The sequence below is a fragment of the Aulonocara stuartgranti genome (assembly GCF_965226115.1).
Source record: "Aulonocara stuartgranti genome assembly, chromosome: 23".
NCBI lineage: Eukaryota > Metazoa > Chordata > Actinopteri > Cichliformes > Cichlidae > Aulonocara > Aulonocara stuartgranti.
In genome coordinates, this window is record NC_138958.1 from 18,673,500 (window position 1) to 18,745,588 (window position 72,089).

Here is a 72,089-nt window from a genome sequence, read left to right on the forward strand (position 1 = left end):
AAACACAATATGATCCCTTAAAAATGTTCTCGTCCCTCACTTTAATGACTTCAGTGTGGAGTCTGCAGTTGCGTCCAACCAGACCTCAGTCATTTTTCCAAATTTAAAGACGTCTTCTCTTAGGTTCACTTTCTCTAAGACGACCATTGAACCTGTGAAGAACGGCAACACTCAGTACAGTTTTTCGCTCTTGGACTTTTTGCAGTTTCTCTGAACATTGCACAGTTTGACCTTGGGGTGAATTTCTTGTGATATCCATTCGTGTCTGGGAAGTTTGGCAGCTGCCTTGAATGTTTTTGACTTGTAAATTTTTTTTTTTTCATTGTAGAATGATAGACTTCAGATTCCTTGGAAATAGCCTCATAACCCTTCCCAGACTGATGGGCAACAGTTGCTCCCCTTAATTCATTGCTGATGTATTTTCTCTTTGGCACCGTGTTAACACACACCTGAAGGTTCCAGACCCGCAAACTGAAAAAAACTTCTGCTTTTCATCAAGTGCATTCAAATCAGCATCATGTGGCTGCTACTTACCCTTTAAATTCCCATGGAAACACTGAGGCATAGTTAGTTTTTCACAGGACTGCAAGGTATTTTGAAAAAGTTGTGTTTTTGCATGATAAAAATGATCAAAATTGGCATTTTGACCACTGCTGCGTTATTTTTTCAGAAAAGAAGTAATCACATTTGTAAGAGGGCTTTTAAGTAACGTCAGCATGCTTGGTTATCTTATCTTAGCTCTAATATGTACCTGGAGTAGATATACAGAAACCTTTGGCAAGTTCTGAATTTTACTTGCTTATTTACAGGGAGTGCAGAATTATTAGGCAAGTTGTATTTTTGAGGAATAATTTTATTATTGAACAACAACCATGTTTTCAATGAACCCAAAAAACCCATTAATATCAAAGCTGAATGTTTTTGGAAGTAGTTTTTAGTTTTAGCTATTTTAGGGGGATATCTGTGTGTGCAGGTGACTATTACTGTGCATAATTATTAGGCAACTTAACAAAAAACAAATATATACCCATTTCAATTATTTATTTTTACCAGTGAAACCAATATAACATCTCCACATTCACAAATATACATTTCTGACATTCAAAAACAAAACAAAAACAAATCAGCGACCAATATAGCCACCTTTCTTTGCAAGGACACTCAAAAGCCTGCCATCCATGGATTCTGTCAGTGTTTTGATCTGTTCACCATCAACATTGCGTGCAGCAGCAACCACAGCCTCCCAGACACTGTTCAGAGAGGTGTACTGTTTTACCTCCTTGGAAATCTCACATTTGATGATGGACCACAGGTTCTCAATGGGGTTCAGATCAGGTGAACAAGGAGGCCATGTCATTAGTTTTTCTTCTTTTATACCCTTTCTTGCCAGCCACGCTGTGGAGTACTTGGACGCGTGTGATGGAGCATTGTCCTGCATGAAAATCATGTTTTTCTTGAAGGATGCAGACTTCTTCCTGTACCACTGCTTGAAGAAGGTGTCTTCCAGAAACTGGCAGTAGGACTGGGAGTTGAGCTTGACTCCATCCTCAACCCGAAAAGGCCCCACAAGCTCATCTTTGATGATACCAGCCCAAACCAGTACTCCACCTCCACCTTGCTGGCGTCTGAGTCGGACTGGAGCTCTCTGCCCTTTACCAATCCAGCCACGGGCCCATCCATCTGGCCCATCAAGACTCACTCTCATTTCATCAGTCCATAAAACCTAGAAAAACCAGTCTTGAGATATTTCTTGGCCCAGTCTTGACATTTCAGCTTGTGTGTCTTGTTCAGTGGTGGTCGTCTTTCAGCCTTTCTTACCTTGGCCATGTCTCTGAGTATTGCACACCTTGTGCTTTTGGGCACTCCAGTGATGTTGCAGCTCTGAAATATGGCCAAACTGGTGGAAAGTGGCATCTTGGCAGCTGCACGCTTGACTTTTCTCAGTTCATGGGCAGTTATTTTGCACCTTGGTTTTTCCACACGCTTCTTGAGACCCTGTTGACTATTTTGAATGAAACGCTTGATTGTTCAATGATCACGCTTCAGAAGCTTTGCAATTTTGAGACTGCTGCATCCCTCTGCAAGATATCTCACTATTTTTGACTTTTCTGAGCCTGGCAAGTCCTTCTTTTGACCCATTTTGCCAAAGGAAAGGACGTTGCCTAATAATTATGCACACCTGATATAGGGTGTTGATGTCATTAGACCACAACCCTTCTCATTACAGAGATGCACATCACCTAATATGCTTAATTGGTAGTAGGCTTTCGAGCCTATACAGCTTGGAGTAAGACAACATGCCTGAAGAGGATGATGTGGACAAAATACTCATTTGCCTAATAATTCTGCACTCCCTGTAGGTATTGATATAGACTATTGTGTCTTTGAGTATAGTGATCAAACTTAATCACCAGACTGAAATGCTACAGGTTGATAAGCTCATTTCAAGAAGTTGCTTAAGCAGAAAATTAATGTCTAAGATTCTTTAAACTTGTTTGATCATCTTCAAAAGGCAAAAATTTAATCTTGTCTGTGACTAAAGGTGGATTTCAGTGCTTGTGTGAACTGAAATTTTTTAGAACAGATTTTTATTTGTGTTAACATTAAGTGGCGTTTACTCCCTCCTTACAGTCACAGGCGTTTACTTTGATACTCACCAACTTCTAATTTTCAGCTGTAAAGAGGCTGGAGATGAGCAATTGAAGACAGCTGAAGAGAAACACTTCCTTTCCATCCTGTCTGACTCTCTGATTAATCCCTGTGAGCATTTCCCAATTTAAACATAATGGATGTGACTGTTGTTGATATTTTCATCTCTCATCTTCAACGAAACACATTTCCTGTGTCCTGAGTTAGGAAATATGGGTTAAATTTATTATTTTACTTCAACCGATTAGTGATCTTTACAGGATGTACCCTGCCTCTCACTCTATGACAGCTGGGATAGTCTCCAAATCTCGACAACTCTGAATTAGGTATTGATTAATTCAATTAATAGTAGTTAAGAAAATAGAAAAACATAATAAGGTTCTGTTCTAGGTAATAAACTGATAAAGCTTTATGCATGTGGAGGGTAAATAAAGACACTTTTTTTAAAAAGGACTCAAAACTTCTTTATTGTTAAAAATCAATATAGAAACAAATGTATGTAGAAAAACATCAACAGCAATACATTCTTATTTTTCCTTACAAAGCACTCCTCTGTTTTAAATGATCCCTGCTTTATAATAATGGACTTTATAAATGAAGGCGGTCAGGATTGCAGCTGGAAGGTAAAGGCAAAGTACACTGCTTTATTGTCAGGAAACAGCATCTAAGCAGGACTGTGCAACACTATGTGGAAGAATCAGAAAACACCCCGCTAATGCTGTATTATATCACTGCTCTCTACTGTCTCTGCCTCCATCACTCCACCATATATTATTAGTGTGACAGTAGGTAAGTTTGAGGCTGGTGGAAGGACAGGAAGTTAACGGCAGCCTTAAGTATTATAAAGATAGATTAGCAATTTAGTTAATGGCCTGCAAATGGCCTGCATTTGTATAGCGCTTTTTAATAGCCCTAATCTGCGACTTTCATTACTGCACCTCTCAGATACCACAGTCATGTAATCTGTTTCCTGCCAGGGAGAAAATTTATATTACAACACACACTGCAACTAATTGAACGGGTACCTAGTCTGCTAATTTTCAGCACTCTGCTTCTTTTCTTGGCTCTACTAGAGTAGCTTTGCATGATTCACAGTTCAAATAAAAATCGATACTTATATTTGCCCTTCATAAAGCCCTCCTTTTAATGAACCCCTCAGTTCATTAAATGAGTTGTTAAGCATTTCTAACAACTCCATTCCCCCTTCTTTCTTCTGATTGGCCAACATTTGGAAGCCTGTTGACAGAGTTATACTGTCTGGTATTGGTTGTACTGACTACTCAGAGTAGTTTGAAAGCTGAGCTTTTGGCTTAGAATGATTACTTGAACCTCATTCTTTGAAACCTAGTGACTCGAATATTAACATTCAGCATCTTAATGTTATATTCATATGACAGGTAAGACAATGCAGACTAGGTGCCCTTAAAGAAATGCCCATTTGAAGACACGTAGAAGGGCAGATCATGGCACTCCATTACTTTTTCTAACTTAGTTGCCATCTCCGGATGTTGGTTAAGTAAACAGCATGTTTAATGCAGATATTTCTGGATTTGCTAGCCATCAGAACATCATTAGAACATTTCAGCCACATTATAGTTATCTATTACTGTTTTCTTACTAATGTTGTTATTATGATCAGATTTTGTCTCAGACATTTTTGTTGTTCATTGGGTCATTAAATTTGTTTTGATGAAACTTTACATTCGTTAAAAATTGTTAAAAATGGTATCTTTCAATTTTAGTTATTAATGCCTTTCTTATGTGTTGCTAAAAATATCACAAACAATACAACAGGATTTATTTTCATGCATAATTTCCATAAGAAGATATATACAAACCCTTTAAAGACTGAAATGTCTGAGTTCTGAGCCAGATGGCTCATTGTTCCCGCAGCTATCTGATTGTGACAAATAGTGTAAGTAAATAAAACTGGTGTCTGAGGTTTCCTTTGAAGACTGCATACAGGCTGGTTGTCTAGCTACTCAAGGAAACAGATACTCATAGCATTCCTGATCTAGCTATCGCTGCCCCTACTTTAGGCTTTCGTCTCACAGACCTATAGACTGCTTGCTAGGGAAAATATTTTAAGAGTGTTTGCAAGCATGTTGGTATCTTCCATGCTAATCTATAGGTCCTGTAGGCTTTTGGAGCAGCACCTACTTTGTTACCAGGTTCAGCCAGTGACATCCAGCAACCAATCTCCAATATTTTTCCCTAGTAACTGGTGGTTGCCATGTGATGGGTTGCTAGGCCTGCATGACTGGGTCTGTTGTTGAGCTTGAAAAACCACTGGGGCAACTATGGCTCCAATGAGTTAATTTGGTAAAATACAGAAAGAGACTGTATTTAGGGAAATGTTTTATGTGATTAACCAGGCATCAGATGGCAATTAGTTTCCATCTATAAGACCAGTTAACAAGTTAATTTCCCATTTGAATATTTTAACCCTACCTAACTAGAAATAAAATCTTTAAATGTAATTTGGTTATTAAAATGTAAATAATTCTGCTTTTGACTTGCAATCAGGCAGCAATATTAGTTTCCCACCATGCTCTAGCACGAGGAAGGACAAAGAAGAGCATATTATAGTACCATTTGGTTTTCTTTTTCCTTTTGTTTTTTTGGTCATGGTGAGAGAAATGCATCTGCAAAAATGTACTGAAAAAAAAAAAAACATTCTCTCCATATACATATAAATACATTTCTGCTGTGCAAAATGCAAGTGTAGAAGCCTCTCACCGAAGCTCAGCGTTCAGTCAACACATCCAACGTATTGACATGTAAAGCATGAATTTTAGGCATTTCACCTAAAAATGTAGTTTAAAGCACCAAAACTCAGGCCAGCTTGATATTTTCTTTAAAGGACAATGATAAAAAGCCGCAGCTCTTTCTCCATTAATAGATCAGTTAATGGATGATCAATTAATTGTTTGTCTATTTTCAAGTAAAACATTTGCTGCTTCTTAAATATAAGAATTACATGACAGTAAGCTAAATATGTGTTTCAGAAATTGGATGGGCTATTTTTTACTTTTTTATTTTTGATGACTAATTTGGCTAATCAAAAATAACTGGCAGATTAATTAATTAATAATGAAAATTAATTACAGAACAGCAGATTCACAAAGCTGGATTAGTTACCTACAATGCTAACTTAGTTCCCGAAAAATATCACCGTACTGTATTTTTGGGGCACCTTTCAGAGCAGAAAGTACATTATTTGGTATTTATATTATCAAATACATTATTTACTTTTAATGTTTAAAATAGGTTTCTTATTGCTGATATCCAGTAAATTTATCACTCATGATGCTGTCTATATTCGCTACACTAACTAGTGAAGCATTGGTTAAAGACTGGTGATATGGGTGACTGCCAGTTGCCGATGGATGAATGTGAAGCAGGATGGTATCTTTTAAAACCTCTCACTTGAATTACTTTTTATGGCATTTCTAAAAAAAAAAAAAACTAAAAAAAAAACCTCCTGTGAATTCCCATCTGTGGCCCTCGTGAAGCAATGCAATCAAAGACTTTTTGATAAATAACATCTCACAAGTTATGAAAATAGTAATCCAGGGAGCCAGCTTCCCATTATTTCAACACAAAATAAAATATATCTAGCATGAGTCAGAGAAACGATACCTCTATGAATCTTCATGTTCTAACATCACTTTAGCCTTGCTGCTAGATAAATATTAAAAATGAGGCATGGTTGCTATATCATTTATGATGAATGCTCTCTCCTTACAAAGTCCCTGACAAGTATATCCTGTACATTTTTACAGCACTGAGTAACATGGTTGAGAGAATTCAGAGGCACGGCTTAGCCATCCAAGCTTTGGCAACAAATCCCATCATAGGCCTCTGTGAGGATGACTGTTCGTCTACCATTTGCCAGGAATGGGTGTTCCACACTCATACCATGAGACGTAGTTGACATGAGAATGTCCTCCTATTTCTCCAAAGTGGACAGGTTCTTGACGCAATGCTCTGAAGAAACCTGGACAAAAAAGAACAATACGTGATGAGGAACATATTTTAAATCTGATACATTCAATCTAATTTGTATCAAAGCACCCGATTAAGAGCAGCAGAATTTCCTATTTATTGTAATAAAAATGTACAGACATCTAATACTAAATAAATGATTGTGATTCTAAAGGAAATGGAAAAACTAAAAGATTCTAAAATGTCCTCTCTGGTTTCTGAACTCTTATTCTAGATGGGCATCAAAGACAATGACAATGAAGTGGGTGTCACACTGGATTTAAATATAATGTTTTACATTTGTCTGTTATGTCTCACCCCAACCGGTCACAGCAGATGGCCGCCCCTCCCTGAGCCTGGTTTTTCTGGAGGTTTTTTCCAGTTAAAAGGGAGTTTTTCTTTCCCAATGTTGCCAAAGTGCTATAATTGTTGTTGGGTTTTTCTCTGTATGTATTATTGTAGGGTCTAGCTTACAATAAAAAGGGCCTTGAGGTGACTGTTGTTGTGATTTGGTGCTGTATAAATAAAATTGAATTGAATTGAAATGAGATGTAAGTACAGGTATAACTAATTTCCATTTTTTTTAAGACAAATCATGCAGTATACTGGATCTTAATGTCCAAAAAATGCATGCTCACTAAGGAGCTCAGGAAAAATTCAGGAAAACTGAAATAAAGCTTATACCTTGTCTGGATGGGAGCTGATCAGCTCTGAGCTGTCTGCCCGTTCGCCCATCCAGGAATGAGTCAACGAACTGACAGTGATCCTCACTAAAGCCAGTCTGATCTCCAATATTGTAGAATTTACCTATAAGGGGAAATATAGAGAAACAGATCAGATCTGGGATCAGTTTCCCTGTTAAAGTGGGCAATAAATTCAGCATTTGTACTTACCGTTGAGTGTTTCACTCAGGTAGATCTTGTACCTAAGTGAGTTGCAAAGCTGTACACCAACAAACTTGCGGTACCAGGTCCTCTTCACATACTGTTTGCCATGGCAGTCAGAGTATGAGTCTGTCTTGAAGGGGAACTGAGTCCAGATAGCATCTTTTCCTGTACAGAAAAATAAATATAACTTTCTACCTTTAAACAAAGGCTTTTCTTATAACCATGTGGACATAAGGTGGATGTTAATTTACCTGAAACGTTCTCACTCACTCTGGGGTCCGCTAAGGAAAGAATAACAACAGGGTCTTAACAGCTTATATAAAGAAAGCATAACTGATACTGCACATTGATGCAGGAGTGCCTTCTTATAACGTGAGCAGCAACTTTCATCATCATCTAGATCAGTGAAGCAGAACATTTAATTATTTCTCTGTGTTTGAAATATAGGATATCAATTCACTCGTGCAATGTTTGAAAAAATCAATATCCTGGATGTCAGCATTTAAAAAACAACTAAATCAATGACTTGTTAGTAATTCTATCAGTAAAGTCCAGTTATGGATGACTGCATAACTGATTAATTGTATTTTGTAGGCAATCAGGAGTGAAGTCTCAAGTCTCACATTATGATAAATTTCTAGCAGGAAATTACCTTTATGCAATAGCGATAATTAATTATACATCTGCAATGAGTTGCAATTCCTGCTAAGTGAATTTGAAATGGGCAGAAACAGTAGCTGCCGCTGAGGGTGAACATTAGTCTTAACTGATGAGCGGAAAGTTTGGAGCATTTCTACTTGTTGTTTAAAACATTTGAAGTCACAGAGAGGTCCTGGAGTTTCAGTTTGACTGCAACTGCTTTGGCTTGTGCATTCTCTAAAAACAGGCAGTTGAGCAGGAATGTACCTGACTCTGTGTTGAAGGTAACTGGCTCACTGAGAGGACCTGAGCCCAGCTCATTCCTTGGCTTCACCTTGAACTCGTAACTAAAAAATGGGGGGAAATATAGCATTACAATAATACATAATCAGGAATAGAGTCATAACTTTTCAAAGATGACACAGCAAACTCAGATGCCACAAAGTACAAGAAAATGCAGAACTTACTTAGGTATGAACTATATTGCAAAATCTTTTTAAGAACTATAATTTATCAAAGTAAAGTAGGAAATAAAATAAAGACATCAGCTCAGCCCAAAACAGTTAAAGTACCAATATATTCTAATACTACATTTCTCTGGATAGACTACCTTTATTTTTTATTGATTATACACTTTTAAGGAATTATTAACAAATTACTTTGAAGCTACTTGTTAATAATGGTGATTTTACTGTAACAAAGGATTTCTCCTTAACCATTTCCTCTAGGTCACTAAAAAAACAATACAACAACTATTGTTTTCTGTTCTTTTATACTGTATCAAAGTTACACAACTGACTGTTAAAACAGGTTTTATAAGCTTGGACAGTCACAAACATCATGCAACCCGTGCATGACAGTGAAAACCATGACCTCTGCTCACAGCTCTTTATTTTTATATGGTTTTACTTGAGTCCAGACTTGCAATTGGCCAGACTTAATTTCTAACCACCTTCCTTCATACCAAATAGCTTTCCCACATCGCGGCTCGTTAAAGCGTCAGCAAGCGTAACAGATGCTCTGCTTATTTTACTGGGCTCAACTAACTTGGGCTGTTTGAACAGCTGAATGAAATGGCTGCAACGCCAACCAGCAGATGTTCAGTCAGATCTGAGTTGCAGAAACACTTAACATCCAGAGATTAATATGTATAAACCTGCTTTATTGTAATGACCTGGTTTGGTTTGGAGTGTTTTCACATTTTTCATGTCTTCTCTTTCTTCTGTGTAGCCGACAAATTGACTGGTTCTCTTGGCTACACAGCAAATCAATCTCATAACATGAAATCATGGTAAATAAATCTGTAGATAACCCTTGATGCTAGGCTGTGAAAATTTGCACATGGTACACAAGGCTGGTCGATTTCCAATCTCAAATTCTACAATTTAGAAATTGACTTTGACTTCAACTTCATGAAAAGTAAAGTTGAAGAAAGAAAACTAATTTAGGTAGAACTTACCTGCTCTCAGGTTTGAGGTTCTCTACGGCAGTGTAAGTCTGGTTTGTAGTCAGGATGGAAACCTGTTCTCCATCTGGGCCTTTAGCAGTGGAGATGACTTCGTACTCTGAGAAGAGGATGACAGAATTAGGACATGACCAACAGAATCGTGATAGAACACAGCTAAAACCACCATAGGAGTGTTATAGGTTAGTCACCAAAGAGTTTCAATTTCATTCAGTTTTTTGTTGGGCTGCTGCAATAAAAATTCAGCTAATAAGTACCAGTGGTTTCATTGTCAGTCTTCTCCCAGTCCAAGATGATGAAAGATGGGCATCCCTCCACTGTCACCACAGTGAGGTTGGAGGGTGGAGTCTTTGGTGGTGATGTCACATTTGTCTCACTGGGTTCATCTTCGGGAAAGTAGTTGAGGGAAGAGGTAATAGAGCAAGGCTCATCTGGTTTCTTTCCAGTTTTGTAGATGACATGAGGTGCTGTAGAAAGAGAACATGAATGTAAAGCATAAGTATCACTGGGGTTTGAGGTTCACTTTGTATATGTAATTGGAGCTGGAACAAAAAATGCTTGTTTTGATGTCTGTATCGCTATATGGTAAAACCCAATGTCCTGCTAAAGTGACCATTTCAGCTTACCTACGTAACGTTTTTTGCCCATGGCGTCAATCTCAGAGGATGGCTGTGATTTAAAAAGATCTGACTCCTCCCATGACTCCTGTCGAGGTGCTGAAAGAAGAAACACAACACAAATTGTCTAATTTCAAGAATAAACCTTCTGGAACAAAATGACCTTCCTTCTATGTGCAACATTTTTTGTAAACAAAGCAAAATATTACAAGAAGGTATGTCTACTTCTTGTAAGCTGGTTTGTGATATTTTGTGCATATTGTGCATGTCCATGAAAATATTTTTTTCTTTGTTTTGTTTTTGTGGGTTTCTTTTGGGAGTGAGTATATAGTTAAAAAATATTATATTTTCCAAAAGCTTTATTCAAAGAAAGCAGTGACTGACATGAAAACTTTTAAAGTGCCCAGCAAGGCCCCATTTGGCAGCATATTGTAAATAGACTTCATGTTCAATCATTGGTCACATGCATTTGGTTAAACTAGCAAAACATTTCAAAATAAGCAGGAGAAAATTGTCTTAAATTGCAGTTTGCATGTGGTAAACTGGACGAAACTGGGCTGATGACTACTACTTGATTGCCAAGTGGAAATCTTTGTACCAGTAGTAGTTGGTGTTGCAGTTGTGGTCTGTTTCCGTTCTTGTTTGATCGGCTTGGCGGTCACTGCTGGTACTTTGGGTTTCAGGACAGGCAGTTTATCATTCTGTTTGAAGTTGTTAACTTTGTCTGATGGAAAATATGTAAACAAAAACAGTTCAACCTTCAGAAAACTATAAATGTCGCAGTTAAACAAGGGTGTAGACAAAGTTCATTGTTTTTCTTATTGAGTTCCTACCCGTTTCTCCAGGTTTTCCAACCAAATTTGGCTTCTTGTTGATCTGTATTGCTGGACGAGCAGGAGATCCTGAAAGAAACAAAAACATTATCTTGTTACAACCACCTTATCAGCCTTTATTTTACTGTCCTGATCTAAACCATCTCTGCACTTGTGACTTTTTGTATTAAAGGGTCTCTTTCATGTACAGTCATTTCAAATTTATTTTACTACTATTCATATAAAGTGCTGCAATAATTTTCTAAAGTATTACATGATGGGAATGTCTCTGTTTTAGATCAGATTCAGGCCTGTTCTGTAGTCTGTGGACAGTATTGCTTTACATAAGGCAAAAATAAAGCTTTAACAGCCAATTTGGATCTATTTTCTAGCCAGGTGCTGTCTAATCTCTTGAAATATATATTTTTTCAGCTAAGGTAGAACTCCCTACCCATTTCCAAATGCCAAATGAACCTTAAAACATGAACAATTCCTTGTAATCCCACAAGATCTTTTGTGTTTTTCTGACTAAAGTCCAGAACCTGCAGCCAATTACACCCCACCCCTGCCCCCTTTCCTCTTATTTAAGCAGAAGCCAAATTCTTCACAATCAAGGAATTGACTCGGTTCCAAAACTAAATAGAATAAATGCAAAGCCAGGAACATGAAAGATGATGGAGTCCTGAAACATGTTAGCTCGTAACATGAAACAACACAGATGCATTCCTTTCAATCAGTTGCATGTAAATATGTATGATGGGCTGCCTGTATGAATGTTTGCTGTTGTTTGACATGAAGTTTGGTTAAAATTGTTTAAGCTTCATAGAGATATTTTGCTTACTTGGATAAACCTTGTATTATTCTTGGACATAAATTAGGAGGCTTGTCAAGAAACCACAAGAGGTACAGTGTTCTCAAAGGATCATTATATTGGAAGGTCAGAGTGGAAACTGTGCTATAATTATAGCCTATGTTCAGAAATGCCTCGTGATTACAATACAGAACTAGAATAAATACATATTGGTATGATTTTTTTCACACAAATAATTCTAAAATAAAAATCAAACAGAGGTTTCCACATTCTGATGAAAACTGTCCAATGCACGCCATGCTGTCCTGGTTCGCGTGAGGGTTTTCTAAACACGGCATCTCTGCAGCAAGATGTCTGAAGCTCATCGCACTCGCAATCAGGCAAGAAGCACAAGCTGAAGCATTTGGACCCTGGACAGAACTTTTTTAAAATAATACCAAAGGTCCAGTCGAGATGCCAGGTTCATCACAGGCTAATTAGAAACAGTCTCCTCCTTTAATTTCTGTGGTGAGAAAAAGCGCAAAGCTCTGCAAAGTGAGGTTCTGTAAAAGTAAGCTAACGATCAGGGGAGCGCATACTTTCCAAAGCCTTTGGCCAAAACTTTCAAGCTGACGGCCAGTATTTTCCTTCATGGTCCTTCTAAAGATTTGTTTCTGGACATGTAACACCACCAAACCATGCAGTCTTAACGATGTAGAGCAACTGGAGCGGCAGTCAGCACACGGCATGGGCAAGTTTTGGGTGCAGACAAATGAAATTCATGCCGTTACCAACCATAAACCCACTCTTCTGTCGTGGGACCCGAACGACCAAACACTTCAGGGAGTTCAGACTTCTTTTCCTCCAGCAATGAGTTGTTCACTGCAGCAGGAGAGGCACTGCGATTAAAACTGGAGTTTGTATTCAATACTGAAATAAAGCCCTGAGATGCCTTGGCCATTTTTCGGTTTTGTATTTTTAAGTTTCTGTCAAAAAGTCATAGATCAGTGGTTTCTGGGTGTTAAAATACAAAAGACAAAACATCAAAACTAGAAAACTGATGACACCAAAACCAGCTCATGCATACTGGACAGGAAGACCATGCCCACCATGACACCATGCACAATGTAAATCATTAACTGTATAATTCACTATAAACTTTTGTAAACTGTGATCTGACCGGGTTTCAATTGTCAGATGGGTTCTGAGGGTGGCCTAACTCATAATACAACTGAATCTAAAGTGAAAGTTCTCATAACCCATATCACCCTCTTTTTTTAGCTGCTTATGAAAGACTTCAAATTCTATTGAATTTTCTGATGCTTGAAAGTCACTGCAGAGAGTTTAACCTCTGCTGAAGGTATTACTAGAATAACTTCTATACACTTAAAAACACTTTTGCTGGTACAAAAAAAAATATGTATGCTTATTCTCCTAAAAAACAAATGAAAAAAAAGTTTTCTAATATTTTTCTTTCATTGGTACGTTAGTTCCTATTCCAAATAAATATTGCAGCCAGTTTGCGCCAACAACTTGTTAAGCCTATTAAAGTAATTGTTGGAGCAAAATTACTATTTTCTTTCCTAGTTGGGTTGGAAACTACTCCAAATCATCAGAAAGTAAACCAAACAAACACTACAAATAAAATAATGGTATTGAGTTTGAGAGAGAGCCCATATAGCAACTATTATAACTACTACTATATCAATGTACAGAGTAAAGCTCAACAAGTGTAGGCAGGTCTGAGCCAGCAATAACACGCTACACCAGCTCTCATTAACTAAGTTACATTTTAGAAGCATTACTTTAACTAAAAGAGTAACAACAATCCCAATAACATTGATGCCTTATATGTATATTTTTAGATATTTCTCTATAAACTTAAAAGGCCAGTTTCAGAAAAAGGATTCGAATCAATTTGTAGCTCTTGATAATAATCTTGACAGGTTATTTTCTGTCAATTTTTATCATTTTCAGCAGATAACAGACTATTTTCTTTAGATTATAACTCTGGAAACACTATTTAAACTACACACAGCTTTTTTTTTAAAAAAACAAAACAAAAAAACATCATGCTAATGTTCCCAAAAACTGCAAAAACTGTGCAGTAGCATAAAAAAGTTTGAATTCTGGGGAAATGGCCAAAGTTTAAAAAAATAAATAGTCAACCCTGCAGACAACAAATAGCTTAATTATTCAATACTTTTGTAAAACACAATCTTTAAACATACATCCACAAACAAACTTTTTCAGTGACCTTAGTGTATTATCTGACCATTTTCATCTGCAGATGGAATTCATCCAAGAAAATATACATTATTTCAAACTGGTCAGAGTTTAATGTTTTTAAACTGGTTCTAAGGAATAATTAAAACTTTTTGTGAAATATTCTACATGGTTATTAGAGCAAAGCAGTGAAACAGTGAAGCAGTGAAATGGTTTTTAGCCCAGCACCCAAAGAGTTGAAGAGGTCTCAGGTCTCTGAATTTGCTACAGTTTCCCCAACCACAACCTTAAACCAGATGGTTAAACACTCCCCACCACCAACAACTTGTAGAACACAGAGGGACACAATCAGCTGCTGAGCTTAAGTAACCAACTCACATAATCAACCATGTGCAGCGTCTTGATTAGTTAAATCTCTCTGACTGAAGCTTTGCTCAAAACTGGCTTGAGGCAGCGAATGTGGGACAAAAAGACAACACAGATGGACAGACCAATGGTGGACAAACAGGTGGATGGATGGATGGATGAATAGTGCATGGACATTAAAGTATTAATAAAAAAATGGAGGGACACAAAAAACACCAACAAGAGCTGCAGTGGAGGTGAAAATGCTGCAAAAGCGAGTGAAGGGTTAATGATGAAACACAGAAAGACAAACAAGGTCTTTTTTACCCAATCGAGGTCGGGACCATATGGCCGGTTTAGGTGGGGAAATGCCCCGGTGTGGTTGTCCATTTACTGTTGGGAGAAAACTAAGTGTTATGAAGGGAAAGAAACTGTCTCTGAAAACTGAACCTGATGAGAGGACAATCAACCAAGTCCTTTTCTAACCAAATAAATCTTCTTTTTTTTTTTACTTGTCTTGACTATTTGGAACACCTACTTTTCCCATTTTTCCCCAACTTTTGTCCATTTCCTTAACTGTACAGAATTCCTTAATTCTTGTCATGGATCAGTTATGAACCAAAGATAAACCTTAATGTGCATTATTTATTCTGGAAGCAATATAAAATCCCACTAGTTGATCTATTAAACTTTTAGCCAAAGCTTTTAACGGACTTGTTTGGTTGTTCACCTGAAAGGTTCATTTAGCAGCTAACAGTTAACAAAAATGAAGTTTCACAGCATTTAATCAGAAAAAAGGCAAAAGTAAAATTGTGTTGAGGGGTGATGAGATGCGAAACAGTGTTGAGACACATAAGAAATTCTTTCTTAAAATTGAAAGAATAGTGGCATAGAAAACCATTGCAAAAGCCCCCAAAATGTCTCAGACAGTAACAATAGATGGGAAACTGGAAGATAATGAGTCCACAAGAGGCAAAACCAATCAGCGTTGATTAGAATATCTCAAGATTCTACAACCTAAATAGTAGGTATATTTGATATTTCAGTTCTTTTTGGTATCAATTTTTATCGACTTGATTTTAGAATCTTGAACAAGAGAGAAATATAATCAATAAGCCTGTAAGTATTTTTCCAATTTGCATTTGACTTGAAAAGAAAAGTCAAACTTAAACTTGAGTACTTGAAATTAGATATATTTCATGGCTTAGCCTATCAAAACATTTTCCCCTTGGACAGTAAAAGACAGCAAAGCAGCAAAGTGAACATAAAAGAAACAGGTACAAGGAGGATTACCCCCAAGTTTCCCTGAAGTTGGGGATGAGTTACTCGATCTAGAGGAGGGGGAGTGGGGCTGTCTGAAGCCATTAGAGAAGGGAAAGAGAGGGTTTCTCGATGCAGGCCTCATGGATCCGGTAACTGTGGTAGCTGCTGGGTTGTAGGGCTGCAAGGGCAGCGATGGAGTGAGATTTCTTTTGTTTCCTTGACCTAAAAGATCAAAAACAGTTGCACGGCCTGTGTTACAGTCTGATCTGACCTTTATCTGTGTTGGCAGACAAGCGAGCTTGCAGCAGCCCTGTGCAGCATCGTTAGTGATGGACCATTAAATCTGATGTCATTGAATTTATGGAATAAATAAACAAATGAGCATGATGGGACCAAGATGATTCTTTAAGCGCTCACAATCTTGAAAAACCAGTCATCGAAGATGCTGATGAATTTTGATAACTGGAAGATTGTGTGCTGCATGCAAACACCAGATGAAATGTGCGTGAAGGTGATACTCCTGGATTGAGCAGCCATTCCTGTGGAAAAAAACCTTTAGCACTAATTTCACTGGAAGCTGCCTGGAAGCTCAAGGGAAAGAGATGATTGCAAATTAACAGCAGACAGACATAGCAAGGTTGCTTTTGATTGCAAGATGAAGGAAGCTGTTTGTGAGGTTGTTATTACCCCATGTGTTAGTTTTGGCCCGCTCATTGGCCAGTGCTGATCTCAGCAGTGATGAGCCGTCCTGTGATTTGCCAACAGCTGTATGAAAAAAAGAAGGTTGAACACTAAAAAAAAATGAAGGCCTTTTTCAGTTTGAGAGATGGTCTGTCTCCTGTCAAATTAAAACCTGAAAATGTAAATATTCTTCTTAAAGTTTGCCAAGCAGAACTGACTGTTGAGAAGGTAAGACACGAATGGCAAGACTTTTTAAAGCCTCGGTTACATTTGGATTCAAAGTGCATTTAAGAAGTAGGATTTGACTATGAAGACTTATCACGAGCTCTTTCCTCAAAATCTTACAAAGGTGGTGTAGAACCTAAAAAAATGTATGTGACCAGTGTAGGATGTGCTGTCTTTAGCCAATAGTCCACCAACTCCTGGTACCAGATCTTTTCACATAGTGCAAAGTACATCTGGCACTTGCCTTGGTAACAGGGTGATATAGTAACAGTCGCCAGGGCCCTTTGACCTCAAATGAGCAGTTTACGGAGGCAGAAATTAAATCTAAATAAAAGTAAGTATTCAGTCAGTTATGTCTCAGCTGTCTAAAAAAATACATTTAAAACCAACCAATTTTGTAGAACTGCTATGATTATTTTCAACACCTTAGGTAATGTGTGATAAAAAGATTTTAAGATCTATACATTTTTTAAAAAGTACTTGGTTGACAGCAGCTGAGTGTGCTACATTTCTTTGTAAAGTTCAACTGTTGGATGAAACTCTTATTTTTGTGGGCCCACACAGTTTAAAAAGAAAAGAAAATACACTGATTCATTTGGTGAAAAGAAAAATTAAACACAGAACATTGTTAACTATGTTCATACTCATTTTTGAAGAACAACATTGCATTACTTACACCCCCAAAAGGCTTAGATATTGAGAGATACAACATCTCACAGAAGCAGAAAGAGGATTTTTTAGAAGAAGCCAACTTTTGAAAAGAACATTTGGCATTTTTGGGACAGAATATGGCAAATGCAGTGAAACTATTTGCAGATGATGCTTTTATATTCATGGACACCATACACTGAGTCTAGAACATTTTTAATTAAGTATTAAGCGACATGGATAGACAAGACAGATATTTTTCAACCAAAGCTGACTATGATAAAACTGTATGTTTTCTAAAACGTAATGATTATGTCACAGACAAAAAAAAGAAAGAAAGACAAAAAAAGATTGTAAGGAGGAATTACCAGTGGGGTTACGAGGCTTCTCAGGTGCACTAGTGGGTGCCTTAGTGGTTTGCACATGACTGGAGTCACCTCTGGAGGCTAACTTAGTAAGAAGGACGGCTGTGATGTTGGCATGGGGGGCTTTGGTGGACAGAAGTTTGGGGAGGGCAGGAGTGGGAATATCCGCTGGTTGGGTGTTGTTGTTTCTAATTGTGTTTCCTTTTTCTGGGATGAAAGAGAAGAGAGGTACTGAGGTCATAGGAAACTGGTCAGTGTTTGTTTTTGCACGATGTGTACACTATGATATAAAATAAAATAGACATGCATTTTGACTAATTTCATCCAGCAACTCTGGAGAAATTCAAGTCATCAGATACATGTCTTTCAAAACTGGAAAGTTGTTTAGCTTTTCTGTCAGGATAGGACATGGTATAGATACTTCATTTGATACTAAATAAAACATGTTCATAATGAAGGGTCCTCACTGGCTTATTGGTTGGTGATATGCAGTAGTGTGAAAAAGTGTTTGCCCTCTTCCTGATTTCTGTTCTTTTTTATGTTTGTCACACTTAAATGTATGAGATCATCAAAAACTGTCAATATTAGGCAAAACACAGAATGCAGTTTTTAAACACAGGTTTAAGAAGTCACTTAAATAGCACCCGCCTGACAGAGTGGAATAGACCAAAACATCCTCAATGTCATACATTATGATGCAATCCAAGGAAATCCAGGAACAAATGAGAAACAAATTAATTGAGATCTCTCAGTTTGGAAAACATTATAAAGCCATTTCTAAAGCTGTGGGACTCCAGCAAACCACAGTGAGAGCTATTATCCACAAATGCAAAAACATTAAACAGCTGTGAACCTTCGCAGGAGTTGCCGGCCAAACAAAATTACCCCAAAAGCACACCGACGACTCATTCAAGAGGTCACAAAAGACACCATAACAACATCTAAACAACTGCAGGCCTCACTTGCCTCAGTTAAGGTTAGTGTTCATGACTCCACCATGAGAAAGAGACTGGGCAAAATGGCCTGCATGACAGAGTTCCAAGACCACTGCTGAGCTAAAGAGCATGAAGGATTGTCTAAGTGTTGCTAGAAAACATCTTTCTGATCCCCAAGACTTTTGGGAAAATACTCTGTGGAGTGACAAAATAAAAGCTGAGCTTTTTGGAAGGTGTGTATGCCATTAAATATGATGTAAAGTAACACAGTATTTCAGAAAAGGAACTTTATACCATCATTAAAAATGGTGGTGGTAGTGTGATGGTCTAGGGATGTTTTGCTGCTTCAGGAACTGGAAGACTTGCTATGGTAAAAGGAACCATGAATTCTGCTCTCTACTAAAATATCCTGAAGGAGAATGCTATAACATACCAGCAAGTCCACCTCTTAATAAAAACAAAATGGAGATTTTGGAGTGGCCTAGTCAAAGTCCTGACCTCAATCTGACTGAGATGCTGTGGCATGACCTTACAGAGGCAGGTATTGCTCAAAAACCCTCCAATGTGGCTGAATTACAAGAATTCTGCAAAGAGGGGTAAGCCAAAATTCCTCCACAGTGCTGTAAAAGACTGATTGCCAGTTATCGCAAATGCTTGACTCCACTTGCTGCTGCTTGTTCCAGCTATTAGGTTTAGCAGGAAATCACTTTTGCACATGCAGTTTTTTTTGTTGTTGTCCCCCCCCCCCCCCCCCCCCCCCCTTAATAATAAACACCTTCATTCAGAAACTGTTTTTTGTGTTTACTTGTGTTATCTGTGTCTAATATTGAGTTCTTTTGGGATGATCTGAAACATTGACGTGTGACAAACATACAAAAAAAACAGAAGATCAGGAAAGGAGCAAATACTTTTTCACACCATTGTATTTAGCCAGCATTTTCCTGTTGTAGATCAAGATCTAATATTTCTGTTAAAACCAATTAGAAATCTCTGGTTTCATACCAGATACCCAGCCCTAGATTCCACAAGATTTGTTTATTTTCAAACAGATGCCTAAAGAATTTGATTTTGTTCCCTATAATCTCGTACCTCAGAGAAATACAGAAAAGTTTGAAGACATTGTACTTTGGGAGGATTTTGCAGAACGACTTGTGTTGGCTTTCCTGGATGGGAAATTCCAACCACGTCTGCGTCTGAACTGGCTGACATGCACTCCTGACATGCAGACTGACTGAAGAGAGCGGTGACTTGCAACAAGTAGGATGGGGACAGCTGGACAGACAGACAAGAAGGATGACAGAGGAATGGAGGAATTCTGACTGAAACTGGTTTACTTTAAATAGCTGATGGTTTGAATATAATCTACATATTTAATGATAATGCTGTAATGTTGAGCCCTTGTACCTCTCAGAGGTAAAAAATATCAGGTATTAATTGAAAAGTCTAAGAAAGAGAAATATCATTGATCAAAGAAAGCAGCTGAAAGGAGAAAAGAAAATTGATGATGAATGCTGAAGCATGATGGCTGTCATATACATTTCAGCAGTGTGGTTTGAAAAAATGAGCTGCAGCTACTTTTGGAATGGGCAGGCCAAGGGGAACTTACTGATCTCCAGGGACATCATTTCCTCGCCTTGTTTTGACTTTCTAACTGGGCTTAAGACATGCTAACATGCAGCCAATCTCAATAGCTGCACACCCCACCTCCACCCCTCCCAGGTGCACCACAGGCTCAGGCGAAGCAGGTAAAGATGGACTGCAAATGAGTGAAGCTGATGATTAAAGAATAAAAGAGCGTCTGTTTCGTTACCCGGGGACACGTGAGGAAATTTGGGCTCAGAAGAGCCAGGCACAGGGATAGTTTCCTGCTGGCTCTCGGGAGGTGCTGTTGGAAATAACACGGTGGGTTTATAAGAGGAAAAATGTCAAAATTAAAGAGGATAGGGTTGGAGAGACAATCAATTCTTTATGAAACCTAGTTTGGGAAAAGCAGCCATTGGGTTAGACTGATGAGGCTTTTTATAAACAAATCTTCAACATCCTTTAGTGCTGTGAATTTCTTACTTTTCTAACATTTAAAGAATGTTGGTATTACTATTATTTGCTTTCTCACTTTCTCACATCTGCAATGTGAGGATTGAAACTGCATTTTGGTGCCTGTTTTCCATCAGTGGAACCCTTTAAGGAAGCTTTTGTGCTGTGCTGTGTGAGAAACTTCTCTGTTGCCCAGAGAGGAAGAAAAGTAAAAGTATGCAGACAGGGAGAAAAGAAAGAAAGAGCGGTAATCACCAAAGGACGTGCGTGGAGCTCCAGGGAACCCTGGGTTTTTGAACAAAGTAGGTGTTCGAGGGCCCGTTCCGTTGTGGAGGGCTGCAAACAAGTCAACAAAGATGTTAAAAGAAAAACAATGAAATGGTTCAGCATGAGCAGTTCAGCAGACAGATGTCTAAGTGCACAATACAAGACTGATGTTTTCAGAAAGATGAGCAGCTATTATATTTGGTGCATAAAGCTTTTGGCTTGAACTTCAGGATAATTGGAAGTTGTTGTTTTTTTCCTACTGCAAAGTGTGAGTGTTTCGAACCAGCCTGAACCTGTTTTGTTGTGGTGGCCTATGAGAACACATTACTGACTGTACATACCTAAACTGAAGTCAAACAGATTCCACAAATCATGCCAGGAAGAGATAATGACTGAACAGACTATATATTAATTAAAGACAAAATCATAAATCTTACCATAACGAGGAGCAAAGAGGGGCGTCTGTTTGTAAAAGAAAAAAAAAGAAAGAACAAAGAATGTCAACTTTAGACATGTTTAAATCAAATATACATAAACACAAGGACTCCTAAGCTCGTGATGCACTGCTTTGAAAAATTTGACCTCAACCTTTAAATTCTGTGGAAACCCAGAGGTAATTTTCCTTTAATGAAGACTTATTATCTTCACCTTTAATTTTATTTACAATGTTTTTGTATATCTTCCTATTTTCTTTCTTCAAGTTTTATTAATTTAAGAAAACCTTTTTTGCATATTCATTGCCATAATACTTTACATTAAATATGAAGTAAGCTTACTGACCAAAAACAAATACACAAATTAAAAATATGGCACATTTTTTGATGTTTTAGAATTTAACCATAATAAATAGCCATAATTATACAAAAGCAAACAGTAAAAAATGTTATTAATGTCACATAAAGTAAGCGCAGCATAGTTTGTTCATGTTATTATTTACTTCATTAAATATTTTTCAAGTACATTTTGAGGTATTTAAGTAAATATAAAGTTTGAAGCAGTCTATTCTACATGTATCCATGATTTAAAAATTTTAAAGGTCATCACATTTACATCGCAGATGTAGTAGCATTTACTTTGTTACAGTACAGCAGGTTACTTACCCCCAGCTTGACTGGAGGACTGTTACGTGGCTTGTATGATTTCTGTCTATTTTTATCTGTGAAAAAAGTGCAGAGAAAAAGCAGTAAAATTAATCATTATTATTATTAAAGATCGATTAGCCATTGCTTTGCAAAAAAAATGATAATAAAAACTTTTCTTGGAAGAGATTGTAAACTTTTTCTTAACATCAAAATCAAGGCTTGATGTTTTCTTTAGCTTGAGCCTTTATGATTCCAGTGGTGACAAGTACGTAAGTAACTCCTTACTGCCCATGCTGGTGTTGTGGATGACCGGTTTGCTCCATGTGCCACTGCGGTCATCCTTGTTGGAGCGGATGCCAAACTCATAAGGCGTGTTGGGTTTCAGGTTATCAATGACTGTGTCGCTTGTTGGGCATGTCTGGTAGATCCAATTCCTGTTTCTCTCTCTGTAGCGGATAGTGTAGAATCTGATGGAGAAAAAGGAAAAATGCCTTTACCAACAGCAAGGTGGTTAGATTGTCTGAAAACTGCCCTTGGAGCTCCTCAGAGTTCTATTTTTGGTCCATTGTATTTTAACTTCATATGCTTATATGTAATGGGTTTTTTGGGTTTTTGTTTTTTTTTAAATTCTCAATAGCTTAGTTGTGTTTCAGCAATACATCGATTTGGCCATGCTTACATTCATTAACTTTTATAAAACACAAAGGTTATCTTTGTAATTTACCCAGAGGAAACAGGTAAAGCAGCTGATCTAAACATGTTAGCAACCAGCTGCCTAATACTAATTCGAAAAAATACAAAGAAATGGGTTAATTAGGCTGACAGTATCACACATTTCTGGAGGAGTGACTCAAGCTCCTCATATTTTAGGTTTATATTGTGATAAACACAAATAGCAAGCCAAGTATTTGAAAAAAATTAATGCCATAATACCATTATGGTAAAGATTTTTATCAAGGATAGGAATAAAAATTACCTACAGATACAGCTGTGTAAAAAATGTACATGTTTGTCTACAAATTACAACTGGTGTGTATTTGTATCCATTGAAAGTGTGCTGTACATAAATAAATCTTTGGCTAACCAGCACTTACCACAGTTTAGGGAATCACAAAAATAGTTTTTTATTTATTTTACCTTTTTTTAAATTAGCTATTAAAATAACAAAATGCTTATAGTTACAGACTGAGGACAGACTGCCAGATGGTGTCCCAAATAATGGAACAAACTCCCCTGTAAGTCTTTGCTTTGGCTGCTCTTTGTTAAAGAGGCAGGTATTAACAGGAACTTGTGTGACACTGATATAAAGTTCATATGCAATCCAAAACTATGGCCACTATCTTACTTAAGCAGTTTGAAATTGTACTAATATCTGACCAACTGTTTTTATACATTGCTGTTAAGTGAAATAATGCTTTGAACTTTCAAAACTAAAATCAGAGAGATGCTTAAAGAGCCCATTTAGAGCTGCAGAACAAAAAGAATGTGCTTTCAAAGTGCAGCTTTTACATTTAATAGACTTTGACCCACTTTAAATACACTATAATTTTGTGTCTAGTTGATATTAAAGGGATTTGAAACTATATAAGGAGCCATAATGTCTGAGATTCATAGGTAGAAAAACTGGGTTATGCAGAAGTAAACAAAACTAAATCACTGATGACTGTGGTTGCAGGTCTGCTTCGTAGACTGTGCAAGATGTGTTCGGCTGCATCTTGTCAAAGTTTCCCTGATCACAAGGCTGAAGGTTTCAGAAAGCATCGAAGTGTCCCAGTGGTACGACATATGGATGACATACACAATCCAGTACCAGCGTCTTCATGCCGTGCGGTTTCTCTCTGGCTGCCTGTATCCACCGTGACCTCAGTGTGGAAACAACTTTGTCCATTAGGTGTTGTTAATTCTGGCGACCACAAAGCCAATCTCCACTTTCACTCCTTCAAGTTCTGTTTTTCAGAGCAGGGATCCAAAAATCTGAGGCAGCAGCCAAACCCTCCACAGATGGAGCTGACATTAGGTTTTAATAAGACGCCCAGAGTGGCAGAGGACGCCTAGGTCAGGCTTTCCAATGGCTCCTCCAACTTGTTTGACAGGGAAGGAAAAATATGTATTATTAGAGGCAGCAGAGATCAAGGGGTGATGGAAAAGAGCATTGGTGAGTCTCAGTCGGTGTAATATCACTCAACACACTGGGACAGTTCAAGCTCAACAGCAGTGGAGATTTCAGGGTTGTAATTCATCATCTTGATTGGTTGAAGGTGATTTGTCTCTGAGTAACGTCGAGCTTTGGAACAGGGCTTTCTGGTTGTCCATAAAACATAAAATACATGAGAGGAGGTAAAAAGCTTTCATGTTCACTAAACCAAAACTGGTTTTATGATGAATCTGTGACATATGTGAAGTTACTCATCATAAAGGTAAACCCCAAAAATTAATTTGCAATATTTTACCAGACTATGAACTGTTCCTTAAAATATCCCTGAAAGCTCAAAGCTTTAGAGACAGAGCTCAGTGTACAGCTTAGACAAAACATGCAATCAGCATTGGGACAACAAGTGAAGTTAATCACCCGTCTTCCAGACATTCGTTCATGATGTTCCCTTCATAGGGTGTCTTCAGATAGTTTCCCCAGGACAGTAGCACAGCGGTTGGGCTAATAGAACCAATCACCAGGTGAAGCGGCTTCTCCAGGTTCACTTTACCTGTTGGGACAAGTGAGTACAGAGTGAGACTATGTGTTGGCCTGTTTATCAGTTTGAAGCCCACATGTAGCTGCCAGCATACCTGTGCAGTGTTTCTTCACATCGTTAGCTGGGATTGGTTGGACGGCCACCAGGTACTTTGGTTCTGCATCTGAAAAAACATGTCAAATGAGGTCAGGCTTTGTGATGTACACCCAACAGAATGATGCAGACAAAGAAGAATAAAAGCCAACAACAACAAAGTTGGATAAAACCACAACACACAGTTGCAGACAGTACCATTTTTTTTTTCAAATAGTGGTACAGTTACAACCTGTACTGCTGCAACTACCATGGCAAGTATGTTGCAACCTTCCCTACAGAAACATGAACATCTCATGTGGGAGTTCATAGAGGCTGAAACATGTGAGGAATTCTGCACTCTCTTATGGTGATTATGTCATGGCGGGTATTGTTGCCCCCTCCCTCCCCCACCTTCCTCCCACACATGGACAGAAAGTAGACACACAGATGTGAATGATTATAGATAAGGAGAGAGTTTCTTTGCTGAAATACAAGGATGGCAGTTTAAACATCCACATGTGAAAACACTCACATCTTCTTTCATAATAATCTGATTTCCATCCAAGTCAAATGTTTTCTGCTTTTGTTCTTTGCGTCTTTAACTCCAGAGTTCAGCCTCAACCTTTTTGTGTTTATCTGTCATTTTTTCTGTTCTCACCCACATGCACGGTTTCCTTTTCCAGCACAAACTCATCTCTTAGTCTGACTTTCTTTAGTCAATTTAACAGTGCAAAGTGTGGCTTACATACAGGAACATTGGCCTAGATCCCCGTAAAAATAAAGAAACTTTTGTAAATGTCTGGGAATCACTGAGAACTCACTGATATTATATTCAGCACACATAACTACGGCACTATATGTATCATAAAACACTACAAAATATAAAATCACAAAAGCTACAAAGAGTTTTAAAGAGGTGTAAAAAAAAAAAAAAGTAAAGTATTACAAAAGTTATGATAAAACAGTTATGATGTAAAAATAGCTACAAAACTGCAAAACAACTAGGTGAACGCACCAGAAAGTCTTATAAAATAACAACAAAGTTTTGTAAAACAGCTATGAAGTGGTTTTAAAGAATAAAAATTACAGGTCAAAATCATTTGTAAGCCTACACTGAAAATCATTGTTCCTTTCTTAGTGACCTTTGAACTCCTCCTGATGACTGAGCTCTCTGAGTTTCACTCAGTCATCAGTGTGAAAGTAAAAGTTCCACCCTCACTTATTAAACCTCTCTGGAGACCTTTTTAAATGATGAATGACTGTTAAAGCAGCTGCTGTTTCTTCCTGCCTTTAGCCTGGACACCATTCAGCTTTTTTATTTATGACCAGTTATGGGGGAGGAACGCCTCACTGTCAAACTGAGCACATTTACTCTGCAAATATCGCCTGATTTTTGTGATCAATAACTCAGCTCCTCATATTTGATTAATATTTCAGCCATCTGTGCGATCAATATGGTAATTTCTTCCTGTATCACGATGTTCTGTAGCATCTAACAAAGCCGCTGTCAGCTGATGAAATGCTTCTTTATCACAATCTCCTCATTCAAATGACTTCATTTAAAATTACAGCGTTTTCTGACAGTTCTCTGGACTGAGTGATGTTTAACTTTTTTTCCAAAAACAAACCAGTGTCTTTGTTGGTTTGAGAGGAGACTGTATTCATCTCTACAGGTGTAAACATGTCCCACCCCCCAAATGGCCCCATCTATCACATGCCCTAAACAGATTAAGGATTTGTCTGTATTTACCAAACCATCCTCCAAACTTGAGCCAAAATTCAGATGTTTTTAACACCATACAGTGCTACTGTTTCTCCACTCTCGTGCAGTAAAGTTTAAATTGAAACAGCAACAGTTTGCCTGCAGAGGAAATGGTGAAGTATCCCTGAGTCGTCATGAAGCCATGTTTGTGTCTCATGTGGCTAAAAAAACCAAAACCCCGAAACCACCGGCAGCATCGGATTTAAAGAGTCAACACTGCGGTTGCAGTCCTCCTGGAACTGCTGATGGATGATCCTCCATTGAGGGTTTTTAAACAGGAAGGTAAACACCGCAGGAAATGTTTAAGAGCAGTTCTGATACCACAGTCCCGCCCAGATCGTCAAACTGACATGACATGACCTTGAGGCAGAAGTGGCAGTGATGAGAGATGAGTGGTGAAAATGAAGAAGGAGATTAAATTAAAATTCTCCCAGAGGAGCTCCAAGATCCTCCTGTATCTAACTGTTTATATGTGTTTATCATCTGTCTGCTGGATTTAATTTTCCCACAGTGAGGAAAGTAAACATGACATGGAAGAATGGGATACCTGATTTTCCCAGCAGCACATGAACTCAGCATGTCTCATAATGCCAAGAAAGGAAGAAACACTTAGATCTGAATTATTCAAATCAAATAATCTGAAGATGTTTGGATGTGTGGTGAGCTGTCCACCAAACCTCAGCCAGATATTGCACAGTTTGAACAAGGTACAAACCCATATGGAAAAGATATAAATAAATCTTATAAAGTTTGTATCTGTCTTGTGTGAAACTTATATGAAAAGCATACAAGAGTGAAAACAGATATAAGATCCTTAGAAAAATTATATAAATGAAACTTGTATGTTTTGGATACTTACTAAAACAATATATGAAAGTGGCCACATTCATGAGTAAATCATATAAGCCTTATATGATTCACTATATGAAGTAGGCCACATCTGATGCAAGTCTTTTATAATTTCTTTCTATTTCTTTTCCATATGGGAAGCTACTAAGTAAAGAAATGAAGCTCACAATTGATGAGAAAAGCTTTTTTGTTCACCGAACCTAAGCCAAATTTTAAGTCATATTAATTAATCATCAATGGCAAAATATATTTTATGTCATCAGAAATATACCAAGAAAATCAAAGCTAGACCATGCAAATTCTGGCAATTTTTAATCAGAATCATCAGAATCAGATTAGCTTATTAGTCTCAGAGGAAATTATGTGGTCACAGTTGCTCAAAGAGAGTCAGAAAACATACAGCATCCAAAAGACTAAAAAAACAGACCATAACTTAATCAAAAGTTGGAACTTCACTTCCATATCTGACTTAAGTATCTTTAATGCGATACACAGAGAGACTGGAGTAAAGCTGATGTTTCTCAGCAAACTACTAATGTTGTACCAATTTATAACACGAGCAAAATATTATGCCAGAGTTCGGATGTTTTCATCAAAGCCAATCAAGCAGTTGATGAGAAAATTGTCTTTAAAAGTTTGGGCTCTTTTTGTTGAAGTCTCCACCAAAACTGATGCCAACTTTTAAGGAAGTTCCATCAATCATCTGAGGAAAAACTACCACATTTATTTTTTACCAGAAATCTATCCAGAAAACCAGTGCCAGACACTCTGGCACAATTTGGCTATTTCTACCATAAGATTTGAAGAAAAAAAAAAGACAAAAATTTATCATCACACGAGTAAATGAGGGCCTGTCTACCAACCTTCAGCCGCCTCTTCATCATTGAATTAGTATCTTAGTGACCCACACAGAGAGACTGGAGCAAAGTCACTATTACTGTACATTAATCAGAAAAGTAGGGACGCAGTGAATAAAGTATTTAAAATAGCACCACTAAACCTCAGCCAACGTCTGTGTAATTTTAAACATAATATGAAACTACTTCCAGCAGGATGAAAAAAAGCTCAAAGCTGATAAGAACTGCAACTGCATCTAAAATCAGTAATGTCATTCATGAACAGCCCAATTTAGTTGATTTCAAAGAAAGTACAAAGCTAAATTTGCTACACTCTCATCACCAAGAAATTAAGCTCTCAAGGCTAAGAGAACCTGGATAAAAACATCCAAAAGGCAAGAAAAGTTGAGCGTTTTGGCACCTGTCCATCAACCGAAATGTTGTAGCCTCTTGACTTCTAATTCTGCCAACATACACGGCAATACTGAGCAAATTTTGGGTTTTCACACAAAGGATCACCACAAAACCTCAGCCAAATTTAGTCATATTTTAATGTTTCATAATGCCAACACGATAAGCAGTTTTGACCCAGGATTTATGTTTTTTTCACTTCCACATCTCTCACTAAAGCAAATGTATCCAAGACCATAAACAAACTTCAGCCAAATCTGGTGCTTTTTTGTGAGCATAATGCAGAGCCAATATTTGTCATTAGATGATAAATGGGCTTTCCTGCTTGAGGAGAAAAGTCCTCATAATTCTGGTCTAAATTCCAAAAGCTGCTGCAGTCATTTAGTCCCAAGTCTGCAGGAGTGCAAACAAACTCATCCTGCATGAAAACTGGTGTTGAAGGATGACTTTCAGCCGGTTTTCTGTTAACCCTCTCACTGTGGCCGATTATATGCATCATACCATCGCAACTTTTAGAGCTTTCTTGGTGTGATGGGATAAAAATTCTTGGCTGCGCTTCAGAAAACGGATCAGAGCCACCTGCTGCTGTCACTGTGAGACTCTGCTGCTTCTCAAAGCTTCTTACATTCTTCTTTTCCCGAAAGTATTCCTACAGAAACTCTCACTTTCCCACGAGTGTAAAGCTTTAGACATGGAGGTTTGGTGGTCACACCGATGCAGAAACAAAAGTTCCAGAATCAAAACAACACAAAGTCGTGGTTTGGCACAGATTTAATCATCTCCTCATGAACCTGTTTAATGTTTTAAAGACAGACACTAATACATTCAGCTTCTGAGAATTGTATAAAGGGAAAATATTCGGAAAAGGGAGTGGAAGGTTTCATTTTGCCCAAGTGTACTATTTTTTTCTAATAAACTTTTAAGGAAATTCATAAAGATCTGCTGCCTTTTATCTGCAAAGACCATCTTCATCAACAACTTGATACTGATTAAAACAAATGGAAAAGTAAATTGGAAAAGAAAAACATTATAAATATGCACATACTGTAGATGAAGAAATATTTGTGGGTCTTACCCATCTCAGTCTCGTAGGGCTGTCCGTTTTCAGGCAGCTGGATGAACTGTTTGGAGAACATGCTGCTGCCGTAACCCAGAATATAACCCTCTAACTTCACATCTGGACTTGGACGCACAAACTTCATCACAATGGTGTCACCAGTGGCGTTGATTCGAACCTTCATGTTCTGTCGACGCACTAAGGAAGAGAAGAAGCAAGACTATTAGGGAATATCAGGAATTCAACAACAAATACTCAAGGTGAGAAAAAATCATAACATAATCAAAGTTCATGTAATAAAAATTTACAAAGTCAGAACTGTGTGATACATTTCAAAGACATTTTGGTTTTTGACTCAAAAAATTGGTACCAAGACCAGATTTAAATGTTTCAAGACCAAGCTCTTATTTACTAAGGCATAAATATGGGTTGAAGACCCACTGGCAACATCTGGTTGATAGGTAAAAACGACTGATAATGAGTGGTTGCTGGCTGTCTCAAGTTGAAATCAGTCATAAAAAGGGTGGCTGTAGCTCAGGTGGCAGAGCAGGTCAACCACTAATCAGAAGGTTGGTGGTTCAATCCCAGGCTACCTCCCAGCTGCGTGCCAAATATCCTTGGGCAAGATACTAACCCCATGTTTGCCTACTGGTGGTGGTCAGAGGGCCCGGTGGCGCCAGTGTCCGGCAGCCTCGCCTCTGTCAGTGTGCCCCAGGACAGCTGTGGCTACAATGTAGCTTCCCATCACCAGTGTGTGAATATGGGTGAATGACTGAATGTAGTGTAAAGTGCTTTGGGGTCCTTAGAGACTAAGAAAAGTGCTATACAAATGCAGGCCATTTACTATTTTGCTCCACCAAAAATCTCTTTTTGATTGCTTTGGTCACTAACAGGTTGCTGCAGTCACCCATAATTTGCATCTAAAAAATGCACTATAAATTAAGTTTCAAGAAATTGAAATGTATCAAAAACATTTTATATACATAATAATGTTAATTGGAATAACATTTCATTTTCCAATAGTCATGTTGCCATTTCAGTTTTTCTTTTTTTTTCTTTCTCCTGCCAGTGTGCCACTGAGCTCTGTCAAACCCAAACAGGTAGTATCAGATCAATCTGATGATAATTACAGTTGAACACTTTGCGAAATTAGCACAAACAGTTAGAGAGGAACCATTTGTTTTAGCTTTACAGAAAAATCAAAGACCAAAGTGGGGACAGACAAGGACTCAAACTCTACACCAGCTCCAGTGTCGCTCTGAGCTTTTACAGTCAATCATCTTGGATATCAAGTAAGAATTCAGAGTTCAACCACATTTCACTCTAAGTACAAATTAATTAAATAGTCTTTATGAACACAAAGACAAGATACTTAAATTTTTAATTCAAAAAGTGATTGAAACATGGCATGTTATCGAATCTTCAAGTCAGTCAAATAAGGATTTTCTAATAAGATGCCCAAAACTCTAAAACTGGTCTGGAGAGAACATTTCTACTGCCTATAAGACTTTACTTTTATAGAAATTAGCTTAGAAAGAAATGGGGAAAAATCAACAGTTAAAAGTGTGGCCTATTACTTACTGCAGGAGTTATTTAAAGTTATTGTAACATGATTAAAGAGGGTATTTGCACTCAAAGCTAATCACTGAAGCTTAGTCTAGCCCACTCAGTGTCACACTGTGATCCAGCGGGTACCCCTTTAGCGTCTTTTTCCATGGTGTCTGAAATAGAAACCATGAGACTGTGGCCACATGTTCTTTGCTGGTGTAGCCACTGTCACAGGATGAAAACAAAGGAGAAACTTGTTGCAGATGACAAAAGTTTTTTTCCTAACATGTGGTTTTGCATTCTCAAGGGACTTATTTTAACACAAAGCAGGACCTTTTCCTAAAACAAACCAAGATAATCTCACTGCAACTGAAAAAAAACGAGTAAAGGTTATGTTTTTAGAAATCAAAGGCAGTAAAAACAAACCATGGTGAAAGTTTTATTGATTTAAAGCTCCATCAAACAAAAACCTAAACCATGCAGGTTTAGGTTAGTGCCTGGACCTAAGCAAGAATCTAGACCAAGTTCATAAAACGTCCATAAAGGACACAAACCAGTTCTCAGAATTAACATGTCAATTACATGAACAGCACAATAATCAATCAGCACAGTGTGGATTTTTTAGGTCTCTAAAATAATGCTATTTTCTCTTGGAGGACCAATGACAAAAGAGATCCTATATAGAATCCTGCAACACAGACGGCCAGTGTTGCACGATGTCTTCAAACGAGACAATTTTAAAATGTTTCTTGTTTTTGTTTGCTTTGTTTGTTGTTTGTTGGAGAGAAACCACATGTCCCTTGACAGGTTATTGAGATTCTGTTTTATATGTTTGGGGACGTCATTTTTGGAATAAATGCTATATTAAATTCCTGATGATGGAAAGAGTTTTTAGAGTTTTCCAACACTTTTATTACAAAATGAAGCTGCCAGAAATTTATTTCAAAGAGACAAGAATTATGTCTGTCAATTTTCTTCTTCTTACCCAAAGTTATATTCAAGACAATCCTTTCCTCAGGTTTTCCAATTCCTCCTGTGGGATCCTGAGAGAGATCCATGGGATATACATGATATTGGTGTACGTTATGGTCTCCTCAGAGCTTGGCATTCCATGCCCAGAAAACCTGGGCTGGTGTCCAGAAGGCATTTGGATTAGATGGCCGAACCACCTCAACTGGATGAATACTGGCTCTATTCTAAGCTCTGTCCAGTTTATAGTCCAGTAACATGGAAGTTTCTGACTGGACTGAACATTCCAGTCTGAAGATACAGTCTGTTCTGTAGGGGAAGTCATGCTTTGATTACATTTCACGCTGAGATGGATATCTCATCTACAATCCACTGTCTGTATATCTCTGTTTTTCATGGGCTTTTACGATTTCCCTCAGAGCCTCTGCTCAAGCAGTTAATGAGCATGTTTGGTGTCCAGTGGCAGATCCTCCTGACCTCTGTCTGCAGGGTTCAAGTGCATCATCATGGTCCACACTTAAAATTTTAACAAGGACAAAATGTTTCAGTCCTGCAGGGTTTTCTCTATAAACTTTTTATTTTCCAGGCCCCAGAGCTCTGACAGTGTCCAAACACAGGAAAGCACGAGGAGGTCCAAATTACTCTGTGAATAAGCTGCTTTAAACCAAGCCAGCATCAAACTTAGCCTCCTCAGAGTCAGAACTCACAGACATGAAACAGATTTGACTTCCATTTCCTGTGCATCATTATCTCTGATAATCCACTCAGAAACTGGAGAAAAGACGTTCAGAAGCTGCCTGGGAATCAGTCTGTTTTCAGTTTTCCTTTAGCGTCACAGTAACAGTACATCAATGAAACACTGTAAACTGAGAGTTCAGCAGACACTTCAACTACCCGCGAAGTGATACAGGCTGAGAATGTCCAACTGTACCCAAAACAAGGTTATTTCATGTGAATACACCAGAAGAACTCAAACTTTGACCTGGAAAGTCCTAAACCTAAAATGGCTGAATAAGCAGGACTTGCAGCCTCTTTAAGTTTTCCACATCAGCCAGGGTTGCTTGTTTTTCCAACACTTTCCCACCATTTAAAGAGGACCGACTTGCTTGAACATGATGAAGCTGTTAAGAGCTCATCTGCATTTGGTTTTCTCTTGAATCCACACCATGAAAACTCAATGACGAGGCAATCACACATGTGACGCTTCATGTTCCTCTCCGTGCCTTCATGTGGCTTTCCGAGCTATGGTAACATTCAGACTGGCTTCTGACGAACTGCAAACCAGTCCCAGCATAACGAACCTGTTAGCTGGATTTTTGTAAGGTTTCCTACATGTAATCCCAAAAATTCCTCTGTCTTTAAAATGTTTCTACTCTGAACACAGAACTTCACTACACAGTTGTTATTATTCTCTAGCTTCTGATAATCTATCTTATCAGGTAGATCTTGTCTAGCTGTCACCACAATGCAGTATCTCAGAAAATTGTAAGGATTTTTTATATACCGGTACATTTATGATCCAAATACAATGCTCATGTAACGCTGCAAATTTGTAATATTACAAACAAATTTGTTTGTAAAAACACTGTATTTAAAAATGTCCAGTTTTTTTTAAGATTGCTGCAGCAACTTAATGTGCACCAATTTAGGTGCTGCCCCTTGCTTTGTGTGGTTCTGCTGCAGGTTTATTTCTGTTAAAAGGGAGTTTTTCCTTCCCACTGTGGCCAAAGCACTTTCCCATAGGCAGGTGATCGGATTGTTGGAGTTTCAGTCTTTTCTTTGTGTTATGTACAGTCTTCACCTTACCTTCTTGATATAAAGCACCCTGCGGCAACTGTTGTTTAGTGCCATATACTGTAGATAAAACTGAACTGAAACTGAATTGTAATGGTGTTGCAAAGCCCATGTAGATGATATTGAATGCTGGAATGTTGACAATTTTTGACTTTGTAGGTCTTTAACGAAGATTTATTGCCTCAAACCTTTCATAAAAAACACTGTGATCTGTAAATTGTGCTCCTACCTTTTATGATCCAAGTATCTCTATCAGCTGAAGCCATCAACTGAGGCTCTGTGATGTTTATGTGAGCGGTTATTCAGCCTTAAATAGAGGAAGGTTAAATCAGCTGCTGCTGGAAGACACATCCTTTCATAGAAGTGACTACAGGTTAATGTGGAGCCCAATTGAGCAGTTTGAAGTGATAAATTCCAGCAGAGGAGCATTTTTCTGTTTCTGAACTGTTGTTTTAGCTGATTAACTCTCTGTGCAGAAGCTCAGTGGAACAATCAGGTCTAATTAGGCATTAAAGCCTCCTGCGAGGAACGGCATGTGCCCAATCACTAGACAAGTGTTTTCTTTTTTATTTTTATTTTTTGTAAGGTTTGGATTTTTCCAAGCATGTCATTGTGTTCAAGTACATCCAGTCCATCATCTTGTCTAGGTTTTCTTTGGGCTGTTTGTTCATGCAGATCAGTATGAGAAAAGCCTGCAGAGAGGCCAACATGCTGGACATGTGGAATCATGTAGCTCATTCTTGGCACCGCTGTTTGGCCTGTCGAAGGCGGAGGGATAAACCTCAACATCATGACAGACATCAGCCCCCCACCCCCACGGAAAAAAAACAAACAAAAAACAGTGCTTAATATAGACGAGGGTTCCCCCTCCCAAAAGCATGGACAACATATCCCAGCTGCAGCAGTTTTCTCGGTGTGTCAAACTCTTATATCTCTGTAATGACTCTCATTTTTCCTTAGGAACAAATGGACCCTAATGAAGAGACATTAAGTACAACAAAATACCACAAGTACCCACGAAACCAGCGTCAAATGGAAGAAAAAGTACTCCAGCAAGTAACCAAAAGTACTATAAAAAATCTTAAAATAAACCCACAAACAGTAATAGCTCAAAAAGCTATCAGTGTTCTCATCAACTAACATCATCACATGTGCTACATTAAATACCTGCAACATTACAAAAGACAGTCAAAAAAGCATAACATTTTCTATAAATTCTTACAGCACAGAGCCAAATGCCCAGAAGCACAAAAAACAACCATAAGAACTCAACAATTACCAACAAGAGTACTAAAACAGGTCTTTTACTTCATCTTACTACAAGAAAAGGGTATCACAAGGAGGTAAAAGTACAGAAAAATCACCCAAGTGTGCAAAATATGAAAACCAAAGAACAAGTACTGCCATGTAGTATAAAGAACTATACATTAACTATGTCACCAGGTAGCACAAACAAACAGTAATGAACCAAGTGCATCAAAGTAAATATAAAGCTACTCTAAACTTACACTGCTATGAATCGGAAAGTACCACAAAACTGCTCAAAATAAAGTACCAAAAAGGAGCACAAAGTCCTAACAAAGGCTAAAATACTACAAGAAACCAAACTGTTACATCAAAGTACTGTGGGAAAAAACAATCCAAAGTACTATAAAACGGCATCTGATCCACAAAGAACACATAAAGTATTACTATGCACAAAGAGCAGCTATAAACTGCTCATAACCCAGAAAGGTTCCAAAATAACTACCACTAAGAATTACATTAGAAGTACAGCAAAACATCAAAATGAACTGAAAGATAATGTTGTACCAAAAAGTGATACATGAGTCACTGAGTACTGCAACAAAACATGAACAATAAACCACCACACAAGATGCAGTATTAGAAGGTACTGGTCGTAGTCGGACGACCAGAGAGACACACATAACATTTTCCAGTTAGCAAAAGAAATCACCTGCGTGCAGTCTGGAGTCTGTTTCTGCACACACTCAGTGTGCAGCAGCTCCTTTTAAGGGAAGAAATGCCACCAGACAACAGAGCAAGCCAGCTCATTAGCAGCAACGGTAAAACAGTGTGGTGGAACTCAAACAGTCGTCTGTGATACAGCACAGGCCCCGGTATCTCTAGACCTCCAAGCGTCTGCTCCTGCTGCTGGCTTCAGTGAGGGTTGTTATCATCTTTCAGGTGGGAAATCCCCCCAAAAGAAAATACACAAAGAACTAAAACATGCTGAAACTCAACTTTAAGCCTGAAACTGATCCTGAAATAATCTTCAAAGTTATTTATTTGAAAAACTCCATGAGAAAAAGACTGCACATTGATCCTGCACCCCCTTTTGGCCACACCTCCAGATGGTTTTTGTGTAACTGGATTTAATTTACTGAACATAAAATGTTAGTTATCATGAGATGTGTCACGGCACCCTAAAGGTAAGCTACGAAACAGCATCAAAAACCCACCCACTCATACAATTAAAATTCATCAACTAATCAATGAAAGTACAAAAATGTTACTTAGTGCCCCCTGCAGGTCACCTGCAACTGAAGTTACATTTGTAATAATTAAATCTGTTTGTGTATCCGACTCCAAACATGTTGGCTTCTCGAGTAAAGCTGGACATTTTAATGGGGAGTCTGTGGGGACTGACTAACTGCTGGTGCCTCAAAAGATATTGCATGTTTTAGCATTTAAGTGGGGACTAACCTTGGGTTGTTTTTTTTTTTTTTATATATAAATGACCCAAAAAAAAGGCGAAAAAGGGGGGCCCCTTCAGGTCAACTGCAACATTATGTTAAAAAAAAAAAAACTCAGTTTGGCTGCTTTTAAGGGGAGAAACAGTTCAAAGAGAAACCAAACAAATTAGAGAGGTATTTAATAAAAATGAAGAATAGAGAAAAAAATTATTGTTAGTGACACCTTATCGTTTTACAATCTTTTTGCAATATTTCATGGCATTTCTTTGATAGGACAAGCTTTACATCCACTCTGAGTTTGCACAGGGAAAAATGTGAAGAAACAGTTACACGTGCAAAATTATAACCCTCGAATTCTATTTGTACCTAGATGTATTCAACGAAAATAATGGGAAACAGCTGTTTTTTGAAGCAGCTGCCCAGAAAACTAAAACAGGAGTTGTATGGAAGTTTAACAATGACAAAACCCCTGCAACTGGTCTTTGTTTTACAAACACTGAGAGCCCCGTAATAACCTGTTTGGCTAGTTAACTTTTCCCTTTAAGAGCTTCGGTATAAAAACTGAATCTAACAGCTGTATGTGGGCGTGGCCTGATGAAACTGTTGTCAAGGATCCCCCGAATCTGAAACAAAGCCAGCTGAAACAAACAAAATCAAAGCAGGACTTAGCACGAAACTTGTTCCACATTTACACACGTGTCCCTGTGTGCTTCTTATTCTTCACCACATTAATTACATTTTTGCTCACTCTGTACTTTTGCCACCAATAAACTTCCCTATAAAGAAAGAACTGCGGAAAATATATGCAAAAAAAGATAAAACAAACTGGAAAAAAAAAAACCACGGAGCTCCTCCAAACACATCACTCACTCTCTCTGTCCCTCTATGTTGCTCTTGGCTGTCTCTCACCCGGTGAGGTAATCTTCTCTGAGCTGTCACGTCAGCCCACCGTGTCTCTCTGAATGAGGGGGATTTTATCATCTTACATAACATAAAAAGCTCAATGAGGCAGAAAAAAATGACAGGTTATTTCATGAATTAGCCCCTCCTCCCATCGGGCCGGGGCAGGCACAACCTGCAGCAAAGCCTGGCTGCAGGAGCTGACAAAGACACCGAACCAAAATCCACCTCAACACTCAGCCAAAAGGCAATCAGGAAAAGGCCAAAATGCATGTATTATAAAGTGTTCTGAAAGAGTATTCTGTCACTTCTCCGCAGCTGCAGACCATTATTGCAGCCAAAGAAGCCGAGTCAGCAGAAAGGAGAGAACGCACTGATGACAGAATCAGGCAAGCACCTGCAGGCGAAGAGCTGCACAGGTCATTAACGGCACACATGGCAGATTAAGCAAGACAAAAACTCAAATCTATTCACAAATGAGTCTTTTTTTATGTGCAGGAACACTGAAGGATAAGCAGGCGCTCCAACCAGGGAAATCTGCTAATTCTGCTAAAACTTGGGACAAGTAGCAGCATGAAAACGCTGTTCAGCTCTTAAACATTCAGTTTCCTCAGGGTTTCCTCATGTGTCAAAAGATTCAATAAACTCATCACATTGAACTAATTTGGACACGTTTGAGATATTTGCCTGCCTGCACCCAATCATCATGCTGACTTTAGCACTTCTAGCGTTGTCCTCATAACTTTAATGCTTTCTCTTTTTCTCTTATGTTTATGCGTCTTCTGTGGACAGATTTTTCATCCCTACTCCTACTTTATAATTTAACCATTTATTTTCACTCTTGTGTACCTGCATTGCTTCCTGCCTAAATCTCCTACATCCATTTACTTTCATCTTTGCACTTTTCCACATTTTCATGACTTAAACCTGACTTTTTTTCTTCTCACACCTCACGACTTTTAATTATTACATCCATCCTGTTTGACAGACCCACGGACACATTTTTGTTGCTGCAAACATTATTCTACATTTGCTGTATTACATTGTTATCAAGTTGATGCCACTTTGTTTCACAACTATTTGTTTCTTTTCTGTAGACATTTCACCCACTTACTTCCATTCTTTTAGCATTTATTTCTGTACATTTTCCTCATTTATTTCAAACCTCCTATTGCTTAGTACTACTTGTAAGCATGTCACCATCTTTTGTTTCACAACTTTATGCCAATCTGTTTCATTCATGCATGAAATGAGCCATTTACTCTTTTAGTTTTTGCATTTTTATTATTACAGCTCTGTTACTTTACTTATTTCTGCTCTCTTTCATGCCCGTGCTACCCCGTTGACTTCCCATTACGCTATGCAACTTGGGTTTTTTTGCATGCCGTTTTGTGCACTTGCCTCTGATCCTCTGTGCAGGGATGCCGCTGAGGAGAGTCGTGCCCTCGAGCAGCAGCAGGAGGACTCGGAGGAGGGGAGCGATGCCCGGCATGACCTCTCAAAGCTTCAGCTTGCAGGAGACGAGGATGAAGGCGAGGATGCAGCCTCTGGGATTAGCCTGGAGATGAAGATGGGGCGCAGATTTAAAGGATGAGGAGCAACCAGGTGCTGGACAACTTCACTAAGTGCCTCTCCCTGCAGTTGGTCAGTCGGACTTAGGACTTGTTCAGCTGTTGGACGTCCTCGCTGTGAAGAGGGGGACCACTGAAACGGCAACATCTATAGCTTCTGCAGGTGGGCGTGGCCTGGAAGGCATCTCCAAGCCCCACATACGGCCCTCTGTTACTGTACATGCCCTCCTCTCTCGGCAGCCTGCACCCCTCCCTTTTCTCTCTGGACCTCAAACATGATTTTTTTTTCTCTCTCTCTCTTTTACCCCCTCTCTGCTTTTTTCATCATGCACACCTCCTCCTCCTTCCTCACCCCTCCCTTTCCTCATTTTGTTGTTTTCCAGGGTTTGGCTGTTGGACACTTCAGAGCAGGAGGTTAGCAGCAGGCTGTGATCACAAAGAACCACAAACACGTCAGAAACTGTGTCAACAGTGAAATCATCCATTTAGTGTCTGTTCTTTGTTTGTAACACCCGTGTTTATCTGTGCCAAGACTTTTTTTTAAATGTAAAAGTTAGAAAATCATATTAGTGTAAGAGACATTTCTCTGGTTGTGCACAATTTGTTTTTTCATGTTGTTTCTTTCTTCAGTTCTTTTGTGTCTTTTTGTTGTTTTCTTGTTTCAATTTTTAGCAGTTTTATCTATTTTTTTTAGCTATTTTTTGACTTTTTTTGTTAGTGTTGATTTGTGGCTCTGTGGTTAGTTTGTTGTATCATTTTGCATTTTTGTTACATCGTATCCTTTTGTTTTCTCTGCTTTGTGGTCTTTTAGACTCTTTTTGATCATTTTTAATCTCTGTTTTGTGGCTGTTGGTGGTTGTTTTGACTTTTTTGGATTTCTTTCAGTTCTCTTTATTGTTTTTTGTCTTTCTTGTTGTTTTGTTTCTCCTTGCGGCTTTTTAATTGTGTAGATGTTGTTACACTTTGTTGTTATTTTGTGTCCTTTAGTTGTGGTTTTGAGTATGATAAGGCCCAGGGGCCTTGAAGCCCCTTCCAGTTCATTGAGTAATTTAATCATATATGTAAGGGCTGCACATGTTGACAGCTTGTTGAGAAGAGTTACCTCTTGTGGTATAAAGAGTGTTTATTGTACTTAATTTCTGTATAATTGTAGCCTCATGTTTCACCATCATCACCTAAATGATGTTGATAACAGACGTTTTGTTGTTTGGCTCACAGAGCAGCATCTGGATGTGGAACCTGTGTGGGAGGATCTCTGAGGGTTGTACTGACAGGAACGACAGGAATGTATATCAGCCGGGGATGTTTCACAAACACAGAATTGGACAAACTACTGTGACGAGCGTCTGTCAGTGGGACATCTGTCAATGCACACACTGATCACAGCAGCAGTGTGTTTGGGTCACTGAGGTTTGTTGCACGTGCTCGCAGAGCAGAAATCAGAGCGTCCTCGGTGGCCTCGCTGCTCCTGGACCTGAGCACGATGGGAAGCCACACACACACACACACACACACACACAAAAACACACACACAAGCTCCGCCCACATCACAACACATCCGTTCTCTTCACACGTGCATGCTGAGAACAGCCACAGAGCCAAAAACTGACATGTTTTCTCCAAGTTGGAGCCTGAATGGAGGGAGGATGAAGAGGAGGAGGAGGAGCAGCAGTGATGACTGAAAGGAAAACCCAAAACCTGGCCCTGGACTCTGGGTTTATGTATCCAACACGTGCCGTCACATGCGACAGGATGAAGGAGAAAGGGAAAACTGCCAAACAGCAGCTGATGCAGAAGAGGAATGAAGTATCGGAGATTTGTGTTGCACAACAGCAGCAGAAAGCGTAGAAAAAAAAATGGAAAAAAAGGAAATGATGACAGGTGCATATCAAGTGTCAATACTGTTGTAACTAGTGTTAAAGTAAAGTGTAACACTGGCAAAGGAGTGCCGCAGTGGGTCAAAATCCAGAGGCTGCGTCATCGTTTACTATTAGAAACTGTATTAGAGCTGATGCTGTGGATGGAATATTTGCCCCAATGGCCAAATGCAGAACTACAACTGAAAGAAATCCTTTCATCTCCCAGATTTTTCAGTAACAGTAACAGACTAAACTTTTTAAATAACACAATATGGTACAAAGTTTACAAATCTAATACATAATAATATACACAAATCACTCAATTATAGATATAAAAAAATATTCGCAAGAATATTACAGAGGTGGAATATATACTGTATATCTATATATATATCTCTATATATATATATATATATATATATATATATATATATATATATATCTATATATATATATATATATCTATATATATATATATACACACACACACACACACACACACACACATATACACATATATATATATATATATGATTGTCATTTGACTAACCTGTGAACTGTGTCATAGTAATCTTTTGCATAGTTTTCCCCTTCCTCAATCTAATAGCTTATAGGATTCCTAAATACTTAAGTTTGAGAAAGTCACAAAATTTCTTTCCATAGTTTTCCTAAATAAAATTTAACAAAACTGAATTTACTTAAAAATATTTGTTTCAACCATAAAGTTCTGCTTATTTGGGGGTTGTTATCTGCTTTTTTAACTGTTAAAACTGTTTATTTTACACTCCTTATTCATTTCATTCTCACCATTCCGGTTAACCCATTGACTTCTACTGTAAAACTCTTTATGGCTTGTTAATCTTATTCTTTTCGTATGGATTTCCACTTTACCTCATATCGTACCTGACAGTTTACCCATTTACTTCCACAGATCCAGTGCTTACCTCTGACCTTTGTCTGTCCTTCTTGTGTTCCTAAATTTCCTGTTCACTTGACTGTGTTACTTCCGTGCAAGTATGTCAGTCATTTTCCATACAGTTAAAACTCTCAAGTAATTCATTGCTAGTGGAAGAGTTAAAGGACACAGCTCAGGAAATCTCTGAAACCTGAGGAGAAAAGTGTCCCTGATAAATCAGTTTGGCTACAGTGAAGAAGTAGAGTGGATCCTCTTTTCATTCTGCTCCTTCTGAAGTGTGAATGTTGCAGGTTTAAATGGGCAGTAAAGAGTCTCACAGCTGTGAACAACAAGCTTGAACAAGCTGCAGCCAAAGTTAACACTTCAGGTTGTGAAAGCTCGCTCCTCTCGTCGTGTCTGCCTTCATAAAGCTTGTTTTTCTCTGCGAGCAGTAGAGAGGCTCCACGCTTCATCTTGTAAAACTTAAACGTTCCCACATCAAACGGCAGCCCAACTCGACGGACTCAGACTAATTAAGGATGCTGTTATTAGAAACATACTCACAGCCCCAGGGCACTACGCTCCCACTGCACTGCTAATTGGGCTAATGACGCTAACGCAGCCAATTAGGTCAATGAGCCGCTGTTATTCTATGGCCAATTTAGTCAAGTCCAACGCCAAACGAGTCGATTTAACAATTACGACTGAACTCTAATAGCAGATAAAAACATTTTGCACACTGATTCATTAACACTATTAATACAACCGCTACTACTAATTATAATAATAAAACGTTATGTTTCACTTCAGTTCCAATGTGATTAAGAGATTTAAAGTCACACACAAACATGTTACCAGGAATACTACATATACATTATAGCAATGGCATCTTGGAATTGTTTATCAGGAATAATGCTGCTGCATTTCCTCTAAGTTCGTAACCAAAACATGCCTGTTTTAATCCCTGACTTGCAACAGAATCAGTTTTTTGAAACGAGTCCAGTTTTCTTCATTCTCCTCAGTCATCTGTAAATGTTTAATGGCTTCAGATGCTTCATGACTGCACATATCTTAAAAAGTAATGGAGACGCTTCCAAGTCAGTCCCATCGGTGGATCCATGAGTGTGGTGAAGAAATGAAATAGAATGTTTGGCTTCGTTTGGAGGAAATTAGTAGAAAATGATGCACATGACATTTAAAAAATCACCCTACTGATAACGTGATTAGTATGAATATTTAACACATTACAAACACATGTTTTTGGGTTTGTTTGTTTTTTTGTTGAGAGTTTCAACACAAAGTCTCCAGAAAAGAAAAGTGGAGTGAACTTTGACTTTCAGGGCTAAGCTGACATTTAGTATATCCGCCCTCTGCTGTTCCTGGGAGCTCTTTAACCAATCAAACATCCCTTGTTGACAAAGCGCCTGCGTTGATTCGGCCTGCCAGAGCCCACACGTCACCTGCATCGCATCACGGTGATGAGCGCTAAAGCCAGGAGAGAGAAAACCCAGCGACGCTTATATAACCTTTTTTCTTTCTGGGGGAAAGTGCTGCACAATGCTGCCTTTGTCTGCCTTCAGGCTTCAGCAGCACAACTGAGAGAAGCACTAAAACAGGCACAAAGACCCATAACAGGCTGAAACACATGACCTTTTTTACACTTAACAGCCCCACTAAGTCTCCCTAATCTGTCAATAAAGTCAATATTAATTATGCTTAATAAATGCAGGGATTTATATTCTTTGAATTATGAGTGCTACAATAATTGAGGAATTTCAGTGCAGTTGCTTTTAATGACCCCTATCTGATGAGCTTTATCTGGACCTAATCTGGTGGTGAAAAGAAGGTTTTTAGGTTTTATCTGTTTCTTCATGTTGCTTTACACAAAGACACTGTGGTTTTTCTTGGTGTCAGCATTAAAGATAATTCACCTGTCAACCAAATAGACAATATGAAAGTTGAATGTAGCTTCTGGGTTTGAAAAGCACGAGTGGCGTATAGCTGCATTCATTTTTAATGGCCACTGGGAAGGAGGGGTGATAGCTGCAAAAACACTTAAAGTCTATGAAACAAAAAACAGCTCTTTGGTCTGACTGCCCATTGGCAGTCCATCGACAGCAGAGTCTACCTGCAGGGAGGATCAGTTGTTGATGGAGGATGTGTCAAAAACATGTATGGCTTCTGTTATTGTTGTTCCATTAGCCAGTCGTGAGGAAAAAGAAGAGTTCTACCATATAAAGAGCTGAAGTGAAATTAAGTGGGTTGTGCTTCTTTTTCTAGTGGACATTGCTGTTACTTTCTTCCCTGTTCAGGCCCACTTATCAACCAGTTAGCATCTGACCAATGTACAGGTCATCGAAGTGCAGCTGAGGTTTTGGACGACTGCAAAGGAGCACATTTGTGGTGGATAAAAATCACCCCCTGTCAGAGGAGGAGCCAGACATTTGAAACACCCGGGGCTTAGCCCTAAAGGGTAGTATGCATGTGGGATTTTTTTTTTGAGGGGGGGGGGGGGGGGGGGTGTAGAAATGACTGAAAGATTAATAGGCTCTGTTTTGAGTTTTGTTCAAAAAAGAATGACTTCATATAGGGAAATATATATATCACACATGCAGGACACCTTAAACTAGTTTTTTAATTGAGCAGCAAGACAGAACGAAGTCGGGGCTGCATCAAGACACAGGGACTAAACCCCAATTCAACCAGACCCAGAACTGATCCAGAATTAAAACAGGACTACAACAGTTCAAAAGCAGGATTACTGAGGACTTAACCAAGACATAACCACAATCAGAACTAGATGATAGTAGCACTAAAAATCATCATAGACCTGCACTACACTTATTTATTTAATTCTACCAAAGTACAATATTTAGATTGAGAAAAGTTTATATAATTATTTAGCCTTGTTGTGCAAACAAGCCTGCAGAACTTAATAAATATAGAATTTGAAAAATAGCAAACCTAAAAAGAAACACTAGGTACGAGATACATGAGTACCTATGATACGGTGATACTTTTGGTAAACAACCATGTGACTAACATGTGTGTCTCACCTGCTCTTGTTCCATCTCTGTTCTGTCCTCATTCTCCATCTCAATCTCTGCTCCTCTCTCTCCCTCTTTGTGCTGACAATCATCAAATATACAGTTTAAACCAGATATTTACAAACTCTTCAGATCAAAACACAAACACTTTTTTAATTGTAACATCAAATCAGACTAAATGTTTATTTTTTTAGATTGATAAATATAAAAACATATTTGTTAACTTTAAGAGTAAAGAGAGAAACTGTCTGTGTTTTTTAATTGCAAATGGCACCAAATTGTATTCAAATTGAGCCACACTTATGGAGCTCCACGATTCTTTTCCTGGTGTTTTGGTTGACATCTCTGGATTTTCCCATGTCAAAGAAACAGGCTCTGTGTTTTGCCTTATATGCATCCACAGCTGTGCCACCAATTTACTCACATGGACTCTACTAACCAATCAGAAGCTTCTTCAGCTCAGAATGGAATCGTCTGGAGTTTTCTTATTAATTAACAAACTTAGTGTACATGTACTCCTAAATTTAATGAAAGTGATAAAAAATAGACAGCTCTGTCTCTCTTTATTCTGACATTTAACTAATTCAAAATATATTTCAATATTTATCTAAAACAAAAGTTTACTCTAAATTGATGTTGTACAGTAAAAATGTTTTATGTTTTCTCCCTAAAGTGTAAATATCTGGTTACAAATGTGAATATCCTGCTGTGTACTGAAATCCCTCTTGTTTTGCATAGAAATATACTGAACAACATACAAAGCATAATATATAAAATAACATTTACCTGAGTTTTTTCTTTGAAAGAACCCTCTAATGTCCATTCTTATATTTCAGTACATAACTGAAACCGAATTAGTCGGGGAGGGTAAGAACTGAAAATATGAAATAAACACACGTAAGCTAAGACTCTCTAAAAAATAGCATTTGTTCGGCTTTTCATTTCGCCATTTGTTGATTCACTTGAAGAGCAAGTAAAATAATATTGGTCAAGTGATCAGTTTCATATCAATCTTTCGTGATGCACCGTCATATTTACATTATTTGTACGGTACGAATGATTTGCTTTGGTACCTGCTCAAACTTAAGCTCTCCTTAGTATGGCTGGCTCCGTCTCTCCAACAGCGCACTCACGGGCAGCAGCTCCCCCCGCCCCCTCGCTCAGTCGCTTAGTGCCTGAGCTTGGATCATACCAATATCAGGGGGGGATTCACGCACAGTCGTAAATTCCCACAGTGTGCACTATGTGCTTCGAATATTGTGTGTACTTTTTGTTTTATACAGTTGTCAGCCAGGCATCTAACTATGAAAAAATTACACTCCAAAATACCCCGGGCTTCTGACAAAACAACCCGGGCTTAAGCCCCGTAAGCCACCCCCACGCTCCGCCCCTGCCCCCTGTACAGAAGAACCCAAAAGCACTTCCTGCTGTAAAGTTTTAACATGCAAGTCCATGAGGACTGAGATACTGCTGGAGCCTCAAGTGGACATTAGAAGAACTGCAGTTTTTTTTTTGCCTCATTTGTCAGATTTGGAGGTTGCCACATTGGTTACACATCCTCAACATTACCCTCATTTTCTTGAATTCATCTGAATATCATCTCCTCCTTTAGGATTTCCAGCACCATTTAGATAAATCAGCTCCAATGGTGTTCCATCAGTTTTCTTTCCACCTGTTCCTTTCATGGATTTCTTTTTCTCCATGGCCGAACGCTCAGGAAGTATCACCATTCGAGGACGAGCAATGCTTGCTGTCTCCCAGTTCTCAGGTGGGCGCTGGGTAATGAGGTAATTACAGGATTGTTGGGTATTTCTTTCCAAGTGCCTTGAATGGATTCCCAGAGACACGTGTGGAATCAGAGCCAGAGCTTCATATTCCTGTTGGAGGGTGGAGGGGCCTGGGATCAGATGGCAGATGAGACAGCAAGAGGAAAGTTTCAAAACACAAAGAGTTCTTCAGTCTTTGCCTATGCTAGTTAAGGGGCTGCTGGGAAACTGGCGAATGGACAAGGGAAATCATGACGAATACTCGGCACTGCAGATGAGTCGGTTTTTGAGGCTGACCAAGCTTATTTGGAACAGAAAATGGAGGCAAACCCAAAAATTAAAGCTCAAATTGTCTGTTGTCAAACTCAGTTCCACCCTCAATTGTGACTTTGTACAAGTTTCCCGACCAGTGACAAATTAACACTTTAGGTCCACAGATACAAATTAACAAGAGTTGCAATGAACTTGTTTACACTAATACCATTACTATTTGTGGTAATGAAAGTGGTAAAAATAGACCAGAGCTATAATTATTTTACAGACTTCATACAAACCAATCTTTCTTGGGCGTATAGTTATCTCAGAGTTAATGACTTTACATAATATATTCATATCAGAACAGAGTTATGGTGGATAACCATTTTTAGGTTCCTCAATACTCTTGTTTGTCATACAAAAGTCTGGTTTTATCTTGTTCACATTTTATCCTTTCGTCACAAGTTATGGTCTTCATCACAAAATATTGTGTTAATTGCAAAAAACAAAATATATCTTTTTAAGCTTTATGTTATAACCACAAACGAAAAAAAAAAAAAAAAAAAACACTGGAACACAGCTCTTATTCTTTGAATTCAGAAGCTTTCAAGCTTTTTGCCAAAGGTGTATAAAATTAGGCACATAGCCACACAGTCTGCCTTTAAAAGACATGTGTGTAAGAATGAGTCAGTCTAAAGAGCTCACTGAATTCAAGGATGGTGCTGTAACAGGATGTCACCATTGCACCAAGTCAGTTTCTCCCTTGATATTTAATGGTAAAATTTAAGTGGTATCATTACAAAATGAAGTGGAGCTGCCAAGTGCTGAGGCCCATACTGTGTAAAAGTCAGTTCTCTGCTGGCTTTGGCATTAACATCAGCACAAAACTACGTTCTAAGAGCTTCATGCCACGGGTGTCCAAGGCTAAGCAGCTCTTTTAGGTGTAATGTGCAGGTGGCCTTTTGTACGTATAGCCTGTCTAATCAATCACATTTCAAAATCAATTCCAAAGCATACAGGTGCCTGTGTAATGGAGTGCACATAGGTTACATCTCACAGTGGAATGCAAAAGTTTGGGCAACCTTGTTAATAGTCATTATTTGCCTGTATAAATCGTTGGTTGTTACAATAAATAAAAAAAATGTCAGTTAAATATATCATATAGGAGACACACACAGTGATATTTGAGAAGTGAAATGAAGTTTATTGGATTTACAGAAAGTGTGCAATAATTGTTTAAACAAAATCAGGCGGGTGCATAAATTTGGACACCACAAAAAAAAGAAATGAAATCAATATTTAGCAGATCCGTCTTTTGCTGTGGGCGGAGAAAAGGCTTCCTCTGCATCACTCTCGCATACTGTTGGTTGACTCTGACTGTTCTCACCATTCGTCGCTTCTGTCTAGCCAAGATTTTTCTTGGTCTGCCACTTCAAGCCTTAACTTGAACTGAGTCTGTGGTCTTCCATTTTCTCAATATATTCCTAACTGTGGAAACAGCTTACATCTCTGAGACAGCTTTTTGTATCCTTCCCCTAAACCATGATGGTGAACAATCTTTGTCTTCAGGTCATTTGAGAGTTGTTTTGAGACCCCATGTTGCTACTCTTCAGAGAAAATTAAAAGAGGAGGGAAACTTACAATTGACCCCCTTAAATACTCTTTCTCATTACTGGATTCACCTGTGTATGTAGGTCAGGGGTCACTGAGCTTACCAAGCCAATTTGAATTCCAATAATTAGTTCTAAAGGTTTTGGAATCAATAAAATGACAACAGTGCCCAAATTTATGCCCCTGCCTGATTTTGTTTAAACAATTATTGTACACGTTCTGTAAATCCAATAAACTTCATTTCACTTCTCAAATATCACTGTGTGTGTCTCCTATATGATATATTTAACTGACATTTTATATTGTAGCAATAAATGATTTATACAGGACAGTAATGACTATTAACAAGGTTGCCCAAACTTTTGCATCCCACTGTATTTTTGCTGCAATGCTTTGGATAAGAACAGAAGTGGACAGGATGCATTAAAAGGATGTCATGAATGATGGGGAGAAAATTTCTACAATTTCTTGGATGAAATTATTTTATTTTCATTTTAAAATTCAAGAGGCATTAAAAGGCTATAAAGAATTGTAGAATATATAATAAGTGGCCTTATTGATAGAATATAATATAAATAATATAAAACTGGTCACTTGTAAGACAATGTAGCATTCATGAGAAACTAGGGTGTTATCTGCATTAAAAAAAAATTAATGTGATACTTTTTGTAGCTGTGACCTACAGGAAATAACAGCAAAGGAGGCAAAACAGGAGTGTATGTCTACCCAATGCTTGGCTCCTCTTCAGGTGTTTCAGGCAGTCCCAAACGAAATTCTCCAGTGTGTGATAACAATGTATTTTAACCACTTTTGTTAAGTGAGGTTTCATTTACTCAAGCATAATCAACCTTTTTGTTCATGAAATCCCCCAAAAGGCCCATTTGTAGCTGGAAAAACCTTGAAGTTATTGTCTCATTAGCTTATTTTCTGGGCTCATTTGAATGATTACTACAAATGGGAAGCAGATTTTATCTTTATCTTTAAGAGAAGACCATGGTTGCCATTGTTGGAATATCAGTCCAGCCTTCCAGGTAATAAAAGGTAGATTTAAAGGATATACAGACCTGAGCTGTCTGATGGTTTGAATCAAGTCAGAAACCAAAGGAAGCACGCTAATCAACCTTCCTGTTGAATTTATATGCAGTCATATAGATTGGAGAACAGGTTTATGTTCTGAGAAAATCTGCTGTATAAAGACAGAAAGGCTTTCCAAATAAATCTTGACTCCTGTTAAACCCAGAGGAGGTTCCCATGTGGAGGAGCAGACCTCTAATTCCATGTTCAGGTCTTATGGAGCCATAAATCAGATCCAACTCAATCCATCACAGCTGAAGGCTGTGCTTTTTCCATTCTGAAAGTAGTTCAGTGGGTAATGTAGGTCACAATGAATCTGAAAATTGTTTTATCACCTCAATCTGGAGACTATAGGGCCACAAGGCCTGGTGGTGCATTTACACTGATAACTCCCACAGAACCAATAAACAAAAACATGCTTTTAAACTTAAAAAAGTAAAAACTGGGCCTTCAAGGATAGTTTATTTTCCCACAGCAAGTCAAGTCAAGTCATTGGCCTATATTTAATGCAGCATAAATACAAAAAAGCTTCAGCAATCAAGATTCCTTAATTAGACCAAGCCTCGATGCATTTTATTGTCTCTTTTCTGTTTAAGTTCAGAGTCTCAGCGAATGTGATTGATAACACCTGTGTTTACTTGCAAGGTCACTTCAAGATGACTCCTGTGTAAAAAGCCACACGGATACATTTTTCACAAAAGGTGTAAATATAAGGTTTGTTGGGGAAAAAAAGCTTAGTTAGTAACCAGTGAATTCCTAGTTCCATATGAGGCATTCAGGGCCTGCTGCATGCATCACTGCAGTCCACTCCACTTCGCCGCTGCACTTTTGACTGCTTGTTAAACAGATTCCTGCTTTGGTTTCTGTTTGTTTTCCACCGTCAATCATGTGACTCACATTGGCTCCATAACTCTGTCTGGAGTTTATTTTCCATATTCTAAAACATTTTGGCCTCATCTGCAATACAGTAGACGCTCAAACTGTTCTGATTGTCTGTCAAATAACATTTACTTTGTTAGGATTCTGAAGTCTGTGGTCTACTTTCAGCTGCGGAAAACGGCAATAGATGGGTCCTTGGGCTGGATTTTCTTTTCCTCAAACTTCTGTTTTTAAGATGTTTTGGTTGTATTTTTAGTAAGTTGGTTTGTAAAAATTTCTTTTGACTTGGTCTGACTCTTAAATTAAGACTTCTTTATTATGTTTGAGCTGCCACAACTCAGAAAAATCTGACTGCCTTGTTTCCATTAGGCACAGAATCTGTGGTGTTTGCTAGAAGCACTAAGGAAGTCTTTATGTCTTATAAAAACCTTTATGTAGTGCATGGCTTTCTACATCTTACAAATGTTGATGTCAAATACAAATTCCAGTGAGCTTCAGTAAAATGGAAAATTGGCGTCTTTATGTTTTGAAAGACACATTTAAAGATCATAATGACACCTGTGCAGAATCATTCAGTGGAGGTTTATGAAGATGGATGGTCCATTGGGACACGACGGTCAGCTGCCCAGGAGAACCAGCTCATCCAAAACCCACATTAGAAGCTGTTCTCTTTCTTCTGCTGCTGCTGCTTCTGCTCAGCTGGTGCGGCGATTTGGAAAGTGTTTGCAGATGTCGCCTGTGCAGGCCAGCGCCACCATGTCAGCTCCCCCACTTGGAACGTCTCAGGTTTGGAAAGCAGAGCAGAGAAGAGGATGGCTCATTTTCTATACCAGCTTACATGAAGCAAAGCTCTGTGAGGAGAGAACGCCTCTTTAGATAGTCTATAGCAAAATAATCCTCCTCTTTAGTTCCAAGTGAGAGACATAAATAAGAGAAGCTCTTCCAGAATTTAAGGAAATCCCCCAGAATCCCAGATAGATTTTACTCTGAATCTAATTTTACAGCACTGCTAGGTTGGATTTGATCGGAGTTCAAGCTGAATGTAATAAAAAAAAAAAGCGGGAAAGTCTCTGCTGAAACTCATTGAAGGTGGAGTAACAATTTGCATTTCAAGTCTCTATGAGTTGATGATATAAAAATAAATAGAAATTAATGATGGACTTTAAGAAAGCAAATCAAGACACAAGCTGGAAAATGTGCGGCAGCTTTTAGGCTGAACATGTGAGACCACCTCTTTTAAAAGCTGAGTCCACTCATTTGTGGACTGCGATTGTGAAACTACATGTCTGGCACTCCTGTTTCTTCAGGGCTCCTGTAAATGTTCACTTTCTTCTGATTGGCTGACTTATGGAAGCCTGCCTGGGAAAGCACTCACAACAGCACAAAAAGAGAATTCAGATAAGAGCAATATGAATTACAGAGATTTTGGCCTATTTTAAACTTTGTGCAACCTTCAACTGGGGCTGCAATTTCAACCCAATATCACGACAAAACTTGTAATTGACACCATGTGCATTTCCCACTTTGCCTCCTCAAAACACATGCAGAAGTTTCAGTAAGTTGCTGTAGAAACAGAGGGAGATATTTTACTTCAAGCCAACATGAAAATAATTACGGGAAAGTGTTTAAACAGACATTAATAATATATTTACATTTATATACATATTAGCCACCTAGCTTAATCGTTTCGGACCCTGGACTGCACTTTGGACATTTTTTGTCTACTAAACAAGTTCTTGGCTTTAAATAAATTATCTCAACTTGCTGTTACTGCAACTACTGCATTCATGTCGATGTCATGTTTTGGAGAATCAAACTGTGAAATGGACAGAGTAGTCAGGCGTGTCTTATATAGGTTTTGCAGTGATACTGAGTTGTAGTTTTAGGTTCAAGAGGTCCAACAAAACAAAAAAGAATCATTAGGATGCTGAAGATTTTACTATTAACACAACCCCCACCCCCCCACTTACCACCCAAAAAGACATTAACCCCATATAGAGCTGGGCGATATGAAATTTTTTCATATCACGATATGTTTTTTTTTCATTTCAGGCGATAACGATATCTATCACGATATAAGCCAAATAACTATATTTGTAAGATTTAAATGTGCCGTTGCTCACAAGTAAAATGTGAAATAATCAGCAGCTTGTTTTTATTTAAATATTTATTTCCCATAATAAGTTCAACAGGGTAGATGTACTTAAGGAACATGAGACTTTTTCAAATAAATAAAGGCAAATATTGCAAACTACACAAAAGGCAGCCGCTAAAGCGTTTAAGTTTCAAAATAGAACAAATGAAACAGACTAAATTGTCAATTCTACTTAGAAATAAAGTATTAATTCTAAAAATAAATCTTAGTTTGTTTTACAGAAGAACAGACAAAACTGACTAACTTTTGTCAATATCAAATAAACTGAGAACTAAAAGGAAATTCTCAATCTCTCCTTGTTGTATAGCTTAGCTTTTCAAACAGTTTTAACAGTTACTTTAGTCTGACAAAAGCCGAATGACGAATTAGCGCTTCCAGTCAGAGACTGAGGCTACGTCCACACGTACACGGGTATTTTTGAAAACGGAGATTTTCCGTTTTCGTTTTAAAAAATAATCCCGTCCACACATAAAGGCAGAAATGAAGGAAAACGCTGCTATGAACATGCCAAAGCAGCAGGTGGCGCTAGATTCCTAACCGTGCAGAAATGTTGGCCAATCAGAAGTCTAGAAGCCTCGGTGGGAAAAAGTAAACAAAGCTGGGGCATAGAAGCAGAACAGAGTCGTATGTGTGGAGGGACAGTAACTGTGTGTATATGTAAGCATTTAAACACTGCAGAGAGTAGAATTAACAGTAACAGTATTGTAGAAATTCATTTCACCGAAACAATAACGTGGCGCACAGTGTGACGCATGCACCAGTTTATTGTATTTACAGACTTGCTTTCGGCACAATTTACAGTGCACGCTACTCTGTTTTTTGTCAGACTTGAAATAGCCGAAATACCTTCACACTACGGAACTTCTATGGCTCTTCCGTTCGACAACCTCTCCGGCATTGGAACCATCATCTGTTTTCTCTTCGGTCACGCTCGGTTGATTTTTCTAGTCGGCACACTCATTTCCTCCATTACGCGCTGGCTCCATTACCCGCTGGCTGCTTCCCAAACAAACACACGTGCGGCTTGGCACTTGTGCTGTACGTAACAAGTCACGTGACGTGACGCTGCGGCTGTGATTGGTTCGGCTCTGCGCTACTGAATTTGGATCGGCTGACCTTTTTTCTTTTTTTTTTAAGAGGACAAGAGCGGCGAGGTCTATCGCGATAGCTTAATTTCTCTATCGAGTAAAAGTTATATCGCGATACATATCGTTATCGTTCTATCGCCCAGCTCTAACCCCATATACTTGATGGCCCAGCCCCATGATGAGAAATACTGTCCCCATCACAAATAAAAAGAACAACAAAAAAAGAACATTCAAAGCCATTCAAACATAAATGGCTTCTCTTCAACTGGTTCTCAGCTCATGAAGCCAGTTTACAGTACAAGATGAGCAGGCTAACATTCGTTTGGGCCTCTGAAAAGGATGCCTCCTAGGGTGCATGTTTCAGACAAGATTAAATGAGCACTTTAATAGTTTGGGGCTCAGACTGTTGTAGCTGTATAGTTTGCACAGCAGTTAAGATTGTGCAGTAGCTAGCAAAGCATAAATTGTAACAAAAAGAAAATTTGATGCTGAAGGAAGACAGTTTGAGCTGAATTGAGAAATACAGACATTTGGCACACAATTGGTTGCATTTCTCTGTTTGTCTATACATCTGCTTGTTAGCAGTCTAGCATCCACAGTTTTCAAGATGGATTTAATTTGGGGGGTGTCATGGAACGGACATATTATAGTTGTTTAAGAAGTGTTACTACCACCTAGTGGTAACTAAGCAGAATGTCTTTTTTGTAGAGGAAGTGATATACAGGAAGTTGTGTGCTCTTTAGCTGCTGCAGTGACAGCATTTGTAATCTGATGGCAATCTCTGCAATCCTGGTGTTAAAGTCCACAATATCGGCTTCATCCGTAAGTTCCTATACATTTAATGTGTATTAGTAAGTTTTGACGCTGTTTTGAGTTAAATCATATGGAGGCAGGTAGATGCTTGTATTTTGTCAGCAGATGCTTTATCTGTGGTCGTGTGTTTTTCGCTAGAACAATGTTATTCTCCCAGTGTAATGGAACATGTCTTCATTGTGTATTTTGTATTCCTTTTCTTTGTACAGTTTTACAAAAAAAAAGAGAGAGAGAGAATTTATTTTCATCATTAAATCCTGCCAAACACAACAAGCGGCCTGTTTCTTGGAGGATGAAGTGCTGGGAATAAAGATTGTTAAGCTAGCTGTATAGCTGAAATTACGTTGCCTGCAACAAACTTTAGTGAGGACAGCATAGTAAAAGGATGACCACTCAACGTGGAAGTTAAGAAGAGTGAAGGATTGTCAGTCTGCATCACACTGCAATGGAAGCCACAAGCGCCTCAGCACAAGCTTTAAAGGAAGATAGAGCTGAAGGCTCACGAGATGAAGTTGAATCGGGGTCTATTTATTCACGCCACAGCTCAAAGAGGTCACGCTCTTCACGCTCATCAACAAGCTCCAGAGTAAGCTATGAAGCAGCCAGGGCGCGAGCCAAAGCAGAAGCGGCGAAAACCAGACTAGCGTTCACGGAAAAGGAAGGCGAACTGAGAGTCGAAAAGGCCAGACTAGAAGCCAAGATAGATTATATTAGTCTACAGAAAGAAGCTGAGGCTGCCCAAGCTGAAGCTGAGGTGTTGGAGGCAGCTGCAGGAGACGTGAATGAATCCAACAACAAAGAATTTGACTTTCTGCCCTTGCCAGAGAGTGCATTGAAAAGGACTGATCACTATGTTACACAGCACACAAAAGATCAATTCCCACAAGAACCCAAAGTAGAGAATGATTCGACTTTACCGCCAACATCCACTCCATTTCCAAGCTACAATCAGAATGCACAGCCCCAGCTCATCGACAATGGAGCCAGCTTCCCTCCAAATAATGCTCAGCCACTCCATATGAACTTCCCACAGCAAGAAGATGAGCGCTATCAGCACAGGGTACTGCCCGACAATCGACCACATCTAAACAGCTCCCACAATAATGACTCATCTACAGATCTTGCCAAGTTCCTTGCTAAATCCCAGCTGGTTTCCTCAGGCCTAACAAAGTTTGATGACTTACCCGAACACTATGAAGCCTGGAGAGAAACGTTCATCAACACAATCGAAAGTCTGAGTCTATCAGCAAGTGAAGAAATGGATCTGCTTATCAAATGGCTGGGTAAAGAATCTGGTGGGCATGCAATCAGAATACGGTCTGTGAATATCAGACAGCCTAATGTGGGACTTAGAATGATCTGGGAAAGACTAAATAAAAAATATGGTGCTCCAGAGGTGATAGAAAGAGCTCTCTTTTGTAAACTTGAGAGTTTTCCCAAGATCAACAACAGAGAGAGTCAAAAACTACAAGAACTGGCTGACTTGCTTACTGAACTCGACGTTGCTAAACGAGAGGGTTACCTGCCAGGTCTAGCCTATCTTGATACATCAAGAGGTGTGCAGCCAATTGTGGAAAAGCTCCCTTTTTATCTCCAAGACAAGTGGCTGTCACACGGGTGCAAATACAAAAGAGATCATCATGCTGCCTTTCCTCCTTTCTCCTACTTCAAAGAATTCATCTGCAGAGAGGCTGAAGAGAGAAATGATCCCAGTTTTAACTATCCAGATCTTTTCACTAATTCTTACAGAAAAGAGAAGTCAAATCAAGCGAGACCTGTCTCCGTGCACAAGACGAACATATGCATGGCTTCAGAGCCCAAATTAGGAAATCCAGAGAAGCTATGCCCCATGCACCACAAGCCTCATTCTCTTCAAAAATGCAGAGGTTTTCGAAAACTGCTCTTGGAAGAGAGGAAAAGGTTCTTAAAAGAAAACAATATATGTTTTCGCTGCTGCGCCTCTACGACTCATCAAGCCAAATCTTGTGAGGCCACCGTAAAATGCGAGGAATGTGACAGTGATAAACACATTTCCGCTCTGCACCCCGGACCAGCTTCGCGCTCAGATGCAGTTCCTACTTCCTCGACAGAGAATGGCGGGGAGAGGTCGGACACAGAGGCACAGAGTGTCACATCCAGATGTACCCAGGTATGTGGGGATGGGTTTCAAGGGAAATCCTGCTCAAAGATCTGTCTGGTGAATGTGTATCCAAATGGCCACCAAGAGCAATGGCAGAAGATGTATGTCATTTTAGATGACCAAAGTAATGTTTCACTGGCCAGATCTGAGTTTTTTGACATGTTTGGTCTCAAGGGAGCAACCATGCCATACACACTGAAAACCTGTGCAGGCGTCATAGAAGCATCTGGGAGAAGAGCCCACAGTTTTATGATAGAATCGTTGGACGGGAAAGTTACCATGCCTTTGCCTGCACTTATAGAGTGCAATGATATCCCAAATAACAGGTCAGAGATACCCACACCCGAAGCTGCATGTCACCACCATCATCTTAAAAGAGTGGCAGATAAGATTCCACCACTTGACCCAGAAGCAGACATTCTTCTTCTATTGGGAAGAGACATTATAAGAGCGCATAAGGTTCGAGACCAATATAATGGTCCACTAAACGCCCCATATGCACAACGCTTAGACCTAGGGTGGGTCATAGTTGGAGAGGTGTGCATAGGAGGTGCACACAACACGACTACAGTGAGTGCTATGAAAACCTGCATCCTGGAAAATGGCAGACCAAGTCACTTTGCCACGTGTGAGAATAAGATAAAGGTGAAAGAAAATCCTAATGGCAAAGATGAGAAAAAGAGAACCCCACCCAATAGAGACATTCAAAATGCATTGACAGTGACTAATCTTGGGGAAACAGTCTTCAATGCCACAGAAGATGACAACCAGCTAGCACACTCCATTGAGGATTCAGTCTTCCTACAGATCATGGAAGAGGAATTCTTCCAGGATGAGACAAAAAGCTGGGTTGCCCCTCTTCCTTTTTGGCACCCACGTAAACGTCTGCCAAATAACAGATGTTACGCTCATCACCGTCTGATGTCACTGCGGAAGACTTTAGATAAGAAGCCCGAAATGAAAATGCATTTCACAGACTTCATGCAAAATATGTTAGACAAGGGACATGCTGAACTTGCACCACCACTCCAGGAGGGGGCAGAATGCTGGTATTTGCCCACGTTTGGTGTTTACCATCCCAAAAAACCAAGCAAGATTAGAGTGGTATTTGATTCCAGTGCTCAGTATGATGGAATCTCGCTAAACGAGGTGCTGCTGTCTGGACCAGATCTTAACAACACTCTCATCGGTGTCCTCCTCAGATTCAGGAAAGAGCCTGTAGCCATAACTGCAGATATTCAGCAGATGTTTTACTGTTTCGTTGTTCGTGAGGACTGCAGGGATTTCCTTAGGTTCCTGTGGTATCAGGATAACGATCTGAGTAGGGATGTGGTGGATTATCGCATGCGTGTTCATGTTTTCGGAAACAGTCCATCACCTGCAGTGGCAATCTTTGGCCTCAGGAAAGCAGCAGAGCACCAAGAAGTTGAATATGGCAGTGATGCGAGGCACTTCGTAGAAAGAGACTTTTATGTAGATGACGGCCTCCGGTCTTTTGCTACAACAGCAGAGGCCATTGATGTTCTGCGTCGAACACAGCAGATGTTGGCAGCATCTAACATCACTCTGCACAAAATAGCTTCAAATCGAGCAGAAGTATTGAAAGCATTTCCTGCAGATCAAAGAGCAGACAATGTAAAAGACCTTAACCTCTTTGTGGATGACTTACCAGTCCAACGCAGTCTTGGAGTCAGCTGGAACATAATGACTGACACTTTTGGATTCAGTATTCCTGAGAATGAAAAGCCATTTACACGCCGTGGTGTCCTGTCAACAGTAAACAGTCTGTTTGATCCTTTGGGGTTCATAGCTCCTGTTGCAGTGACAGGGAGACTGATTCTAAGAGAGCTAACAACCGAGAATGCAGACTGGGACGTAGAACTCCCTGAGGCTAAAAAAGAAAGTTGGAGAAGATGGAATGAATCATTGTCAGCACTAAAAAACCTGGATGTTCCACGAACATATGCCTCTTTCTCTGTTTCAAAAGCACAGCACGCTGAATTATTGGTCTTCTGTGATGCCTCTGTCAAAGCAATATCTGCAGTTGCTTATCTTAAGACAACGAATGAACAAGGTCTCCAAGAGGTGGGCTTTGTTTTCGGGAAATCCAAGCTCGCTCCCAACCCAGGCCTCACAATCCCAAGACTGGAGTTGTGTGCTGCTGTCATGGCCGTTGAGATAGCCGATCTAGTAATGAGGGAGCTTGATCTAGATCTCAAGACAGTGAAATTCTACACTGACAGCAGAGTTGTATTGGGATACATACACAACGAGACTAGGAGGTTCTATGTGTATGTGAACAATAGAGTGCAGCGCATCCGGCAGTCAACACGACCTGATCAGTGGAACTACATTCCTTCAGAACTAAATCCGGCTGATCATGGGTCACGTTCTGTTCCAGCCGCCGAGCTTGCCGACACCACGTGGCTAACAGGACCAGCATTCCTAATGAAACAAACAAAGGTAGCTGCCAGTGGCGATAAAGGATCAACATTTGACCTTGTGAACCCAGATGCTGATGCTGAGGTACGTCCTGAGGTAATCTCGCTCGCCACACAAGTTAGTAGAGACAAACTTGGCTCAAAACGCTTCCAGCGTTTTTCTACCTGGACCACACTCAGTAAGACTGTGGCACGTCTGTGTCATATTGCTCAGTGTTTCTCTCACTCCTCAAAGAATCAAAGGTGTGTTGGATGGCACATGTGCAAAAGTGGCCTGTCAGTCATTGACATTGTCAGAGCAGAACAGATCATCATAAAATGTGTGCAAGAAGAAATGTATTCAGAAGAACTGAAATGCATCAAAATGAAACATGACCTTCCGAAAACCAGCACTCTGTACAAACTCCGACCCATTCTCGACAGCGAAGGTATGTTAAGAATAGGTGGACGCATTGGTCGAGGACAACTTGAAAGTGGTGAAGTCCATCCGCTAATAATACCAAGCCGCAGCCATGTAGCAAGCTTGCTTGTTTGTCATCATCATCAGGCTGTAAAGCACCAGGGCAGGCATTTCACTGAAGGTGCAATTCGCAACAGTGGTCTGTGGATTGTTGGAGGGAAACGTCTCATCAGTAGTATTATTCACAAGTGTGTTACATGCAGGAAACTAAGAGGAAGAACCGAGCAGCAACAAATGTCAGACCTACCCACAGAGCGCCTTCAGGCTGACCCTCCATTTTCCTATGTTGGCCTTGATGTTTTTGGACCATGGGAAGTGGTGATACGCCGTACCAGAGGTGGTCAAGCTCAAGACAAAAGGTGGGCTGTCCTTTTCACATGTATGGCCACTCGAGCCATACATATTGAGGTTATTGAAACAATGACGTCCTCAAGCTTTATAAATGCGCTCCGAAGGTTTTTCTCCATCAGGGGTCATGCCAAACAGCTTCGCTCGGACTGTGGGACCAATTTCACTGGAGCGTTCAAAGAGCTGAAGATGGATCCTGGCAATAAGAGCGTAGAGGATTACCTTCTTCAACAAAAATGCACTTGGGTTTTCAACCCACCTCACTCCTCTCATATGGGCGGCGCTTGGGAACGCATGATTGGAGTGGCAAGACGGATTTTAGATTCTATGCTTCTTCAGGTTGGACATGTAAAACTCACTCATGAGGTCTTAACCACTTTTATGGCTGAAGTGAGTGCCATTGTCAATGCAAGGCCGTTAATACCAGTTTCTACTGATCCTGAGGCGCCTTTCATTCTAACACCTTCCATATTGCTGACCCAGAAGGGGGGTGTTCCCTCTCCTACTGTAAGTGAGTTTTCAAGAGGGGATCTGCTCAAAAATCAGTGGAAAAGAGTTCAGGCCTTGGCAGATACCTTCTGGGCTAGGTGGCGCCGTGAATATTTGAGCACATTACAGAGTCGGCACAAATGGCAATCTCAGAAACCTAATCTCAAAGAAGGAGATATTGTTCTGCTCAAGGACGATCAAGCCAAGAGGAATCAGTGGCCTATGGGAATTATTGTCAAGGTTGTTCCCAGCAGAGATGGACTTGTTAGGAAAGTTGAAGTTAAGGTGATACGGAACCAGACAGCGAAGGTCTTCTCTAGACCAGTTTCTCAAGTAATCTTGTTGTTTTCACCACAGGACAATGACTCATCAGCAAGCTAGAGGATTGAGACTGTGGCATAAAGTGGCATATCTTTAATATGCCAGGCGGGGAGTGTCATGGAACGGACATATTATAGTTGTTTAAGAAGTGTTACTACCACCTAGTGGTAACTAAGCAGAATGTCTTTTTTGTAGAGGAAGTGATATACAGGAAGTTGTGTGCTCTTTAGCTGCTGCAGTGACAGCATTTGTAATCTGATGGCAATCTCTGCAATCCTGGTGTTAAAGTCCACAATATCGGCTTCATCCGTAAGTTCCTATACATTTAATGTGTATTAGTAAGTTTTGACGCTGTTTTGAGTTAAATCATATGGAGGCAGGTAGATGCTTGTATTTTGTCAGCAGATGCTTTATCTGTGGTCGTGTGTTTTTCGCTAGAACAATGTTATTCTCCCAGTGTAATGGAACATGTCTTCATTGTGTATTTTGTATTCCTTTTCTTTGTACAGTTTTACAAAAAAAAAAGAGAGAGAGAGAATTTATTTTCATCATTAAATCCTGCCAAACACAACAAGCGGCCTGTTTCTTGGAGGATGAAGTGCTGGGAATAAAGATTGTTAAGCTAGCTGTATAGCTGAAATTACGTTGCCTGCAACAAACTTTAGTGAGGACAGCATAGGGGGAAATCTGAAAAGTTACACCAAATGTGAAAATCAGTACACTTTGCCCTTTGGGGATGGGGGGGGGGGGGTCGTGCTCACTAAGTGCTTTCATTTGAATAACGTGGTTACATGAATATGTAACCACGTTGTTTGGTCTCTCAAATCTCAAAGCAATGGAGCTTTAGAGGTTTTACTGTTACAATATGAACAAAAAAATCTGAACTTGATGTCTCATGAAACTCACCAAAGTGTGGCTACATGTGCAATCCTGCAATCCACAAAACACATTAAATCTGCATAAAATAACATGAATAACATCAAATCTCCTATGTACTGGTGTGAGCTTAGAGTAGCACACCAAACAGTGAGGAACAGTTCACTCAAGCGCCCCTGGGATAGATGAGTGTCTTTGAATTTGGATGTTAAATCAGTTAGAACAAAATGAAATAATTAAAATATTATTGACTGAGAGAGGTCAAAAAATAATCATACATTTAAAAAAGCTGTACATCCCAAACACAACTCAAACTCCTGACATCAAGTTCTGGCTCTTTGTTATCCCACAATCTAACTGACTACAGATTGAGCCACTCACATCACAGGTTTATAAAGATGACATCGTTTTGGAAGCTTGTTTTTACACTGAAAAAAAAGAAAGAAAAAATGCCATTCATCTGTGAAAATGTTGGGTTAGAATCTCAAAATTATGACTATTACTCACAAACTGAAAATATCAGATTAGTACCTCAAAATTTCCAATAGTATCTGAAAATTTTAAGATAAGTCTAATAGTAACTCTGCCTAAAAAAAAAAACAGCTAGTGGGAATAAGTTCCCATATATGTGAGTGCCGTCAGGCAATGGCTCTGATGGTCCAGTCTCTTAAAGTTTATCATGGAACAAAAGAGACACATTGTTTCTATTTTTTGGAAAAGGCTCTTGTGTCACATTAGTCTGTGTACCTGGACTGGATGTTGTGTGGCCATCTGTTCACAAACATTTAGCTGTCAATCAAATGTTGCTTCATCACTGTAATCTGATTGGCAGTTCTTGCTTTGTCTGCCTGGACCTCTGTTATACTTGGAAAAAGACTCAATATCCATTAATCTACTGCTCAGTTTTTGCCATCAGGCTGAGATTGGTTTTGACCCTGGAGATAACATCTCTGGAATGCTGGCAGCTTCAGTTGACTGTTGTGTGTCTTTGTAATTCAAAACAGATTTATGAATGCAAATATGTTTCCTGCTGTATCAAGGAAGTCTGTGTCCTTCCTTGGAGAATTATTCCATCTCAACCCATCCTCACATACTTGCTTTGCCTCCTCATTTTTTTTAATCTGAACACATGGAACTCCAACTGTGAGCTGCTGAATTGAGTGTCCTCACAAACGGCCCTTTTCCATAGCTACAGATAGACTTCTAAAAAGAAAAAAAAGAAGAAACAGAAGTTGATCCCTTCTTTCAGCAGATGTTATCACGTTATTGTTGTTATTGAGAGCAGAACTGAAACTACATGCAGTTAAGTTTGTGGCAGTGATCTCTGTTTTGGACACAGGCAGTGAAAGCATCACGTCCGGGGGTTTCACCAGGTTTTCCTGAATGGCCTCCAGCTGCAGACGACAGATTTTCTGTGTGTGTGTTCCTGCAGTCAAAGCAATGAAGCAAACTGCTTCAGTCCAGTCGCTTCAATCAGCACAAACAGCTGCAGTGGAACAAGTTACTGCCTTCAGACCATAATCTGATGTTTCAGTCTCCAGAGCGAGAGACAAAAGATTCCAAGATGAGCATAAGGAGATGGAATAATAAGGACTCTGTCTTCTAAGGAGGACTGCAGATAGCACACAGAGCAATGTCTAAAGTATGGCTGTAGATTAATGTCTATAACCTTTATATAAACAAGAAAATATGAGTCTTTGTAGAGTGTTACCAAAGTCCCTTTCTCTTGTTCTAATTTAAACTATTTGGCTCATCAGTTTCCAACAAATGTACAACCCACACTGACGTAGCCACCATCAGGCCTCAAGCTAACCATTTGAAACCAGACGTGACAAGGGAGGGGTGTTTCTAAACTGCAGCTCCATATTAAATCTTCCCCTGCTTTCTGGGCCTGTCTGACTCTAATGAGACCATAATTTCCAAAATGAACATCATATTTTATTAAATAAGACTTGAAGCTAGTGACTGGAACTATAAGCTCATCAGGAAAGTGTTTACTGAGCTCAGGAATCAGGTGATCAATGGGCTCATTTTCTCTAAGACATCACTTCGTTCTTTCTTTTTTTACAATCAGAGGAGTTGCCATCTGATTAGAGGAAATGCAGGTTTAAGAAGCAATGTCCAAACTGAAAAAAAAAATGAACAAAAAGCACAAGCCAGCATTCAGAGAACTGGTAGAATATGCTAGCATATGTTGGCCCCAGTCTCACAGGCCTAGAGATTGGTAGGTTACTTGTCGCTCAGAAAAAACTAAGCTTTGCTAATAAAATTGATAACAAAGAGGTATACTGTGCTGCACCAAAAACATCCTTGCAATGCCTTTGGTTGCTAGTAGTTTTAAATGGAAGATGCGGATTCGTCTGGAAACACTAGCTAGATACTCTATAACTGGTACAGAAACTTTGAAGAGTGCAACACAAACAGCGATTGATTCCCTTCAAAGTAAAATTTTGCTATTGCTTAGTGGTTAGGCAGCGAGTATTTGCAGACAAAACAGCATCTTTGATGACAACTATGCATGACTGCAGCAACCTGGTGGCAACAACACAATCACGAGGTTTTTGGAGCAGTATCATCACCTAGCAACCTCCAGAAAATACTTCCCTGCAGCATAGGTAATGTCCTAATGTAAGCTCACTCTTCCAGATGAGGAAAGTTGATGCTTTTTTTCTAGATATTTCATTTTCATTGGGAGAAACATTTAATCACTAATCCAGGTAACCATCCTTCTTCTTCAGTCTCAGCTAACTCCAGGTTTCCCTAACCTGATAAACAGTACATTTGCTTAAAAAACAAAACTGGCATCGTTGACTGACTGTGGGCCTTTGGATCAGTTTCATGATCATTAACAGACCAGGGACAGACACAGCCAGTCTCTAGGCCTGTGTAACCAATCCCTGAGCAGGCAACTATAGACTATTGTAAGATAGATGCTGGATATATGTACATGTACATATGAAATATATATGTTGTTCAAACAAAATCAAACATGAAAAGGGTGATCCAGGATTGCAGCCTATGGTCCACATGTCAGCAACCTGGGACAGGAGAACAAATCACCTGAATGAAGCTAAAGAAAGAGACAAGGAAGTTATTTTACTTTCATTCTCACAGTAAAACTGGAGATTTACATTTGGCATTACATACATAATTCACCCAGAATGCTTTTCCTCATAATAAAATGGAAACTTTACAACTTGTCCATAAAAAAGACAGTTTTTTTCTTTAAATATCTTCAGCGAGACCAGCTGGTTTAAATATTTACCACCCTGAATTGCTCAGTGTTTTATCTACCTCTGATGTCACGCTGGCACTCAGGTAAGCTGACCTGCGACCCATGCTGTCGTCTCCATTAAAGCTGTCAACAGTCTCAGATGATCCAGACGTCACCTGTTGAGTGGAGCTGCAGCCTGAGGTGACGTCAAACAGTTATTTCATCCCTCACCTCTGCTTTTTCCAGCACATGAAACTCAACCTGAGACCCATTAGATGAAACTGATCACTCCAACCTCCAAGAAGAAGGTTTTTTTGGGAGGTTTTTTTGTTGGTTTTTTTTTTTGTTTTTTTTCCCAAAAAAAGGAAAAAACTTCACAGTTTCAAGGTTTTTCTTTTGTTTTTTGAGAAGCGGTTACACAACCGAAGCTAACTGTCTGTGACGGGACGATCAGAGGGGCGCTTGTTCTCTCCAAGGACTGAGTTTCCCATTAAACCTCCACATGGCCCAGTCCCGATACTTTCCAGAAACCTTTCAAAGAGACACCTGCCCGAGCAGAGCCACTGTGGAGCCAAACTCCGAATCACTGTCTCAACCCTGGAAATGATGCATTATCGCGACGTCAGAGGTCCAAATGTTCAGCCAACAAGACAGTTTTCAACATTTACTGTGAGCTCACTTCTATCAGAGTTTGGAGGTATTTACTTCCTAAAGAGAGGCAGAAGTGAGGGAAACTGAGCTAGAAGGAGTGCATTGTGGGAGATGTAGGAACTCATGGATTCTGATGGAAGCTGGTGATTTATTCAGGCCCCAGTTGCTCACCGGTGTGGGGCAGAAGAGTGACATCAACCATCTGCAACAGTAATAAAGAAGCAGCGCAGCCTTCAACTGGCGGTTTGTGCAGCACTCCGGTTTCACTATGGCACCGACGCCAACCTAAACAAGTCTGCGGCTTCATAATTCAGCCTTAAATGAAAAGAAAGTGGCCTACAGTTGCGGCCGCCGATTCTTCATGAGCTGATTTAACTGTCAGCAGAAGGACCTGGTTTTCCTGCGGCTTAATCTCCTCCCATTTCACTGGAAGAGCTGCAAGCGTGTCTGGATTCAAATGAGTTCAGGACTTTGGGGCTGAAGACTTTCAGCTCAAAACAACCAATCATGTGTTTTCTGAACGAACCTACTTCACCAATAAGATTCAGGTGAATTTATTCTGCCCTTACCTGAGCCATACTACAGGGATGGCCATTTATATGGCTACACCGTAATAAAATGGGAGTGGTTGGTGATATTAAAGTCCTGTTTGTGGCACATGTGAGGGGGCAAACTCCTCAAGATGGGTGGTGACCATGGTGGCCATTTAGAAGTCGGCCATCTTGGATACAACTTTTGTTTTTTCAATAGGAAGAGGACCATGTGACACATCAAACCTATTGGTAATGTCACAAGAAAAACAATGGTGTGCTTGGTTTCAATGTAACTTTAATCTTTCAAGAGTTATTTACAAGTTTATAAAATGGGTTCAATGTGCTGCCCATTGTGTTGGATTGTCAATGCAACCCTCTTCTCCCACTCTTCACACACTGATAGCAACACTGCAGGAGAAATGCCAGCACAGGCATCCAGTATCCGTAGTTTCAGGTGCTGCACATCTCGTATCTTCACACCATAGACAATTGCCTTCAGATGACCCCAAAGATAAAAGTCTAAGGGGGTCAGATCGGGAGACCTTGGGGGCCATTCAACTGGCCCACGATGACCAATCCACTTTCCAGGAAACTGTTCATCTAGGAATGCTCGGGCCATATAAGCCATATGGCCCACCCTGTATTAATATTGGAGTCTCACAGCTTTGCATCAGTCACAGCTCAAAATAATCACTTTTTATATTATCCTGGGCCTTGAAACAAGCTGCTTTACTGCATCGCCCTTAAATCATTTTTTTTTCCATTTTCATTTTAGTCAGCTTCTGGAATCCTGCAGAGGGGCATAAAAGAGAAAAAGCAATGTAGAAAAGGCAAAGATAGTAAGAAGGGGAATAGGAAAAGGAAAGGTAATGAGCAGTGTTGGTCAAGTTACTTGAAAAAAGTAATCAGTAACTAATTACTGATTACTCCCCCAAAAAAGTAATCCCGTTACTTTACTGATTACTTATTTTCAAAAGTAATTAATTACTTAGTTACTTAGTTACTTAGTTACTTTTTAAAAACACGATTTACAACCTGAAGAGGTGATAAAGTGATAGATCTTTCAGCCCAATTCTACTTTTTCTACATAATCCATCATACAAAATGTAATCAAATGGAAAAGTCTCTTTTTTTAACTTGTTTTATCAGTTTTAATCTTTTAACTTTATGCATCAAGCAAAACATTTAATTATATGCAACATTCTCTGACTTGAATAAATTAGTTTAACATTTAAACCTATTTTCTGCACATTCCAGCACATAAAATAAAATATTTTTTGTGTTTTCACTCACTCTTTCAAACAGATGCAAAACACAGCAGAAAATAAATAAAGTCAAAGACTCAGCGGTCCTTTTGCTCTATTTTCACCTGTAAAGCAGGAGCAGGGTAGGCGGAGGGTTACCCTGGTGCAGGTGTGCTGCGGTCAGTTGAAGAATCCGCGCGAGTGTCTCTGTGAGTTTCCCATCACGTCGTAGCTACTCGGTGCTTGCTCGGAAGTTTAGGGGTTTTTTTCGCTGTAAAAAGAAGTTTTCTTCCCACGCACGATGGACGCTAATGTTTTTGTCACTTTTTATGGAATCAAACTCAAAGTAAGGTCAGTACTTCCACACTTTAAACGCTGCACGCTCATACTCTCTCCCGCACTCGATATATTATCCATTGTTGATCTGCACACAGCTGCTGTCACCAACGTCGCACTTGCTTACGTCACTGTCATGAGACATTCTCGCAAAAAAAATCACGGTTTTAGTAACGCAGTAACGCAGCGTTCCTACGGGAAAGTAACGGTAATCTAATTACCGATTTTGCAATAGTAATCCCTTACTTTACTCGTTACTTGAAAAAGTAATCAGATTACAGTAACGCGTTACAAGTAACGCGTTACTGCCCATCTCTGGTAATGAGGAAAGGAAAATAAATAATAAAATGATGAAAGGAAATGAAAAGAGGAAAGGGAATGACAGTAAAGGAGATGGAAGGAAATAAGTACAGGATAGAAAAGATAAAGAAAGGAGGAAATAGTGAAAGAAAAAATAATAGGGCAACACAAAAAAAGGAAAGGAAGGAATAATGAAGGGGAAAGCAAGCTAAAGTGATAAAGAAAAGAAAAGAGGTAATTAAGGATTAAATAAGAGATGAATGGGACTAAGGAGAAAAAGGAAACAAAGAAGATGATGGGTAGCGGAGATGGATTTGTGATTGGTTCATCTGACATTTTAATGAATTGTTGGGAGCTCTGTCAGCAGGGAGCAGGCGAGCATTCCCATGATGCATCTGTCTGCAGCTTCTGATGTCATCATGGAGTTATTGCTCCCAGGTGAAGCAGCTGCTTCTCATCTGTCCAGGTAACCTTACATAACAATGTTTCCGACTCAGATCCCGAACGCTCAGGTCATTGTGGCTTCACAGAGGACCACGCCACCCAATGCTTTTATTTTGTCTTTGTGCTCTGCTCTGTCTCCACTGCTTTCAAAATAAAAGGATTCAACTCGACTTCAGTTAAAACTGAAACATAGTTAATGACACAACGCCACCTTTAAACTCTGCAGGTTTAAAGTTGGTGTTGTGCTTTGAGAGCAATAGCCTGAATAAAACTCTTCTGTTCAAACAGCTTCAGTCTCGTTTCACTGTCTGAAATCCTTCAGAAACATATTTGTGTGAAATCAATCAGCTTACAGACATTGTTCAGACTCACCAAACAGAAACTCCTGATATCAATAAGAAAGAAGAGAGTCTGTTCTCTACCAGCATTTGCCTGCCTAAAGGTTTCAGAGTGTTTAGAAAGCCTTGCAAGTCAGCACCACTTCATAGTTTTTGGATACTTAAGAAGAAATCATAAAAAAACATAAAAGACTTAAGTTTAAACATTCCTGTGATTCATCAGAATAAGAACTCTGATCTTTCAGCTGCTTTTACTTTCTCTTCCACGACTTGCCACAAAACTTCCTGTCTGAGTTTCTGAGTTTGCCCCTCATATCTCAGAAACAAGCATGTGGAACTAAAGGACTTTTCTTTTTTTCTTTTTTTTTATCCTGTTTGTTTCATATTTTCCAGCTTATTAAAGGGATGACTTGAAAAGTGATCAGCTGCAGCACAAAGATGGCGTTTAGAGGATGAACTGTTCAAAACTCAAGCAGAAACTTAGCCAAACATCTGATTTTAGAATTGCATGTTTTGCCATTATTATTGTACTCAGATGATTGATGAACAAACCGCTGAACTCCAACACATTGTGTGTTATAGATTAACTTTGATTCATTTAACCTTTCATGGTTTTAGTTACATTTACTCAAGCTTTGTCCTGATCTGACACCTGCAGGTGTCTTCCTTTATAAAAATCCACAGAATTAATACATTGTGCCTCCACTAAAGGAGGTTTTACACAAAACAGTGTTTTGTGTCTGCACAGCAGAAGATCCAGCTGACATTTAAGAATTCTCTCCAAATCTCCTCCTCCAAAACCCCCATGACTCCCTTGCTGGTCCATTGGCTATAAAATCCATTGCTTTGCCACTTAATGATTTAGCCACTTCTGGCTCTACAGTAAGTTCAGAGACTGTGGTTGTAAAAAGCAAAAATACCTTTAAAAACTTGGTCATCATCTGTCCTTCAAGGTTGACTTCTTGTGCACCTCCAGACCTTCAGATCACCTCTGCACCTAGAATTCTGAGAACATGCTTTGTGCATGTTCAATTGCCTCACATAGCTCAAAGTTGGGTCTCTGTCAACAACTTAGAGACCCAACGGCAACAGCTTGGCATCAGGTCAGGAGTCTAGGACCAGGATCATGCTCATCGTTTCTTCTTGAAGTTCTCCTGATCAAAGAACAAGCACAACTGTGTGCTGGCGCTACAGAAATTATGATCTAAATGTTGTCGCTGTTTACTGTCACCAGAGGGCAGTGCAGTGCCGTAGCTCCGCAAACGCACATAACGCACACTGCGTAGGGCACCAAATGGCCGGTAGGGCACCAAAAAAATCAGGGTCGTAAAAAAAAAAAGTAAACCATATTAATACTATAAATATCATATGCATTAATATGGTTAAACAATACAAAAGCAACATAAAACAATTTTCCCGAGAAAAGGGGTGAATCTGCTTTGTGCCCTGTCTCCAGTCTCCTCCTGGTGCCCCCCCACTCCCAGTGGTCTGTTCTATAATTGGTAAACACCTGTTTGAACATGGCCTCGAAACGGCAACAGGAGTCGGGAGCGGAGAAAAGAAAGAAGAAGAGGAAGCGTGATGAAACTCAGGCGTCGCTTGACGGTAAGGCAATGTTTAAATAATAATAATTTAAAAAGTTCATTATTGTAGCCCTTGCTTGCACGCTCATGTCCGTCAACTCTGTGATAGCTCCTGTTAGCAGTGTTCATACTGTGTTAACAAATGTTGCAAATGATTGATGTTGGGTAGTTTGTTTACGTTGTGGATATGAATATAGAATGGACTACTAAAAGCAACTCATCATGGTCACTCAATTGACGGTTTTCAGATAACGTTAGCAATCGTGAGTCACGATTGCTAACGTTATCGTGATTCGTGAGACTAGCATTTCCCTCCTCAGATTGCTAGCTGGCTAACGTCATGCATGCTACTGATTAACCTTAACTTTGGGATAGGTCAGTGATGCAGTCAAGTATTATTATCAGATTAGACAAGATTACTTTGTATGTTGCTGCATTTCAGGATATCTATAAAGACGCATATCTTATTTATGCCATTGACGTCTGAACACATAAATAGTTCTCGTCTTTCTTTAGGTTCATAGATCAAGGGCGACATCTGTTGGTGAAACTGTAATATGAAACCTATATCTTCCAGTAATATAGATTTCCTACTTGCGCATTTATATCAAATTATGTACAGCATGTTTATATTGCCATTTGCCATTATGAAAATCTATACATGTAAAATATAGTTAGTAATTTTTAAATGTACCAGTGACTTACTTAATTTATTAGTCTTATAATGCAATCTTTCGTAGGCCTACTGTAGATTCAAAATTGTATTTCTGTAAAATCCCTGAATATTTTCTCTTGTATGCAGGGTCAATGCCTAAATATGTTCAAGGAGGATCTCAAGGACAGGATGAACCATCCAGTAGTAGTGCCATCCCTGGACATCAACCACCAGCCATTGTAGACCCTGCAACAATCCCTAGCCAAGAAGAACAAGAACCATCAACCACCAGTTCAGGTACAGTTCCATACACAAGTACCACTGAGAGTCCTGTCACTGAGAGACTATCAGAAAGTGACACTGTGGAGACATGTGTGCCCCCTTCAACCGATCCTGCTCTTTGGCCAGCTCACATTGTAGATGCCGATCGTGTTGAAATTGTGCGGAGAGGTCCTTTTAATGTCAGCTCTGATTTTAATTTTCCAAAGGGGCCTGATGGAAGAGCATTTCACACTAGCCTTAAGTTCAAAATTCTTCCCAATGGAGAAAAGGTTCACCGGAGCTGGTTAGTGTACTCACCGCAGAACAATGCTGTGTTCTGCTTTGCATGTAAGCTTTTCAGTGTGAAGGATATAAAGCTGTTCCAATGTTCAATTTTTGTTTCAGTATTTATTTGTAACAGTATTTTTAACCTCCTTTAACCTTATTTATTTGTTTAACTGTCATGTTTGTTGTTATTTAATTAAACAAATTCCACTGAGAAATTCAAAAGTATTAATGTTTTTTTTTTTTTTTTTTCAGTGGCGGGGGGGGGGGGGGGGGCACCATAAAGCATTTGTGCTTAGGGCACCCAAATGGCTAGCAACGGCCCTGGGGCAGTGACACAAATATGTGGAAGGGTTTGTTACTTATGGTTTGGTCTGTGCTGTTGTTGATCTTTAAAGCTCAGAATAAAAAACTGCACTGTGGTTCTCATATTTCTTTTTGATTATTTTTTTATTTCTTCCTGCATTGGGCCAGGGTTTTTGACCCAGTGTTTTGATTTTGGTCTTTAAAGTTTCATCATGTCATCCTTTCTCTATTCTGTGGATACTATCCAGGGGTCACGGGCTGCCCCTTCCTATGTGAATGTGCCTAAAGACTTTCACAGACTTACAGCTATAAATCCAACATAGGATTTCAAAGCAGAGACATGCTGT

The 72,089-nt window shown here is 39.2% G+C and overlaps 1 protein-coding gene and 1 long non-coding RNA gene across 13 annotated transcripts; both read right to left on the bottom strand.

Annotated features, from left to right (window-relative positions):
• Positions 1-3,100: 3,100 nt before the first annotated feature.
• Positions 3,101-39,317, bottom strand: LOC309700007 (target of Nesh-SH3-like). Of its 12 annotated transcripts, none has more exons than XM_082523326.1 (24): positions 38,906-39,317; positions 29,616-29,795; positions 24,702-24,770; positions 24,487-24,619; positions 22,203-22,384; positions 21,936-21,991; positions 21,273-21,297; positions 20,824-20,904; positions 20,345-20,419; positions 17,603-17,806; positions 16,368-16,445; positions 15,711-15,902; positions 14,745-14,810; positions 12,642-12,728; positions 11,078-11,146; positions 10,843-10,968; positions 10,254-10,343; positions 9,885-10,094; positions 9,622-9,727; positions 8,430-8,509; positions 7,775-7,804; positions 7,530-7,688; positions 7,321-7,443; positions 3,101-6,649 (listed from the first exon to the last, which is right to left on the bottom strand). In XM_082523326.1, exons 1-24 carry the CDS (start codon positions 38,994-38,996, stop codon positions 6,534-6,536), a joined length of 2,628 nt encoding a protein of 875 aa, XP_082379452.1. In that variant the 5' UTR covers positions 38,997-39,317; the 3' UTR covers positions 3,101-6,533. The 12 variants fall into 12 exon arrangements, with proteins under 12 accessions (XP_082379452.1, XP_082379459.1, XP_082379460.1 ...); XM_082523333.1 differs by lacking the exon at positions 38,906-39,317 and adding an exon at positions 37,475-37,496; XM_082523334.1 differs by lacking the exon at positions 38,906-39,317 and adding an exon at positions 35,866-36,022.
• A 5,020-nt stretch (positions 39,318-44,337) lies between these two features.
• LOC309700425 lies at positions 44,338-46,262 on the bottom strand. Its single transcript, XR_014274659.1, has 2 exons — positions 45,663-46,262; positions 44,338-44,957 (listed from the first exon to the last, which is right to left on the bottom strand). It is a non-coding gene; the product is annotated as an uncharacterized lncRNA (long non-coding RNA).
• Positions 46,263-72,089: the final 25,827 nt, after the last annotated feature.

Excerpts from the sequence above, each read along its gene's own strand:
- LOC309700007 (XM_082523326.1), bottom strand. The coding sequence starts at position 38,996 with ATGCCGGGCATCGCTCCCCTCCTCCGAGTCCTCCTGCTGCTGCTCGAG. Across the intron at positions 20,905-21,272 it reads CCTCTTTGCTCCTCGTTATG|CCCTCCACAACGGAACGGGC; the intron begins GTAAGATTTATG and ends ACTTGTTTGCAG. Across the intron at positions 10,344-10,842 it reads TGCAACACCAACTACTACTG|CACCTCGACAGGAGTCATGG; the intron begins GTACAAAGATTT and ends TTCTTCTTTCAG.